We start from the raw sequence: 71,696 nt of genomic DNA on the forward strand, positions 1-71,696 counted from the left end.
TGACACCCGATTTTGGCACGATCAAGAACTTAATTAATATGGCCTCAAATGGAGAAGTGATCTACATAAAAAAAGTATCGTATTGTCGATATGAACATCTTTGAAGTTTGGGCCATCGCCATTCGATCTCATCTCGAAGGCCGAACTTGTGTTCGAAATACTGAGATGTTGTATCCAGAACACTATTTGTCTGATTACACCCCCCAAGGTGACCTCATATGAGAAAACTATCTACAAGCATTGTCTTCGTCTCGTCGAAACGGTCGATTTTGATTTAAAAATCGTCCCAATCCGAGTTTGTATGCAAAAGTTAGAGCCGAAATTGCGCAGCTGCATCAGGATGGCTAGACACTCCGGGAATGATCATCCGGGTTTTGGATTTCTCCGAGGACGGCCGGACACTCCGGGGTTGTTTGTCTGGGTTTTGGATTTTTCTGCCGCAGACTTCGGAAAACAGCCTAAAACTCCCTCAAGATGGCCTCTGATCAAAAAACGTTCAATATGAAAGTTGTTCGTCTCGTAGAAACGGTCAAGATTGCTTTTGGGCTCGTTTCCATCCTAGGTCGTTTACCACCACAAAAAAGACCCGCAAGGTGCAGCCAGTTTAAACCGAACAGTTTTGGAAAGTTCGGACAAAACAAATCCGAATTTGACTAGGGTTTTGGACGTGAATCCAAGCCTTTTCCTTGCACGGGAAGTCCAGCCGCCTCTTATATATCTATAAGAGGTGACGGCCGATTGAACAACACACAATCGAACAAATCATCTACCACTTTTTACCTTTACTTTTCTCCTTAACCCTAGTTCTTCTTCTTCCTCGTTCTTTGTTCATTCTTCTTTATTACAGGGCGGCGAACCTCGAGGCCCTAGGGGCGATCGGGTCGACCTAGGGCAGCCCATAGCCACCGCGCGTCCAGACGGGGTCCCTCCCGGGCGTGTGGGGTTTCGGGTCCTCAAAAGCACCCGTCGGATTGCCTGCGTACCGCGCTTTCGGCCGGGTCTCCTTCGACGTGAGCTGCGGTGCATCACCCCCGGCGTCGAGGGTACACGGTGACGTGTTCGTGTGCAAACATACTTTTTGGCGACTTCGCTGGGGATGAAGCTTTGAACGGTCTCCGGCCCGTTCTTGCTACGAAGAGATCGTCATCTAGGGTTTGATATCTACGAAGGTAATATGAAAACCCAATTCACTTATGTAGATGCAAATAATGCATATGTTGTTGCTAGATCGTTTAATGAGCATAATGTATCGGCTAGCCCTAGTTTTATTAATCATGTATCTAATTATGTGCAACATCCGATTAAGAATAATCTTCATGCTTCAACTTCATATAATTTCAGCAACATGCAACATATGTATCCCAACTCCCATGCATCGGCAACCCCACAAATCTCTATGCCGATGAACAACATGAGTTCGGTTAATCAAGTTGAGACACCCCATGTAGGAACTTCCAATATGATGCAACAAAGTATTTCAACTTTTTATTCATTGGCAAATAACTTGTCGTTTGTTAATCCAAACGTGCCAGTGGATAGGGGAATTGACCATGCTACTACTAGTTATTCGGCCAATTACCCTCAAACATCATATCCTATACCTCATGCTACTAATTTTCTGGCACCATATGCAACTGTTGATGTCCATAATTTGGCTCCGCACCTTCATGGTCATGGCCGAATAAGTGAAACTTCTACAGGAGCGCAAATGCCTTCACCTACTACCGTGGCATATCATGTCCCCCCAACACAATTACAGAATTTCGGTGACATGTTGTTACCGAAAGAGTCTAAAAGTGTCGGTGGGCAATTCTATCCAGATTGGGTCATTAAGAAAATCTTACGTCTTTTTGGGACGAATGCAATGTTGTTCTACATGAATTAATAAAAGAGGGAAGGCCAATTAATTCTACTGCAATCCAAGCTAGATTATGCCAAAAAGAGAAAGCATTGGGTGTGGATAGAATTGTCAAAAAAGGTGGTGATTCGGATAACAAAGTTAATTCGGCTATTGAAAAGACCGAATCAAATATTACGTATGCCGAATCTTTTCTAGAAAAACAGGATGACAAGGTATTTGGGAGCTATTCGAAAGAGGAACAACATATCGTTCAAGTAACACAACCATCATGCTCTCCCAACGTGTTTGAAAAGGTATGTCTAGCAAGTGATTTACCTATCTTTCAATTTGGTCGCAACTTTATTGTTGATGCTTCTATAAGAAAAATTCTCATAAGTAATTTTGAAAGACCAATGAAGAAGGGAAATTTACTTGTTAGCAATAAAACTGTTATAGAGTATACCGGTCAACCTATTGTGCCATTTATAAAGACCGATAGTGACCTATTATTGCAGACAAAGTTTTCCCCATTGCTTTATCAAAATTTCATATCTAATTGGGTAGCTTTGCTTGTTTCATACTTGGCTTGCACTTGGTCTCAATTGAGACATGTGTATTCTAACTATTTTCGTTTCAGAAAGTTAAAGCCAATGTCAAATTCTTTTGAGAAATCCGATGCTAATATAATATCTTATCCAAATACATCGGAGATAGGGTGCAAAACACAATTCATAGCCGAATGGGGATATTCCAAATTTGAACCATTCATTTGCTTAACTCCAAAGTCGTTTGCACACCAAGATCGGCTAGAAAACAAGAAGTATACCTTCAACTCAAGCATGTGTGATCAAATATTTGATTTATTGCTGAAAAATAATTACATTAGAGTTCTTGATCACCATGTGAAGCCATCAATCCAAGGACAAATGTATTGCAAGTTGCATGATTCGTCCAAGCATAATTTTGAGGATTGCAATATGTTTCGTCAAATAGTTAAATCGACCATTGATAAAGGACGATTAAAATTTGTTGAAACACCAAGGGATGACCAGTCTATTTTGATTAGTCCTAATGGAAAAAAGTTTTTGAATTGGCTGCTTCAAGATGATTCCTTTAAAGATGAGAAGGTAAAAAGTACAGGTGATGGGATCAAGCTTTCAAGTAAAGAAGTTGTTCAAGAGCACAATGAAAATATTCTTGAAGGCATGAGTTCTATCGAAGATACAATGAAGACGCCAAGGACTGGGGGGGCAACAAAGCAATCCAAAGATTGATGCAAGCAAAACAAAAGGAGATAAAGGCCGCAATAAGCACAAGCACAAGAAATCCAAGGTCACTTTTGCACAGTTATTAGATAAATATCAAAAGAAAAGTGAAGAGAATGGTGCTTATCGACCGAGTAATGCAAAAGCATCAAGATCACCCCCTAGGCGCAAATCCAAGGATCAGTATTGGCAAGAAAAGAATTTTAATGCAACGTGTTCATATCCTTATTTTTGGTCGCCAATGCCGATGCCATGGATGCCTCCCTATGCTCATGTAGACCGATATTCATCATGGGACAGGTATGATACAATGGCACATTCTCCATCATATTTTAGACCATCTCACCATTATTATGCAGCTTCAAGAAGATCAACGTTCAGTGAGCTGTCATATGTTCAAGACCATTTCAATAAGAAAGAATCGGTCTGGAGCTCAAGAAAGAAAGAAGAGGTGATCAAACAAGTATATCGAGTTAAAAAAGATGGTCGCAAGAGTGCCAATTCAGATTTGATCTTAAAGGATAAAGAGCTAATTAAAGTGTTAACATTGGCTACTAAAGGCAATGAGATGAAGCAATCAATTGTCGAGAATCAAAGTGCCAAATCTGAAGAAAAGAAGTTGAAAGTGCACAAGATAAAACAAGAATTGTCATTAGTTCGAACAAAATCACTGCCAGGGCGCTCACTCGCTTATCGTGTTGGCAAAAAAAGAAATTACGAAAACTTAGTGCACAAGAGCTCGAAAAGAGAAACATGGCATCGATTCCCAAAGGAAATAATCAAAACAAGAGTGATGTGCAAGGTTCCATTGCAAGAAGTGCGACAAAGGTAAAGAAGGAAAAGAGTGAAAATTATGAACGACCAAGCCAAAGGTTTCAACGTCTTTGGTGCACACATTATCCACATTCTCCAACTATGTCATTGATGCCGATGACATGGAATTCATCCTCAGGTATGACTTGTTATCCTCCATGGACTTATTTTGATCCATGGACGCAATATAACTTCTTACAACATGTAAGGGTTTTACCTCATCACCATACACTCGATTAGCTGTATTTTGTTGCTAATCAGAGTGGCTGATATATAACTATCGTCCTAAGCAAAGACATGGCCGATATATAATTATCACCCTAAGCACATATAAATGGATGATGGAGTGTTGACATCGTCCTTAGAACAAAATCTAGGCAAATTATTTTTCGGCATCCAAGTTTTGCCGAAAAACAGGGGGGCACGTGTTGACACCCGATTTTGGCACGGTCAAGAACTTAATTAATATGGCCTCAAATGGAGAAGTGATCTACATAAAAAAAGTATCGTATTGTCGATATAAACATCTTTGAAGTTTGGGCCATCGTCATTCGATCTCATCTCGAAGGCCGAACTTGTGTTCGAAATACTGAGATGTTTTATCCAGAACACTATTTGGCTGATTACACCCCCAAGATGACCTCATATGAGAAAAATATCTGCACGAATTTTCTTCGTCTCGTCGAAACGGTTGATTTTGATTTAAAAATCGTCCCAATCCGAGTTCGTATGCAAAAGTTAGAGCCGAAAATGCACAGCTGCGTCAGGATGGCCAGACACTCCGGAAATGATCATCCGATTTTTGGATTTCTCCGAGGACGGCCGGACACTCCGGGGTTGTTTGTCCGGGTTTTGGATTTTTCTGCCGCAGATTTCGGAAAACAGCCTAAAGCCCCCTCAAGATGGCCTCTGATCAAAAAACGTTCAATAGGAAAGTTGTTCGTCTCGTCGAAACGGTTAAGATTGCTTTTGGGCTCGTTTCCATCCGAGGTTGTTTACCACCACACAAAAGACCCGCAAGGTGCAGCCAGTTTAAACCGAACAGTTTTGGAAAGTTCGGACAAAACCAATCCGAATTTGACTGGGGTTTTGAACGTGAATCCAAGCCTTTTCCTTGCACGGGAAGTCCAGCCGCCTCTTATGTATCTAAGGGGTGACGGCCGATTGAACAACACACAATCGAACAAATCATCTATCACTTTTTACCTTTACTTTTCTCCTTAATCCTAGTTCTTCTTCTTCCTCGTTCTTCGTTCGTTCTTCTTTATTGCAGGGCGGCGAACCTCGAGGCCCTAGGGGCGATCGGGTCGACCTAGGGCAGCCCATAGCCGCCGCGCGTCTAGACGGGGTCCCTCCCGGGTGTGTGGGGTTTCAGGTCCTCAAAAGCACCCGTCGGATTGCCTGCGTAACGCGCTTCCGGCCGGGTATCCTTCGATGTGAGCTGCGGTGCATCACCCCCGGCATCGAGGATACACGGTGACGTGTTCGTGTGCGAACAACTACATTCAACTTTAATTTATTCAGGGGGTGTAGGTGTTCTAGCATTACTCTTATGAACCACAGTTGAAGCTTTAGCTTCATCCTTGATTCTAATAGGAAAATGTGGTTTCTCAATATAAGCGGTAGGAACAATATGATCAACATTATAAGTAATAGTTTTTTCTTCAACTTTAATAGGTTCTACTACCCTTACTTCAATGAGAGGATGATATTTAAACCACTTCTCCTTAGGAAGATCAACATGAGTAGCAAATGATTCACACAAAAAAGCTACTATCTCAGAGTCAAGTCCATATTTAGTGCTAAATTCGCGAAAAGCATCGGTATCCATAAAAGATTTAACACAATCAAACTTAGGGGTTATACCTGACTCCTTACCTTCATCGAGTTCCCAATCTTCAGAGTTGCGTTTAATTCTTTCCAATAAATTTCATTTGAATTCAATAGTCTTCATCATAAAAGAACCAGTACAAGAAGTATTGAGCATGGAGCGATCGTTATGAGAAAGCCGAGCATAAAAGTTTTGAATAATAATTTCTCTCGAGAGCTCATGATTGGAGCATGAATATAACATTGACTTAAGCCTCCCCCAAGCTTGAGCGATACTTTCTCCTTCATGAGGCTAAAAATTATATATATAATTCCGATCATGATGAACCAGATGCATAGGATAAAACTTCTGATGAAATTCCAATTTCAATCGGTTGTAGTCCCATGATCCAATATCATCACATAGCCTATACCATGTCAATGCTTTCCCTTCAAAGATAAATGGAAGACCTTCTTCTTGACAACATCCTCGGGCATAACTGCAAGCTTAAATAATCCACAAACTTCATCCACATAGATTAGGTGCATATCGGGATGTAATGTTCCATCTCGTGTATAAGGATTAGCTAGCAGTTTCTCTATCATACCCGAAGGAATTTCAAAGTAAATATTTCTAGTAGGTTCAGTAGGTTGAGGAGCAACTCTTCGCTCTTCCGGTCGGGTGAAGATACCCCGAACAAGCCCCTCAAAGGATTATTTTCCATAGTAACAAGTGACAGTAAACTTCAACACACTATATAAATGTTTCCTTACCAAATTCCACTTACCAAAGGCGCTTCACTCGCCGGCAATGGCGCCAGAAAAGAGTCTTGATGACCCACAAGTATAGGTGATCTATCGTAGTCCTTTTGATAAGTAAGAGTGTCGAAGGCAACGAGGAGCAGAAGGAAATGACAAACGGTTTTCATTAAGGTATTCTCTGCAAGCACTGAAATCATCGGTAACAGATAGTTTTATGATAAGGTAATTCGTAATGGGTAATAAGTAACAAAAGTAACTAAGGTGCAGAAAGGTGGCCCAATCCTTTTTGTAGCAAAGGACAAGCCTGGACGAACTCTTATATAAAGAAAAGCGCTCCGAGGACACATGGAATTATTGTCAAGCTAGTTTTCATCATGCTCATATGATTCACGTTCGTTACTTTGATAATTTAATATGTGAGTGGACCGGTGCTTGGGTGCCGTTATTCCTTGGGCAAGCCTCCCACTTAAGATTAACCCCCCTCGCAAGCATCCGCAACTACGAAAGAAGAATTAAGGTAAACCTAACCATCGCATGAAACATATGGATCCAAATCAGCCCCTTATGAAGCAACGCATTTAAGCTTCTGTCACTCTAGCAACCCATCATCTACTTATTACTTCCCAATGCCTTCCCCTAGGCCCAAATCATGGTGAAGTGTCATGTAATCGACGTTCACATAACACCACTAGAGGAGAGACAACATACATCTCATCAAAATATCGAACGAATACCAAATTCACATGATTACTTATAACAAGACTTCTCCCATGTCCTCGGGAACAAAGGTAACTACTCACAAATCATATTCATGTTCATAATCAGAGGGGTATTGAATAGCATTAAGGATCTGAACATATGATCTTCCATCGAATAAACCAACTAGCATCAACTGCAAGGAGTAATCAACACTACTAGCAACTCACATGTACCAATCTAAGGTTTTGAGACAAAGATTGGATGCAAGAGATGAACCAGGGTTTGAGAGGAGATGGTGCTGGTGAAGATGTTGATGGAGATTGACCCCCCCTCTCGATGAGATGATCGATGGTGATGATGATGGCGCTAATTTCCCCCTCCCGGAGGGATGTTTCCCCGGCAGAACAGCTCCGCTGGAGCCCTAGATTGGTCCTGCCCAGGTTCCATCTCGAGACGGTAGCGCTTCGTCCCGAAAGCTTCCTTCTGATTTTTTCCAAGGCGAAAGACACCATATAGCAGAATATGGACGTCGAGGGCCTGCCAGGGGGGCCATGAGGCAGGGGGCGCGCCCAGGGGGGTAGGGCACGCCCTCCACCCTCATGGATGACTGGTGGCCCCCCTCTGGTGCTTTCTTCGCCTAATTTTTTTTAATATATTTCAAAACTGATCTCCGTGAAGTTTCATGACTTTTGGAGTTGTGCAGAATAGGTCTCTAATACTTGCTCCTTTTCCAGTCCAGAATTCCAGCTGTCGGCATTCTCCCTCTTCATGTAAACCTTATAAAATAAGAGAAAAAAAGCATAAGTATTGTGATATAATGTGTAGTAACAATCCATAATGCAATAAATATTGATATAAAAGCATGATGCAAAATGGACGTATCAGCTGCTACAAGATAACATCAACACTAGTGTGGAAGAGCAAGTGGCCATGTTTCTCCATGTTGTTGGCCATAACCAGAGGTTCATGGTCATTCACAACACGTTCAGGAGATCTCTAGGTACTTCAAGCTGGTGCTTTTTGCTAATGGGGAGCTTAGAGGAGAGATGATTAGGAGAACATCTGGCCGGACTCCACCCAAGATTCGGGGAAGCCCAAGATGGTATCCATACTTCAAGGTGAGCATTGACAATATACACTTTTCATGGCTTGATATGCTTTTATTGTTCAAGTTGAGCACTGACACATGCTTGTGATGCCATTTTCAGGATTGCATTGGGGAAATAGATGGTACTCATGTCATTGCCAGAGTTCCTAGGTCACAATCTGCAGCATACTGGGGGAGGAAGCACTACAGAAGCCAGAATGTGATTGCTGTTGTTGACTTTGATCTAAAGTTCACATATGTGCTAGCTGGCTGGGAGGGGTCAGCGCATGATGCTAACATTCTCAGTGACAACATGAGTCGACCTAATGGTATCAACATCCCCGACGGCAAGTTCTACCTTGGAGATGCTGGCCATGCGTGTCGGGCGGGTGTTCTTCCACCCTTCAGGAAAACCAGGTATCATCTCAACGAGTTCTCTGGTAGGAATTATCTTAGGACTGCAAATGAGTTGTTTAATCTCAGACACTCCAGCCTTAGAGTAATTGTTGAGAGGACATTTGGAGCTCTGAGGCCATTCACCCATACCCCACTCAGGTTAAGCTTGTTCTTACTTGTTGCATTCTGCATAACTGGATCCTCCAGTGGGGCTTCGATGAACACGTGCCTGAGGAGGAAGAGGTCGAGCCTGACAATGTTGTTACCTCCGGCCATGGTGTGGAGGCATTTGACAATGACGCTTGAAAGAACAAAAGGTTGGAGTGGGCAGAGGCAAGTGCAGGATTTGAAGAAGAGGAAGAAGAAGCAGAAGCAGAAGCAGAAGAAGAGGACGATGAAGAGGAAGATCTGGTAGCAGCAACACATATGAGCTATCCCCTATTTAGCCAATGACTCTTATCTGTCATCTGATAGTAGTTAGGATGAACTGTCATTTGTTTAACTAGCTGCCACTACATGTTCAAATTGTGTGTGGTAAGCTCATCACTAGTTAGAAGTGGTGACAATACCTTATGCAGGTTGCAACCAACCACCATGTCATATGTGCACCTAATGCAATGCGGACAACCGCTCGCCGGGTCAAAAATGATTGTCTCATGCAACTAAGGTACATGCACGCAACCAAACTATGTGCATCTGGGGTCTTTTTATCTGCATCCCCTCAAACCGGCTCACTAGAGTCAGGCTCGCCTGGCCAGCCTCGAATGGCAATGTAACCAAACGCGCCCTATGTGTTTTTTTAGACAGTAGAGATGTTTCGCCGTGAAGTGGATTGTCTCTCTGATAAGAGGGCTTGCACTTATCGTTTTCGGTCACCTTGAGTAGGATTAGGATATCGTCCCCTCTGAAAATAGAAATAGCAGGATAAATGTCTAGATGTTATTCTCTTGTACAGTAACATGTTAATGGCGTATCCAGATGGTCATGGTTTTCTTTTTTCGAGAGTACGCAAATTGCGTACCTTAGCGTTATAGAAGGGAGAAAATTATTTACAAGAGATAAGTCCCAAGTGCCCAGCCACACTCGGCTGGCACCTCCACATCCACTCCACACACTCTATGCTACTACTCTATGATGTTTTGTTCTCCTCTTCCTCGCGTTGCTGCCCACAATAAGAATTCCTTGTGGACTGCCTCGGCTACGTCCGCTTCAGAGACAAAGGTGTTGCTGCGAAAGACTCTGTCGTTCCTCTGCATCCAGATGTTCCAACATACCGACGTGCAAAGATCATCGAACCATTTGCGATCCCTCTTGGCAATGCACTTCCTCGAATCCATCTACCAGTCACCCAGAGTATGCTCCCTGGTAGGCGTGAGCTCGATGTCAATGCCCAATCTCCTGAAGCAGAGAAACCACACTTGCCTGGCATACACACATTGTATGAGAAGGTGTTCCACCGTGTCCTCCTCCTGCTCACACAGAAAACAAGGCGAACTATGCTCTTGCAGTCCGTGTCTGTGCCTATGGTCCGATGTCCAAATCCTATGTTGTAGGGCTAGCCACATGAAGATTTTGCATGTTAACGTAGCCCAACATCGCCAGACTGCCGAAGCGCATTGGAACCGAATGCCTCCATGGCACATCATCTTATAGGCCGATCTTGTGGAATAACTGCCACTTGCCTCCCACTGCGAGACCGGGGTGTCCTCCGTGTCCGGCCTCAACTCCATTTGGACCATAATCTCCCACATTCTTATGAAGTGGAGCAACTCCTCCGTGGTCATCTCACCCATGATATCCTGAGTCCATGCATGGAGATGTAGCGCTTCATTGACCTTCCTCCTATTGACCACTCGCTTCCTTACTTTGCAAACGAGTAGTGGCGCGATCTCGTTGACGTTAGATCCATTGATCCAACGGTCCCTTCAGAACAGCACTTGCGAGCCCTTGCCAATGTTCCACTTTACCAAGCTGTCAAAGGCTAGAGCCACCTGTTTATCCGTGCTGAGGTTCAAACCTTGCCAAGGTCGAACGTTATCGGTCCGCTTCAGCCATTCCCACCTCAATCTAAGCGCCAGCCCCTGCTTGTAGAGATCCATGACTCCAAGGCCTCCTAACTCTTTTGGACGACACACCCGCTTCCAAGCCACCGCGCACTTGCCTCCCTGGATCTCCTCAGTCCCAGCCCAGAAAACCGCGCGGCAACCCTTATCAATCTTCTCCAGAGCCCACTTAGGCGGGTCGGCCACGATCAAATGATGCGTGTCCAAATTCCCGCAACACTGCCGCGATACTCACACCACAAATTTCAAAAGCCTCTTATTACCCTGTAAACCCTGAACCAAACATTCCAGAGGTCATCAAGAACAGTTTACTGGCAAGAAAGTCGAAAAGCAAAACTGACGACATTTTTGATAATATATCTGGCTGGTCGGAATGCAAAGAACAAGTGAACTTCCTGTACATTTTACAGCGGTATTGTACAAGTGGTCGAAATGATGTATGGTAACTGAGCTTTCTGTACATTTTACAGCAGACACCGGTGATTTCTATGTCGAAATGAAACCGAAATTGTAAAATCGCCGTTCGTAAGTTCTGCACGAACTGTTTCATGGATCCTCCGTATATCTTCAGTCAGGCTCCGAGCTCGCGAAGCTCCCGCGCCAGCTCCTCCACCTCCCGCCACGAGCTGCCGCCTTCGCGCACCGCGGCCGCCGCCTCCTCGGCAAGCTCCTTGGCCCGCGCGGCCACGTCGACCCACTCCGGCCCCTTCCCCACGACGGTCGACTCGAGCACGCGCACCAGCTCGTCGGCGCTCGGCGCCGTGGCGACGCCGCCCCAGCAGAAGGGCACGGCGGAGCGCAGCTCGTCCACGAGAAGCCGCGCGTTCACAAACTGGTCGGACGTCATCGGCCACGCCAGGATGGTCACCCCGGCCGCCGCGGACTCCAGCACCGAGTTCCAGCCGCAGTGCGTCACGAACCAGCCCACCGCCCGGTGCCGCAGCGCGGCCACCTGCGGCGCCCACCCGCGGATCACCATGCCCCTGCCGCCCGCCGCCGCGCGCTCCTCGAACCCGTCCGGGAGCGTCACCGCCGGCCCGACCGTCCACACGAACGCCGCGCCTGTCTTCTCCAGGGCGGTGGCCAGGGCCGCCGCGTGAGCCGGCTGCAGCACCGCCATGCTCCCGAAGCTGATGTACACGACGGACTTGTCCTCGAACTTGTCGAGCCAGGCGCACAGGTCGGCCGCGGCCACCGCCGTCTCGCCGCCGCGGTTGCCCGCGGCGTCGGCCTCCGGTGCCAGCGGCCCCACCGCGCGCACGCGCCGGAAGGCCAGGTCCGCGAGACGCGCCTCCAGGTACCGCCCCTCGAGCCGCCGGAACGTGTTCGACACGAACGCCGAGCAATCCAAGTTCCAGAGGAAGTTCCTCCTGACCCCCTCTGTAACCTCGTCGCCCTCCTTGTACGTCCGGTAGAGCAAGCTGAGCTGCCGCCACGGGTACACCGGGGCGCCCGGGAGATCCGGGAAGGCGATCGGGCACTCGTCGTCGCTCTCGTCCTCGCGCCGGGGCAGCCGGCGCAGGAGCGAGTGGAGCACGGCGGTGGCGTACACGGCAGACGACGAGAACGCGACGCGAGGGAGGCCGAGCTCGGCGGCGAGCGGCTGCGTCCACCCGCAGAAGAAGTCGGAGAGTATGGCGACGACGCGGTCCGGGGTGCCCGAGCGGGCGCGCACCCAGGAGCCGAGCGGGCCGCGGAGCCCCGCGAAGGCGACGATGAGCGCGCCGAAGAGCACGGGCGGGCACCCCTTGGCGCTCTCGACGCCGGCGGGGAAGGCCGGGTGGTAGGGGAAGGGGAGGGTGAGCGCGCGGACGGCGCCGCCCGGGTGCGCGGCCAGGAGGGGCGCGAGGAGCGGGGCGGTGCCGGGCGTGGCGACGACGGTGAGGCGGAGCCCGCGGGCCGCGAGGAGGCCGGCCAGGTCGAGCAGTGGGATCGTGTGGCCCTGCGTCGGGTACGGGATGACTAGCACGTGGGGCGCCGGAGCGGTGGAGCTATCGCTGGTGGCGCCGGCGGCCATTGCTATGGTGGCAGTGGTGGCGTCGCGGTGAATTGCGACCGCGGAGCCGCGACGTGGGGTGGGGTGGGGTGCGACGTCTGCGGTGTTTGGTGGCACTTCTCCCTCTCTCTCAAAAAAAAGTCTAGGTCAAAGCTCAGCCGAAATATTGTACTTAATCCTTTTTTTCACGTTTGATCGAGATATCGATAGATTCGTTCTTGACTTTGTACTCCAACGGCTCCATGGAGACATGGTTGGCCCCCTCCGGGTGGGCACTTGCCATGTTGGCTCTCATGTCTTAAAACTTCTCAAAAAATAATCGCTTGCTTTTTTGGTCCCCACAAAACTATATTTCTGCAAATTCCAAAAAAATGCAAAGACAACGACTGATATTGGGCACTTGATTAATAGGTTAGTATAATAAATTAATAATATATGCCAAAGTGATGCAATGATGATATAAATTTAGCATGACTATAGCAAAAAGTATAGTCACATTTTAGACGTATCATCAAGGGAGACTATGAGCCTGGGGTGTGGTAGCAAGGAACGGACATGGTGAAATTGTTGTTGCTAGGGCAGGATGGATCCCTCGGGTCTTAGGGTCTGTTTGGTTGGAGACTAGTGTGGCCAAGCCAAAATGTGGCTAGCCACACAAGTATGGCAAGCCACACAAGTGTGGCTAAGAAATTGGACGCCAAACTTTGGCAAAAGTTGGCAAAAAATTGTCTCTTTGACAAGTGGGCCATAGGGACAATAAAGTGTGGCAAGCCAAAGTGTTACAAAAACCAAACACATGCTTGACAAACTGTGGCTGCCAAATTTTGGCTTGGCAAACTGTGGCTGGGAACCAAACAGCCCCTTAGATTCCTTTGGTGCGGAACTGCGAACTGTGGAGATGGCTATGGGAGTGGTTGCCGAACTGGGAGTGGTGAGAATGCAGATTGAGACGGATGCGTTGCTCGTAGCGCAGGCGCTGAACCGGAGAAAGCCAGACTTCTTCAAGGAGGCGTAGCTGATTGAAGATATCAAGGTCCAAAGGAACTTGTGGTTCTCACTGTGCAAAATCACACATTGTCCACGTGAGGTGAATCATGCGGCTCACTGCTTAGCAAAGTTAGGCTTAAATGCCAACTTAGGAGGTGTTGATGTGTATGATGTTAATGTACCAGCTGAACTTGCTGTGATTGTATCGGGCGATAGTGCCCACGTCTTTGAGTAATAAAGCAGTCGTTGCTTTCAAAAAAAAAGAGACATATGACACTGAAGGTGCTGCAGGCAACCTACTACAAGGGGTGCCGAAGATGTTGTAGGGGGTTCTTGCATGGCGCTGCGATGCTGAAAGCGGTGGACACCACCATCTCTCGCTATTGCGTGCTAGCTGTGGGTCGTGATGAGAGGCTACTGAATGTTGCAAGACAAGTGCGTTTGTTGAGGTGGTGGACATGATGATGCTCTGACGGTGGACGCGAAACGACAAATGTTTTTGCGAGCAATGTTGCGATGAGGCGACGGCTTCCCGCAAGTGGAGAACGGGAGACCGAAGGCTGCTGCTATGTGATGTTACGAGTGGAGCGACGAGACGGCGATGGCCATTGCGAGCCAGACGACGAGTGCAGCGAGAAGGGTGCAACTTTCACGTGAGTGTTGTTGCATCGGGGGAGAGATACACGATGGATTGAGGGTGTACACATATCACATCTAACGGTTGGGCCGACTGATTTTCCATTCCCTACAGCCAGTTGGCGCCTAGTGCTGACGTCATTATCTCACATACCTGGCTTTTGGGCCATTAAAGCTTCTGATTTAGGACCTGAAGGCCACCATCAGACGAGAAAGTGCTAAGCCGAGAGAGCTCCTATTTGGCGCTGTCAATGCCAGTTAGGGTTGCTGGCACTCACACGCGACACGTAACGGGCTGGTCCAGCAACGTGCTAAAAAATCAAATGCAAAGAAAAAGAGTTGACAAATTCTATGTGAGGTGGGATTCAGACTCACACACCTATATATCAACGGTCGTAGCTAGACATTGGCGTAATAACTACTAGACCGAGCTCACTTTGTTGTCCGCTTTGAGGAAGTAGTACTGTTTGGCCCTTCTTTTAATACAACAATTAATATATATTATATACCCCAGTATAAATTATTTTTAGAAAGAAAATGTACAATGTAAATTTTTTTTTGAAAAAACTGGTGAATTTGGGAAAAGTTCAAAAGAATTGAAAAAGGTTCTTACGAAATAAGGAAGTTTGCGAATTCAGAAATCTTCATGAATTTTAAAGCATTCATACAAATTTTAAAAAGTTCGTAAAATTCTGAAAACGTTAATGAAATTTGGGGAGAAATTGCTAGCTAAAAGTTCACACATTTGAAAAACATGTTCACGAGTAAGAATTCACAATTTTGAAAAAAAAATTATTAATTTGAAAATTATTTCATGAATTTAAAAAAGGTTCACGACTATAAAAAAATTCACGGCTAAAGAAAACACGAATTTGGAAAAAAGTTCGTGGAGAAAAAATTTCATGTATTAAGATAAAAAGTTAATGAATTTGAGGAAATAAGTTCACAAATGTACAAAAATGTACAAGTGTTTGAAAAAGTTCACATATTTAAGATTAAAAAGCGAATTTGAGGGAAAAAATCACAAAAAATGGAAATTGTTTGCGAATTTGCAGAAAAGTTCACGGAAATTGAAAAGGTCCACAGACTTGGAAAAATTCTTTGAGTTTTGAAAAAGTTCATGAAAAAGGGCAGTCCGGTGCACGTAGCTCTCGCCTGCATAGGGTTTGGGGAAGGGTCCGACCACTTTGGGTCTATAGTACGCATCATTTCCCTGCATTTCTGCAAGAGGCTGTTTTCAGAACTCGAACTCGTGACCTCATGGTCACAATGCAACAGAAAAATTTCATGAAAAAGAAAAATAAAATACATAAGAAAAACAAAAAGAAAAAAAGAGTGAAAATGAACAAAAAACTTTCTTTTTTTAGAATCATGAAAAAAACTACCTAAAAACCCGTCCTGGAAAACAGAAAGAAAAACCGCCCGAAAAATAGCCTATAAATGGTACTTAAGGCGCCAAATAGAAATTGGGCCTAGCCAAATCAATTGTAAAAAAAAGTGCCAAACCGAACCCCCTTCCCTTCTCTGCAAACGACACGAACTCGGCCTCGTTAGCCCATATCTCCCGTCCACCATTTAACTCCCGAGCCCAAATACGAGCACCAAAGAATTTCGCAGGAACAAAGCTCCGACCGAGGAAACGGAAACCCAGCCCGACGAGCCACACATCCGACTCGATCCGGACCCAACGCGGCGCCTCCCACTCGTACCGACCCACCGCCCTTCGCCCTCATGTCCTCCTCCGCCGGCGACGGCCTCGCGCCCCCGTCGTCGGCGTCCAAGGGCAAGGCAAGGATGGACGACGACGCCGAGGCAGAGGCCGTGGCCTTGGCGCCCGAGGGCGTGCCCTGCGGCATCTGCTTCACGGACTCGTGCCGGGCGATCCGGGGCGAGCTCGACTGCTGCGCCCACCACTTCTGCTTCGTCTGCATCATGGCCTGGGCGCGCGTCGAGTCGCGCTGCCCCTTCTGCAAGGCGCGCTTCCACACGATCCGCCGCCCGCCCGTCCCCGGCCGCCTCCCCTCCGAGCGCATCGTCAACGTCGCCGAGCGCAACCAGGTAGCCAAATCCGAAGCATTTTTAACCCATGATCCTCTTGTGTATCAGTTGCGCGATAAATATCCAGCCATCTTCGTCGCCGTCGATGCCTCGCTCCATGGATAAGTTAGACTGTCAAATATTTCATAACGTGTTTCTGTAATTGTACACTTCCTATGTTTCAGCTTCAGACACCACAATGGCAAAGTTCACAGTACTGAGATTTATGAAAAGATTCAGGCAACTAAGAATCAGGAAAACTTTTTTTAAGCCGCACGGGCAAAACCTTATAAAGGATTCATGTAACTGCTGCAAAGGTGAAGCCACTCGTCGATTCTTTGGCCTCTTTGTGTCATCTAGAGGGAACACTGAAAATAACCTATATATTTGGTGTGCGTCTCAAGCTGATTTTACACGTCGGGTTAGCATTGAATGCGACGGCGCGCAAAGGCAATAGGGTTGACTCTTGAGATGATCTTTCCTACTTCTAAAGGTTCGAGTTGGTGCTGAGTTCACTTCTCTACACATGTGGGATGTTTTGCCAAAAAGGGCAGAATTAAAATACTGGGTCAGCAGAGAGTCGAACTCGGCACCTTGTCTAGAGGGTTCTAGTGTCCTACCATCTAATCTGTATACTAGGGGTCTGCCAAAAGGATCGAACGACATTTATTAAATTAGCCCTCAACCATTTCCTCACGAGTCCTCCATCCGCCATCTTTTTTTGCAGTCGCCGTCCTCTAGCCACCTCTCCCTCCAATCATCGTCCTCCGTCATTTCAAAATTTGAACTATGATCCCGCTTCAAATTTTCTAATGCCTCTCCCATGGTCGCTTCAATTGCTCTAGCATGGCTCTGCTGCCGAGCCTTCCCCTGCCTTTTTCACATTTTTGTCTATGCTGAAAATTGAAAAGTAGGTGGTGTGTTTTTCTTTTTCTATTGAGAGGATTGTTGTATAGTGGAATAGGTAAGAGGACTAAGGCCCAGTTCTTTTCACCCGTGATTCTGCAGAATCAAGATTCTAGAAAATTTTGCGAGAATCTGCTTCCCCCAGAATCTGGCGTCGAGTTTTTATGAGATTCCAGTTTGAGATTCTGGAAAGAGTTGTGTGCCAAAATGTCTGTAGTACCCCTTGACAGAAACTGTTTGATGAATTGTTAACACTTTGTTGTTTCGAACAATATCTTGTCAAATGTGAGCCAAAGCCAAGTTCCGGCAATAGTACCAATATGCAGTAGTATTGACAATATCAACAAAAAAAAATTCTAGCACAATCCATCCATCAAACAAAATAAAACAATCAATCCATCCATCCATGTGACAAATTGAACAATCAATCCATCCATTCATGTGACAAATTGAACAATCAATCTATCCATCCATCTAACAAATTGACACATCGATTCCTCTATCTATGCAACAGTTTTTTTTGCATCTATCCAGTCTATAGCTAAAAAAAAGAAGAACAGAGAGTTGGGAGAGAGAGGATGGATCACCGTGGAGGAGTGGAGGAGATGTTGATGTTCGGCTGCAGCTTTGGGACGGAGGCGCCGTCGGTAGCCGGTGCGGAGGGGCCCGACGGCGGCTTCCGGGTGTCCCGGTGGCGGCAGAGGGCAAAGGGGGAAAGGGCCCGTAGAGGAAGCTGGACTACGGCGGGAGTGCGGACCGGCGTCGCCGGCGGCTGCGTGGTCCGGGACGGCGAACTGGGGCGGGCGGCGGCGCTGGAATCTTAGAGGGCGGCCCTGCTCGAGGTCACGCGATGCGAACAGATCGGCATCGGTCGTGGGTGGCTCGGTGGCAGTTTTGCCGTAATAACCTGCTACAATAGGGGCACTCTATTAACTCCAAGCGTTTTCTTTGATGGGACTTGCCAGAATCCTGAGATTGTGGGAGAAACCAGGTATTTTGGGATTTTGGGATTGCACTAGGATTCTGAAGAATCCGGTTAGATTTTGAAAGTTCAATCGAGTTCTTTTCGCTTGGGATTTTCAGGACCAAGATTCTCCATAATCTGCTCAAAAGAACTGGGCCTAAAACTGGAGTGAAACCCAACATATTTATAACGTTATACAGCCTGAATCAGGATGAAGCATAAGAAGTTTGAGTGGTATAAACTATCGAATTGTTTTTTAGGTTTGTGAGCACATATTTATTTACTTTGGATCTGGTGCAACACACATACACTTTGCTAGTTGTTATTTTTAGTCGGTTTTATTCTCTCTCCTCTCTCATTGGCACTGGCAGTTCCTATGTGTCAAGATGTAGAGTCAGTTGATGTCACGCCTTTGTAAATGCACTTACAAATGTTAGTTCTTGCACCGCAGTGCGAGCAATTTATTGGTAACTCTATTACTCCCTCATTTTAGGTTTACAAGGCCCGCATTTATTTTGACCATCAATTGGACCAATAATATATGAGTTGTGTATCATTATACTATCAGAAACTTCTTTCACATGCGAATTCAATGATAAAAAAATTATGGCATATAATTAACATTTGTTAGTCAGTCAAATAAATGGTTATAGTTGGCCTCAAAATGCGTGTGGGCCTTGTAACCCGAAAGGAGGTGGTAGTATTTAGTAAGTTGCAATGATTATATTCTGTTGTTAGGACCCTTTGAATTCTTAGCATAACTGATGTGCTGTGTTGGTTGAACAGGTATACCATCCTCGAGGCAATGTGAGTAGCGTGGTGAGCACTGATCCTTACGTGAACAGCGGCTGCAGCGTGTGTAACTGCTCCAGTGATGAGGACCTGCTGCTCCTCTGCGAGCTGTGTGATGCGGCTTCACACACGTACTGCGTGGGGCTAGGGACCACTGTGCCAGAGGGAGACTGGTTCTGCAAGGACTGTGAAACATCCAAGGAGGAGCACTCGAGGTGTCAGATCGAGGATGGTGGGTCTAGTGATCAGGGTGAAATTGAAATCACCATTGAAGTTCCAACTGCTGAGGCAGTTACAGAACCTTTCGCTTCTGATATTGTGGAGGAGGGTTCCTCTCTGAGTTCAGTGCGCCGCACAAATACGAGGAGCAGTGGGACTACCATTGAAGTTCCAACTGCTGAGCCGGTTACAGAACCTTCCGTTTCGGATATTGTGGATGAGGGTTACTCTTTGAGTTCACTGCGCCGCACAAATATGAGGAGCAGTGGGACTACCATTGAAGTTCCAACTGTTCAGCCAGTTACAGAACCTTCCGTTTCGGATATTGTGGATGGGAGGTACTCTTTGAGTTCACTGCGCCGCACAAATACGAGGAGCAGTGGGCCTATCCCAGTTCCGTCTATTTATGATAATGTGGATGAAGATTACGGGACAATTCCAGTGCACGGGACAAATGCACAAAGCAGTGGGTCTTTCCCAGTTCCTTCTGTTTATGACATTGTGGATGAGGATTACGAAATAAATCCAGTGCGTAGGACTAATACGCGGAGCACTAGACCTGATAGAAATGCCAATGGTTTGCCATCACAGGGTACTTCTTCTGATGGATCTTCTTCTCATGAATCTCCTCAAGGGCGAGGCACTGGTCGTGCAGTGTTGCATGCCCATGCTCGCTTTGGAACTGAGAGAGCTAGAACATTTCGTAATTCTCGCAATCTTAGTAACCGTATAATGCTGCTGCGTGAGAACTGGCCTGCTCTCCGTGCAGGTTCTGCAGGATTTGCCACACATTTACACAACAATAGTGGTAGTTCTTCTGTTAAAGAGCATCAGCAGTCTGTGGCACCTCCGCCTAAGGAGACCCGTCATGTCAATAAGGCATGGAAAATGTTGGAAATTGCAAAGTCTGCTGGTGGAAGGAAGAAATGTGACGGGCCTTCCTCCCTAGACTGCACTCCTCGATTCTCTATGGGAAACAGGTCAACTTCATTCAGCCCGATTGATACAATCTTAGGACAGAAGAAGCAGAGACTTTCTCCTACCGTGACACAGAGAGACACTATGAACTTTGAACGTGGTGCAAAAAATGATAATATACTGCCCCGGAAGGATGTTGTAGGGCACTGCGACTTGCCTGGGAATCGCCATGTATTAGTTCGTGAAAGGATGGGTTCATTCCAGAGCAGAATGACAAATCAGGAAAGTCCAAATGGTAAAGTTGCCCCGTCAAGCCATAGTCAACATGTTGATCAGAGACCAGAATCTTCGTGTGGCGGTAAAGTTGCCTCATCAAGCCACATACAACATGTCGATCAAACATTGGAATCTGTGCGTGGCCCGCTTGGATCAGGGAAACCTAAAACGGATGCGCTGCATCCATCTGCAAACAGTCTATCATCCGGTCGTCCCACGGTGATCTCTCCGCTACAAATCGTGTTGAGCGCTGGGAGCCAATCTGGTGCAAAGGTAAACCCTGAGGAACCTTCAGGCGTTCGTGCTGCAGCATCCAATGAAATTGGTACCGTGGCAGCAACAGTTGAAGTTAGAAAAAGTTCTGGACCAGACCGTGGTGAGTCCAAGAGAAAACATCGTTCTGGAACGCGTGATGATCAAGGATCCAAAAAACTGAGGGTAAACCCTGAGGAACCTTCAGCCGTTTGTGCCACAACATCCAATGAAATTGGTACCGTGGCAGCAACAGTTGAAGTTAGAAAAAGTTCTGGGCCAGACCGTGATGGATCCAAGAGAAAACATCGTTCTGGAACACGTGATGATCAAGGATCCAAGAAACCCAGGAAGAGCGGTAAACTTGCAAAAAGTGAAATATCATGCTTGGCCATGCTTGAGTTGAAGCTACTCAAGACAGACAAAACCTACGGTATGTATTTTTCCTTTCAGCCCTTTCAGCAACAGAACCTTGTTTTATTTACATGTCTGATCTGTTAAAACTTGCTTGTGATCCAGGTTCCGACAGATTCAAGGAGGTTGCTCGAGCAGCAACACACACCGTGTTGGCTTCCTACGGACTGGAGCATACTCCATCAGTAGCCCTGGCGCTCCCCAAACCGGTTTGCAAGCACAGCTGCAGAACCGGAGCTTCCAAACCGTCAGCGATAGCCAACACCTGCAAGGAATGCTTGCATGGTTTCGTGAAGCAAGCCATCAGTTCGGTGTTGGCCAGCAAGCAGATGGATCAAACTGCTGCCTCTCGCTAGGGTTTAGACAGTGTCTCAAATTGTCTTTTGCAGTTGCGAGAGGAAGAATTCTTTTGTTTTAGCTAGTGCATAGACAGATGTTGTATGTACATTTCTGTGGCGTTTTTTGGGGTTTCCTAGCTGTGTAGTGGTTGCTAGGCCTAGTCCATGACAAGGAACATAGTACTTGAATGTGTTTCAACCAAGAATAATAACAAAAGAAACATAGTACTTGAAACAATGGTTGCTGGTTTATATGAGGCAATGGTTGGTGCGCCTGGAGCCCGGAACTGGTCTCACATGCCCGGATTTGTGAACGCTGGCTGTTAATGGCTTGCTGGACAAAAAGTCTCCCAAGGAGGGAAACCCAGCTGGGGGTTGTACCGTAATTGTTCGTCGCAAATTTTGCGTATTTAAGGCCGCGTTCGGATTCCCTCCACTCCGTGGCTCCGCGCCGGAGCGGAGCGGCAATCCAGCTGATTAAAGCTATAATTTGCAGAGTTACTTAAAGCCCGCTCCGTGCGCTTCGCTCCGCGGATGACTACCGAACGCGGCCTAAGTGTCACTAGCTGCTATTGGTTGCTTGACCTCCTAAAGTCTTTCCCTGAGGAGAGGCATTACTGAAACTTTCCAAGATTATGATTGTTAGGTCCAATGCTTTACCCAAATGATTTATACAAGCTGGAATGCAACTTGCATTGTTTCTATTTGCACGAATGAAGGGAATGTGAGGTAAGCAGCTCTAGGTTGGTTTGGCAGAACATATTTAATGGATTTAAAAAAAGCTAAGTTGGCATTTGTCTATTCGTTAATCACAAAAGAAAATTTTCAACTATTTCTCTACGAGAACACACAAAATCCATTTAGGCTTGACCCGGATCAGACGCATTTGAATTTCTGCCTCTTGGTTCCACAATTCAGTTCCCAATATGAGTGTAATTTTTGTGTTAAGCTAGAGGCCCTTTACCCGCGGTCTTTTTATAACCATCCAAGCAAAGTTTTGTTTTCCACCTTGTAAAAGCGCATCGACAAAGTTCAGAAAAGGACGGCCAGCACTGTAACAACAGGCACGCAAGACACAACCGACGGCATCATCATCAGTTAAAAACAAAACGTCAACACCAAGACTTCGAAAGGACATTGAGAGTAATTTTCCTCGCAGACGAGGTCGGAAGAAGGATCTAAGCGGCCGAAACGGCGCCGGCGGTCGCCACCACTGACCACCGGACAAGGCAGGCGTTACGCTCAAAGCAGAGAGATGAGATGAGATGAGACGAGACGAGGCACGCTGCCGTCCGGAAGGTGGCAGTTGGAAGAACCGGACGACACTGGGCGAGGATTTCTCTCGCTAATCAGATCCGTCCATGCTAAACCCCCTTTGACCGGTAGCCGTAGCGACCAGCGGAGCCGAGCATTTTTGCCTTGCCATTGGTCTTCATTTCTCCCTCCCTGGCTGCCTGACCGGATCGACGAATGTGATACATCAAGATGGGAATGGGCCGGGTCGGCCCGCCGGGTCACTGACCCGGCCCAAAAAGTCAAGGCCAATGGGTCAAGTGGGTTGGCCTCAAATGATATACGGGTCAGTGGAGCCGGCACCGTGCGACCCATTGGGTCAGATGGGTCGACCCATTCTGATACGGGCAATAGATACTACAGTATAAGTTACTTGTATCTACCGACAGAGCTACCGTGGCCCGTCCTGCCTAAATCATTTTTTTACATATGCGAAGTCCAATACGTGAGTAGCCAGCTGAATGCATTGAGAGATTATTCCTCCGGTTAGCTTGCCTGAATGCATTAGAGATTTATCGTTCGCTGAATGCCCAGCCTACTGCATCCCACTTCACGGAAAGACAAGACAGGACGTACGCACCTCACATCCAACACAATATATCTATTCAAAATAACTTAGTATTGACTAATGCTTGGTAGTGTTGAAGCAGGATGGTTCAGAAATTTAGACTGACCCGCCATGCTATTTCTTTGTAAACAGAGATGTAAGTGTGAATTCGCTGGATTTTGGGCCGGCCTCATGTGCCCAACGGGTCAATGAGGCCACCAATTTCTGATGAAATGGGCCGACCCATGGCCTCACATATTGGCCTTGGGGCCACAGGGCCGGGTCCAAGGCCAGGTCCGGGTCGGCCCATTCCCATATTGAGTGATACAGTGACAGTCTTGTGATGATATTTTCTTTTTCAAACTATCTACGGGAGTGACGAATGCGATGCAGTGACAGCCTTGTGATTTCCCTTTTGTCCAAATTACCTACCGGAGTGACAAATGTGATACAGTGACAGTCCTGTGATTTCCGTCGTTATTTCCAAATTATGTCCCTCTCCAGACGTCTCTAACATTGACTTGTCACACATACACAGGTTACTATTATTCTTGAATTGGCAACACATTTAAAGAAAACCGTGATAAAGACATTTCTATAGTATGCCACGCTTAAATTTGGCCGAGTCCCGGTTTTTCTTTTTCTTTTATTGGCGGGAACGTTGAGCCCCATTAAGGAATATTTTGTGAAATTGAAGCCGTACATATCATACATTTTTCTTAGAAAAGGAGATTGGAGCCACATATATCACACATTTTTAGATTGACAAGCCATGCAAAATGTCCAAAACACAAATATGTTTGCCTTCAAGATAATATATACAAATATGTTACCGGTAAAGCAAGCATGTTTAACGCATATGCATTGCTTTAGAGAAGCTTATTTGCTTTTTTATAAAAGCCTCATTGGAGTCACGGATAGTTTTGTTCTTCACCCATCGAGTAACCATTAAATCAATATTATGTGGGATATACTTCTCATTGTTATATTGTTAGGTTATTCCGACATAATATTGATTTAAGATTCTCCATAAAAACAAAAATACCCTCATGGTATGTTGTAGCCTAAGGGATATATATTTAAGTATTTAACCATGCGCCCGTATAGTCTCCATCCTCCTCACCCCCACTGAAAGGGGGCAAACATTTGAAATAAAGAGAGCCTTCTCTCTCTCCGCCAAACTTAATGGTCTCTTGATGTGTACCCATTTCGTCCTTAAAAGAGTGTACTTTCAACTTTGTTGGAGGGTCAAATTATCTCAAAGTTTGACCGAGTTTGTGCAAAAATATGTCAATATTTGTGAAACCAAATAGGTATACGACGAAAATATATTTTATCATAAATCTAATGCTAATAATTTGATGGCATAAATATTGGTCTATTATTGCATAAATACAATCAAACATAAAAAAGTTTGACTTTCTAACAAATTTAGAAGTACATTTTTTTAAGAACGAAGGGAGTAGGTAACATTGTGACGGACGGACAATGTTCCCTTGTGTCTCTGCCTTAAATTGCATGCACACCCTGTGACCGGCGGGATCCATTCGCACATGACCGGCGGCTCCCATCAAACCACCAACTGCTCTGCCTCCATCTTCATCAGAAACAAAAAGAAGAGAAAATATATTCAGGAAAAGATCAAAGAGGAAGCGAGCGAGAGAGAGATAGAGACGGATATTACTAATAAATTACTATAATTAATTTCGTCCCCAAACAAAAAGATGCACAGTACGTAGACATTAATTACTCTCAGTCTTGTCCTGTGATGAAGCGCTTGGACTGCGTCCACCTCCAAAACACGCAGCCGCCTTTTCCACGCGCCCACCGGGTCTGAATTCCTCCTCCCTCCGCCTCCCCTCTCCCTCTCCCGAACCCGCGCGGCGAAAGCAACAGCCGGAGCACGGGCAGGAAGGAAGGAGGAGACCTCTCTCTCGCGCGCGCGCGTCGTCGTCTCCGCCGATCCTCGCCCTGCTCCTCCCCTTGCTCTGCTCCCTCGGGGTCGCCGTCCCAGGCCGGAAGCTTCGCGCACAAAGGCGCTGAGGTATGATGCACGCCTCCCGCCCGGCTTTTTGGACAGATCGCTTTTATTTCGGGCGACCCGATCACCCAATTCCGACGCGGGGTTGCCTTCATGGCGCGCCGCGCCGCGGAATTCTGGCGCGGGACTGCTTGTTCCCTAGGCGCGTGACGCGTCCGTACGTCGCGCCGCGAGGATTTCGGGTTCGAGATTGCTTGTTGACGCGTGCTGCTGTGCTGCTCCGTGGCAGGAGGAGCGGGAGGAGCCTAGAGAGTGCGCGCCGACGCGGTCGCCGCTCTGCGCCTGCGCCGGGGTTCGTCTCGCACCGGCATGGTCTTGGCCCCCGCGCGAAGGCACGGGAATGGCGGATAGGGCGAAGGTCGTGGCCATCGTGGTCGCCGCCGGCGTGGGCGCGGCGGTGCTCGCGGCGGCGTGCGTGTTCCTGGCCATCTGGATGTACCGGCGGCGGGCCAGCGTCGTGGCGCGGACGCGGACGCGGTCGCTCGAGTCCTCCACGGCCACGCTGCGGGCCAACGGCTCCACCCCGAGCCTCGACTCCAGCGTCTCCATCTCCGTTGTCTCCGAGGGCGTCGCCGACTGGGGCCACAACCCGCTGCCGCCGGGGAAGCGCGTCGCCTTTTGGGGCTGGCGGGGCGCCACCAACGGCAGGGACCAGCCCCTGTCCGTCTCCGGGATCCCCAAGTACCACTACAAGTATGTATGGCAACTACTCCTCCATTGCAATCCTCGTGCCGTTTTCGTTTCATTGCTGTGATTCCAGTTCCTATCAGCCCATATGAAACTCATACCATGATGCATACCGTGAATGCTGGTGTTGGTGTGAGTAGCCAAAAAATAAAAAACAGAGTAACATTTTCTGATTGCTCCATGTGAGTGACTGCTGTTGGTTGGTTGCTCAGGGATCTGCAGAAGGCTACCAACAACTTCACCACGATTCTGGGGCAAGGGTCGTTTGGTCCTGTGTACAAGGCTGTAATGGCTACCGGTGAAGTCGTGGCCGTAAAGGTTCTCGCGAGCGATTCTACGCAGGGGGAAAGAGAGTTCCAGACAGAGGTAAGGTGACTTTTCTGGTCAGTCCCGGCGATCACTTGATTTGGAGATCCATAGATCATGTATCATAGCCAGCTGGGTTTTGCTCCAACTGTCTGCAACCCAAAACTGAGGCAAGCTAACAAAATTTTGGCTTCCAGTTGATTTGGCACGAAGAATTGGCATATCTTAATTTTGGTTGTGCAAAGTTATTGGCCGTCTCTTTTTGGTAGTAGATAGTCAGCATGTAATTATGTTCTTGAGTGATGACACATGGTGCGGGTAAAGGCAGTGCAACTTGCAATATCTTTAGTCCATGTTGAGTAGTAGTTGGTAGTGAAGCATTTGACTCTGATAAACTGAGCTATAATCATGATCACGCCTTCATTTGCAGGTAATTTTGCTTAGCCGGCTGCATCATAGAAATCTTGTCAATTTGGTTGGATATTGCGTGGAAAAAGGCCAACACATTCTGATGTACGAGTACATGAGCAACGGGAATTTGGCGACCCTTTTGTATGGTAAGGGAGACAATTCCTCTACTTTTCGGTGATGAAACATGAAAAGGAACAAAACCATCTGTGTAGTAATTCTGCACTTGGCATGTAGCATGGCATGCATTGGAAGGGGAATAAACTAAAATGTTGCAGTGAATCAAGAAATCTCTCTCTCTCTCTCTAATTATTTTCATACCACGTCCTGTTAGGTGATAATAAACGGAGTTTGAGCTGGCAAGAGAGGCTACAAATAGCTCACGATGTCTCTCATGGGATTGAGTACCTGCATGAAGGGGTACAGTTGATGGCTATTAAACACGTACCTCCATTGTTAATGACCTGATCTTGCAATTGATCAAAGCTACGACTATGTGTGCAGGCTGTCCCGCCTGTTATTCACCGAGACCTAAAGTCTGCTAATATACTCTTGGACGAATCAATGAGGGCCAAGGTTAGGCAATTTATGATGGAGTATTTATGCTGATCATTGCAAATGCCTTTTGTTCTTTATGTGTACTTTTAGGTGTTATTATGCTGCCACCTTAGCTAAACCAATACTACTGTGTCATGATGAGTCTGCAGTTCAGTGATCAACTGAACCTGCTAATGCTGATGGTTTAGCTAACCAGTATTGTCTCTATCACGAGTTCATTAGTAATAAACTAACCTGCTCCTGTTGGATGCAAGTTGTTTAGCTGAACCAATACTGTCTCACCACGATGTGTCTGCAGTTCAGTGATCAACTGAACCTGCTAAAGATATTTCTGATGGAAGACGCATGCAACTAAAATAATGGTATCAGTTCCATGGCAGAAAATTGTTTGCTTGAAAATAACTATGCTAATGTGCTCTGTTTGTTTTACTTGGTGCATGCAGGTTGCAGACTTTGGTCTATCAAAGGAGGAAGTATTTGATGGAAGTAAGTCAGGTCTCAAGGGCACCTATGGGTATATGGACCCTGATTACATGTCCACCAACAAGTTCACAAAGAAGAGCGATGTTTACAGTTTCGGCATAATACTTTTTGAACTCATAACAGCCATAAATCCACAACAAGGCTTAATGGAGTACATTGACCTAGTAAGTGATTTCAGGCATTCTTACAGTATTTTCTGACAAGATTTCAGTCAGTGAGCATTACGCACCTCTCCTTTTTAGGCAGCGATTGGAGGGGAAGGAAAGGTGGACTGGGATGAGATACTCGACAAGAACCTCCTTGGTGGGAGCATTCCGGAAGAGGCAAGGGTCCTTGCCGATGTCGCCTACCGGTGCATCAACAGGAGCCCAAGGAAGCGGCCATGGATATCAGAGGTCACCCAGGCCATTTCAAGGCTAAGGCAGCGGCAGATGACTTTGCCGAGGAGCGAGACCAGGACCGTGCTAAGGAGGATAGAGTACCAGCACGTGGAGCTCAGCGATCTCGCCGGCATGAAAGAACTCACGCCGGTAGGAGCCTGAAGTCCCTCCTTGCTATTTGATGAAATCATCAGTTAGTTTTGGCCTTTGAAGGTGTCTAACTTGGGTTGGAATAGATGTAAATAATCCAGAAGGTAGAGTTTGGCAGGATGACCGTCTCTCAATTGATAGACTGGCAAATTGGTAATATGAACACTCTAGTAACAAATGCTAGAAAGTGTAAATCGATGAAGGGGACATTAAACTGCATGCTGACCTTATGTTCATAATGTTGCTGCATGAACTAGACAATAAATATCACAGCAGCATAACCTAGCAGAGACAGAAGAGTTTAACTGCATCAATAATAGAGTGCAAGGTACACACCACTGAAACATCTGTGACAACAGGTACAGTATATATAAATGACATGAGAACAATGACAACTGACAGCACAATAAAAACCTTTCAAGTTGAAATATAACATTACTCTGAAATCTGGACAATGTTTAATTACCACACCAGAAACTTTTTCTTGCATGTCTATTTTATTTGAACGGCACCTTTGAATGCATATCATGCATGGAGGAATTGGGTGGCCAAGAACTGGGCAGACATCACATCCCAACCTCCTCCAGGCAACTAGCTAGAAAAGAAAAAAGAAAAAAAAAAGAAGGAAAACTATGTACAGGAAAGGCCATCATCTGAACATGGACCTCTGAAGCAGGCATATTCAACGCTCGAACCCTATTGTAAAGGATGGCTTTATTCGACGACCGACCGCATACCTTGACACCTACAGGAAGCCACAGCAAACAGCAGCAGCCAAACTGACTTCTCTACTCCTGCACTAACTCAAAACTGACAAGAAGTACCCATCCTCAGCCTCCCCCTCTGCCCGGTGGCGCCAAGCTTGTGCGCGCGGAATGCGCCAGGGAGCAGCTCCTGGAACTTCTCAAGGAACAGGCCCCATGTATCCACACCCATGTCGGCCAGCTTCACAAAGCTTGCGCTTGTTGGGAGCTGCTCATTCGCGGTTCTCCAGTTACCAACTTGGCTGTTTTCAGAGGTTTTCACAGAATCCGCACCCTTCGGAATAGCAGGCACCTGACGCTGGCTTTTGTCCATGAGACTGACACTGCTCAGTGAGGTTGATAGCTTGGAAATATTAGGAAGCCACTTATTGACAGGCTTGGGGCAAGCTAACTTTTCTGCATTGCTTTCTTCCTCCTCCTGAATGTCATCTTCCTCTTCTTCAATGGCCTCTTCCAATTTAGACAGCGGGTTTCTGGAGCTTCCCCCCTTAAATTCAAAATGGTAGGCTGGTGGTGTTTTTGGCATTTCATGATCTTCACAGTCAAGTTCAAATTGGGTCACATCTTCATCTGCAGAATCATGTTCTGTGGAACATTCTTCTCGTTCAGTTGCTAGCCTCCTTGCCTCCATGCAGACAACCTCTAGCTGACTTGGCTGATCATCCATCCCGTTAAATTCCCTGCTCATCATCTCACCAATCTCCGCAAGGCAAAGACCAAATAATGTGCCTTCTTTCAGAAATATGGTTGAGAGGACTAGCACTCGGAGGCATGCTTCCCGGATCATAGGCAGCTCCATGCGAAGCATCTCAGCATCTTTCACTGGATCAAGTTTCCCTATGTACTCAAGCTCATCCTCAGAGAATGGGATTGACGCCTGCGGCCAGTGAATCCATTCAAAATAAGGATCCTCTAAACACTCTGGCAGGCAGAGACCATGGTCAATAGGAATCAGCTCAGTCTGATTGCCGAATTGATCGGCTCCTGTCACCTTTCTTACCAGAAGATTTCCAGCATGTCTATCAGTGTTGAAGATTCGGATGTCAAGAATACCAATCCTGTGAATAGCAGCTACAGGGAAGCTTGAAGTGCCAAGGTCACTAGCATCAAAATCATGAGGAGCGAACTGCTGAAATGAGGCAATCTTGCTGACAGTTCGCGGATCACCCACAGAAGCCTTCTTGTTGGTAGAGCCGACGCCTTCATTCACATTAAATACAGGATGTGAAATCTTAACAAGAACTGTCGGGGGGACATTAGCAAAGTTATCATAGTCCAGAAGGTATGCAGCAACCTCTCTAAAACCGGTCTCACCAACTCGAACTGATCTTTTGAGGCCTGGCTGCCCAAGGGCTCTCCCAGTAAAACCTTTTGGATTGTTGGGTGCAAACGGCTCCTCATCATTTGGCTTCACAATGGCAGCATTCTCACCTTTACTGTTCTTGAAATAGTAGGCACCACCAAGCCCACTATTGACAAGTTTTGGATCCACACCGTTTCTTATGGCCCTAGCAACATCCTTAACAAGCTGCTTTGCCTGAATGCAGCGGGTTGGACACACTAAAACTTCAATTGGACCACCCCTATCCCTTTGCTGCTGGAGATCCTTGCTTGTAGGAGACAGGCATGGGCTGGAGGAACTCCGATGCATGAAGGTCTTGGTCAGGAGCAGTGGTGAATCATTTCGGATGCTGCTGAGATCATTCTTGAGGACATGATCACCGAGCGTCAGAGAACTCTCCTCAGTAGGAACATTGAGGGCCACCTGCAGCTTTCTTTTGACTGTGTGTACACTGTCACCACGATCCAGTTGAACAGGCAGTACAAAACCAGTGTCAGTCTGGACAAAAACACGTTTCCATCCAACAGCCCTCCCCTCGCTTCTAGTTTTGCTAGGATAATCACCGATCAGAGAGCTGCTCAAGGCTGAAACTGCCATCTGGGTCTGGACAGGGTTCTTCAAGTTGCGAGACATGGCAGACAACAAAGGAATTGCTCTCTTGCGCCTTTCAAATTCTGCAGATGACGCGGTGCTAGAGTGCGAGAAAGGTGTCACGGTAGCAATCATCAGGCAACGGACGCCATCTTCCACGTTAGATAGAAAGCAACAGAAAGCTTGAGTGGGAAGCTGTTACGAAACCCGATGAGCCCAACCTTTGGATAATAAGATCCTGCAAAAACAGAAAGAGCAATCAGAGGTTATTATCTTTTTCTCAAGTTGGAAACAACTGCAACAAGTATCAAATTCAAAACGAGAAATATTAGTTCTTCATTCAACTTCCAAACTACCGATTCTTGCTCTGTAATGTATATAAAATGGAAGATAGGTAATTCTCATGGTAAACTCAACTACCCAGTTAATGAATATAAACCAAAACACATCGCATGATTTGAGTTAGCATTTCCATATTTTACAGAAAGTTGGTATACATAAGGAGTGGGCTACCACTTCCCATCTTTGACTACTAGCTTTTTTTTAAGCCTCGTACAGAAGATATGATATGTTCGTTGAACATAGATGCATTTTTATTTCAGTTTCATTCAGAGATTCGTGCTGTCCCCCGTTCACTCCCCCATCAATAGCATTTGTCCTTTTCTTACCCAAAATCTCTGTAGACTGATCACTGATGAGACAGGGAAATCTCTTAAACTTTCCATGTGGCAAACAAACCCAAAGCCCCACGATTCAGTCCGGAATCCGGGCCAGCAGCTTAATCACCTCTTGATTCGACAATCGTGCGATTTGCTTCCCCATGTATCTAACGGCTATTACATTTCATCTCGACGGAGTCAGTAAAAATTCAGATGCAGTTGTCAAAGCCTCAAAGGCCTTTTTTTTAATGACAGAAATCTTGGAGCTTTCAAGCTGAATCCGCACTAGGGAAGCTGCGCGAGTACAAGCTTCGCTCAGGCACGGTAGATCAGCTGCTGCGGGAGCGAGCTACACAATCGTCAGGCAATCTAGCGGTTGATGACATGAGCTACGCGTAAGGAAAGGCATTAATGCGCCCGGCCCAGCTGAAAGCCTGGAGAATCCTAAAAAAGGAATAATTATTGCTCCAGAAGCTACCAGAACGAAGCCACGCTCCATTCCTTGGCGACGAAGCACCGTTTTTTTTTTCCTACCAAAAACGCCGGCCCTTCTGCTCTCTCCACTGAGAAAGAGGGACATCGGAGCAGCGAAGGCCATGGATTCTACCGGCGGAACGAGCACCAACACGAAGGGGGGAATGAGGCTTTGTCCGTACCTGAACCAATGCGGACACCCAGAAATGGCGGCCCGCCGCCGGCGGGGCCGCAGATCTGGCAGGTGCGCCGCAGCCGCCTCTTTCGTCCGGCGTCCGGCGAGGGACCGGCACCTCCCACTCCCCGGCACGGCACTCCTCCGCCTCCGCCTCCCAGGTCTCGAGTTCTTGCCCCCCTTCTTCCCTCGCTCTCTCGTGCCTGAGTGAGCGAGCGAGAGTGCGCGAGAGCTTGCGAGGGGCTGTGGGGGGTTGCGAGAGGGAGAGGGACAGGGGAGATGTGTAATGGAGGGGGTTAATTTAAAGCCCTGAGCAAACCATGGTTAGGTTAGGTGATGGCGAGAGAGGTGCGAGGGGCGCGTGAGCTGCGATTGGCCGGGGCAACGTGTGTGCGTGCGAGGGTCTTCTTGCTCCGGCCACCCTCGACTTTGATCTAATTGGATGGCACGGCCTTGTGCGGTTTTTTGCGGGCCTATGCGCAAATTCTCGGCGAACCATGCAGGGGAGCCGCATGTAATTCGTCGACAAGAAAGAGATTATAATGTCGAAGATGACACGAGTGGTACATTGTAAAAAAATGGTATGATCCAATAAGAAGTCGAAGATGGTACGTTCTAGATGGGCAAGAATGACCTAAAGATCATCAACTGGAGCGACAACCAGAACATTACCATGACCACAACACGAGTGCGGCCGTCGGTCGTTGGTGAAACTTACATGCACGAGCATAGCACATGCGTTGGAGGAACGTGACTGTGGAAACGCTGCACACCCAAACAATCTTGCACTACTGAATCAGACACCGAACCGTCGACCGGAAATAGGAGAGAGAGGGGGGGGGTCCATAGGAGGGATCAATTCAACCTCAGAAAATATGGATGTGGATACCGATGACCAGAGGGGGACAACATAGGTCCAGGATGACAAAAAATAACCAGCTCCGACCACCCCAAGGAGAACGAGGCGATAAGGAAAACATCTGGTCGAGGATGGTCAAGGGTGGGGGGGGGGTCCATGGGAGGGATCAGTTCAACCTCAGAAATATGAAGGTGGATACCTATGACCGGAGGGGGACAACATCGGTCCAGGATGACAACAATAACCACCCGACCATCCCAAGGAGAACGCGGCGATAAGGAAAACATCTAGATCTGGTCGAGGATGGTCGGGGGGGGGGGTCCATGGGAGGGATCAGTTCAACCTCAGAAATATGGAGGTGGATACCGATGACCGGAGGGGACAACATAGGTCCAGGATGACAAAAAATAACCAGCCCTGACCACCCCAAGAGAATGAGGCGATAAGGAAAACATCCAGATCTGGTCGAGGATGGTCGATGGGGGGGGTCCATGGGAGGGATCAGTTCAACCTCAGAAATATGGAGGTGGATACTGATGACCAGAGGGGGACAACATAGGTCCAGAATGACAAAAAATAACCAGCCCCGACCACCCCAAGGAGAATGAGGCGATAAGGAAAACATCCAGATCTGGTCGAGGATGGTCGAGGGTGGGGGTGGGGGGGTCCATGGGAGGGATCAGTTCAACCTCAGAAATATGGAGGTGGATACCGAGGACCGGAGGGGGACAACATAGGTCCAAGATGACAAACATAACCACCCCCGACCATCCCAAGGAGAACGAGGCGATAAGGAAAACATCTAGATCTGGTCGAGGATGGGTGGGGGGGGGGTCCATGGGAGGGATCGGTTCAACCTCAGAAATATGGAGGTGGATACCGACGACCGGAGGGGGACAACATAGGTCCAAGATGACAAACTATAACCAGTCCCGACCATCCCAAGGAGAACGAGGCGATAAGGAAAACATCCATATCTGATCAAGGATGGTCGAGGAGGGGGGGTCCATGGGAGGGATCAGTTCAACCTTAGAAATATGGAGGTGGATACCGATGACCGGAGGGGGACAACATATATAGGTCCAGGATGACAAAAAATAACCAGTCTCGACCACCCCAAGGAAAACGAGGCGATAAGGAAAACATCCAGATCTACTCGAGGATGGTCGAGGGAGGAGGGAGGCGGAATACCAGATTCATGTTGTGTTGAGAGGCCATAGACCACCAACACTCCAGCCAAAGGATTTCAGAGGCACAGACAGCCGGAAAAGTGGCACCTCTGATGCCGGAAGCACCCTGACACACTGTTGGAAGCCATGCCCGCCATTGTCACCACCAGCAGAGGCCGCAACACATTCACCATGGTGTCGATGGCCAACTAGACCTAACGCACCCAATAACCAAAAATCGAAGCCATGCGATGATGCCTCGTCACCGCCGTCCTTGGTGGCTACGAGAGCTTTCCCGGTGGCGACCTCAGACGGCGCCGAGGAGGAGAGTCGGTAGTGAAAGGAGGGCTAGTGGCGACTAAAGTTAGGGGCATTGCTCGAGTCGCCCGCAGGGAGCGACCCAACTACTTATGCGCGATTGCAATGTTTTTTTCTTCTTTTTTCGGCAGTCGTATTGTAATTCCCCTTTTTTTTCTTCGATAAAGCTCATTTTGCGGTTAATACCTAATCGGTAAACACACCCGAAAGAGGACAAAGAAGGCAATGTCATTGCCAAAGGCGAGTCCTTGGATTACCGCTAAACCTTATGTAAGGTTTTATCTATGAATAACATCAATAAGTTTAGCTTGTGTGTTTGTCAAAAGTGTTCTTCTTCTCCCTAGTTCAAATGCACCCGCCATGAACATTAAAAAAACAGTAAATAAAACAAAAGAATTCTGAATATTTTTTGCAACAAACATTGTTGAATGTTCTATACACGTGATTTTTTTAATACAAATCATTCCTAATGCTTTAGACGAAGAAAAATAAATCAATGCTCCAAACTATTCTAAAAAATAGTCTTTTTGGAGCATCAAGTTTTTTTTGCCCAGAGCACTAGGAATGTTTTTCATTATGAAATTTGCTCATATGTAGATAATTCAACAATGTTTAGTTCTGATTTTTCTTAAAACTATTTATAATAACGCATTTGAGTTCGGGAGCAGAAACTCCATGCCACTGTTTTGTGTAGTTTGCATATTTATTCCCCGTGGTAAAAATTAAGCATGTGCACTAATAATAGTTCTATCCACTTATATAGGCATGTAATGCTTATGCCATTTTTTGAGTAAATGCAATAGTCATGGCTTTGGAACTCAAATGTGGCATGTGTGGAACAATTTAAATAAGAAAACACTGTTTACATACGACTGAATTTCATTTTCCCTATATAGAAGTTAATATACTACTATTTCATATAGGAGGGAGAAAAAAATCGCTCTGGCTCCACCCAACATTTTCTCATTTCTCACCCTGTCATGGAATTATATTCTTATGCCCCCTCCCCTACCCCCAACCCAAAAAACCTGCATTGTCATGTACATATTTGCATTAACGAGCCGAAGCCGTTGTAAAATGGCTTCCAGCTCTTTCTTCTTTGTACTCTTATTCTTTTTCCCCAGACGATAAGTTACGCCTACCGATTTTCGTCCGTAGTTTTGCATCACCAATCTTATCTCGATCTTCTCCGGGGATAGGCGTCAGTTTTGTTCTTGACATGTATAGTGCGTGGAAAGGCAGCTCGAGCATATCACCGCCCACCAGCCATGGGCGGAGCCAAGAAGCACCGAGCAGACTTTGGGCTTGTCCGCCACTCAAACCGAACGTGTTTTGTACCTCTACCGTAGAAACAGACACGAACCGTTTGGATTTACGGGGGAAGCGTCCCGGCCACAACAAAATTTCTTGTCACGATCCCGCCGCTAGCTGTAGAAACGCAGGCCCGGCTCGAACCGCTTTCGTTGCGTTGCCCCTTACGTGCCGTGCGCGCGGGCCTGCCTGCATGCATGCGGCCATGCACCCCACGCAGCCGCGCGCGCGCCCGCGCTGGGCGGGAGTTCGTGAGGGGCTTGGCCCCCGGTTCAAGTTAGCTGGCTAAACCAACGGCGGTGGCGGTCGCTCGGCTCGAACCGCTTTTGTTGCGTTGCGTCTTGCGTGCCGTGCGTGCGTGCGTGCATGCATCCCATGCACCGGCCTTGGCCCCCGGTTCAAGTAAATTAAACCGGCCGTGGCACGCAGGAACCGGTCGTGCTGGCTGGCCGGGGCACCGTTGGCGTCGCGAAGGATGGATGGATGCCGTCTAGCCCATGCCGGTTCATCCGCGGGGGATAAGAGATAAGCGTCATGTCCATGGTTTTCTCTTCATCTTCTTCTTTCCGTGTACGGCAGCGATTGTAAACGTGCGACGCTTTTAGCTGGCTCGCACGGCATGCATGGATCCTACGGTGGCAACAATTTTAGTTTTAGCTTTTGTTTGTAACGTTCCTATCTTTTTAAAGGGAAAATGAACTTTGCACAAAGTTCATTTTTCATCTTAGATCTTTCGTACCGCACAAACCGACGTAGCCCGAATGCTTCGTTAACACGGTTTTCCTGATCTCATGCTGAGGTGAACATCATCCCGGCTGAAAACCAGTGGCGGAGCTTGCAGCAAATTACTTGTGCGGGTTGGGCAGGCCAAACTGCAAGAAAGTGGGATTTCCTCAGCCCATGGGCCGGCTGTAATAAGAGCAGGTGCTGCAAAGTTGGGCGGGCCATGGCCCATATAGTACTAAAAGATTTTAACTTCATGATGATACATGTTTGTCATAGTAGGTCACATATTCTATCATGTATGTACTCCCTCCGTTTCAAAATATAGCGCGTCCACGCTTTTCGAGGTTCAACTTTGACCATAAATTTAACCCACGAGACCGACTGCGGCGGGATCAAAAATTATATAATTAAAAACTTTTTTTGAATACGAATTCATTGGTATAATTTTTTCACCCGCCGCAGTCGGTCTTGTTGATCAAATTAATGGTCAAAGTTGAAGCACGAAAACCGAGGACGCGCTATATTTTGGAACGGAGGGAGTACATCCATGAAGATTTTATGATAGAATCAAGATAGTCATACATGTGTTGTCGTAGAAGTGTTCCATGACAACATTCAAATTATCATCACGGAAGTGTCCACTTCCGTGATGATAAATGACGCGTCATGAAAGTGTTTTCGTCAAGAGTGACCGACATGTGACATCCATCGTAACGGGTCGCCGTTAAGCTATCAGGTCCGGTTTTGGATCTGATAACCCATTAACAGTCACGACTAACAAGGATTTTTCACGTGTAAATTTCTCATTAGCCAGAGGAAAGCCCACTAACGGCCTGCTTAAACATGGCCCATTTATGGCTGGCCGCCAGATTTGGTTCGTTAATTGTTCGCTCAGTCTTTGGCCCCATTACGGCCCAGTGAGTTTTTAGCCTGTTAGAAGCCTGATGTAGACATGGGCCAATTATGGCCCAGTGAGTTTTTGACATGTTAATGGCCTGTGCTGCCCATGGGCCATATATGGTGTGATGCGACATTCGGCCCATTAACGGCCCGTGATCACGGTGGCAACAACTCAGCTCAACCTAACTTTAGGCATGTTAAAGCGTGTCGTATAATTCAGCCCGTTAATGCCTCTACTAAGCTTTCAGCCTCTTAAAGGCCCATGATATCAGTGGGCCAACCAAGACCTGATATATGTTTCGGCCTGGTAACGACCTGTTATATAAATGGGCCAATAATGACCCAACATATATTCCAGCCTGCTAAAGGCCCATGGACGACCCTTGAAAATTAAGGCCTAACATGCATTTCGGCCTGCTAACGGCCCATGGTGTCTTTCGAGCCATAACGGGCGAGCAGAATATTCAGCCTTTTAATGGCCCGAAGCTACATGGGCCTCTGCTAATCGTTGGGCCCAATGAAGGCCCATGTGAGTTATGTGCCTGGCGCACCGTGTCCATGAAGGGCCCATATGGCAGGTCCACACCAAGTAAGGTGCGGGCCGACCCAATTATGGGCTGCTGAAAGGCCCGTTAGAGGCAAATTTTTCGGCCCAGTCGTCTCCATGACATTTTCGCCGTTTTTTTCCAGATAGCGAATGATGGCATATACGGTAACTAGGAATTAAAAACAAACCTGCACTATACAATAAATAAATTATGACATAGTAACTTAGGATAAACCTACACTATACAATAAAGGAATTAGGGTATATTACATCCACTAGGCATCAAACTTTGCCAGCAGTGATCATAAACCACAACCAAGAAGCAGATTGCAAAAACTGGGTACCAAAGGTCCTGCCATTGCAGTGCAACAAAAAAAATACTGAACCAAGACCAGTTCCAAGATAGTTGAAGAAATGTTAGCCTTGCGCTGGAGCTGCTACGCAAGCAACTGAGCAAGGGAGCGAGACCGACCTAGCATGTCGGTCATATCTTCCAGCTATAGTTATTTAGCAATGAGGTTCGAATTGGAGTTCTCCGCGATCTTCCATAGAGATTGGACTTCAAGTCGAAGTTGAGTTGCAGAATGCCTTTTTGCTTGAAGTTGAGACTGAAGAAGTCGAACTGTTCATGCACTGAATTCTATGAGCTTGTGTGATTGCTAGTCTCTAGTAACTTGAACACTACATCAAGGCATGACTTTGGGGTTTTCTCACTATCTTCACGATATTTTTCCTGCAATATATGTTGGGTATGTCCCACAACCTTCAGCAGACTTGTGCATGCCATCAGGCATATCACCCTGAAACAAGCAAACAAATAACAATTTTTTGCACGTATATAAACAAAGGTGGTAATTGCGCTATTAATTCCATCCAATTTCATATTAGAAAATAAAGAGACAGTTCAAAATGTCAATAGCATAATTTGGTATTGTTCATAATGCGAAGAGCTTCACCACACTACTAGATTACATATCAACAAAACAAGCATAGATGCAGGGCAAAAGACAATCATTGTATTTCTTTTGGTTAATATGCATGGCATGTTGTTCATATCATCAGCCAGATTAGTAAGATAAAAACAGGAAATGACAAGGTACAAATGTGGGCTGCTTCACCACACACTGGATTACAGATCAACAAAACAAGCATACATGCAGGGCTAAATAAAATCATTGGATATGTATTGAATAATGTGCATGATATGAATAAGGAATTCGGTTTTACGAATAAAACTTGGAACTTAATTATAGTTGTTGCGAACATGCATTTTGATAGAAACAACAAACTAAACAATAGTTGCGATAGGGAGTATGAGAAAATTAAACAACAGTTAAGGATAAAGGCTTTAGAAGGACTGACTTACATTAACAGTTAATAATGGATCTACAATGCCCTTCTCCATGTCAAGGGAAGGACAACTCAAGAATTTCAGTAAAAAAATCTTCTTTATAAGCATTGCATGTACTCTATATTTTATAGAGAGTAATTATAGATATGCTAATACTGGAAGGGATAGAGAATAATGAAGATAAGACGCAGATTGATGCTACATAATCAACTACATATCTATGTAAGTACAAGCGTTACAGGATAAAATTACTCACAAGAGCAATGAGCTATACTTCTGCATTGGCATTGTCTGTGCAGTACTGCAGGATGCTGCTAACGTGACACGTACTACAATCAGAGACCCTTCAACGAAACTATGTGCAATGCATTAATCGCAAACGGTGGTGTGAGAAAACCATCAAAAATGATACAAACTGTTTGCGATGCCGGAGACATCAAACATGATTTAGATTATAGTTGCGTGTGCGATATGCGGCATACAACTCACTCGACTGAACTGTTTGCGATGAGCATGGCAACAAAAATGGACAACCAGGTGAAGGTGTGTGTGATATATGGCATACAATTCACTCATATGAATTGTTTGGGATTAGGCAACACAATAGAAATGGCTAGCCAGATCAAAGGTGTGTGCAATATATGGTATATAGTTCACTCGGATGAACTATTTGCATTGAGCGAAAACAACAGAAACGGACAACCAGATCAAGATGTGTGTGATAGACGGCATACAGTTCACATGGATGAACTGTTTGCGATTAGCCACAACAAATAGAAACGATCAGACAGATTAAGGTGTGTGCGTAGACGGGCACACATTCTAATTAAAAGAAGCGTGGGCGATGGTACTCATGAGCACGCACGGTTGATGAAACAAGTCGTGTGCTCACATTGCCGATTGCGGTGCATCCTATTGTGCAAATGCCACGTACGCATCCGAGAATGCGTGCCCACGTTACGCCATCCGGGAATCGTGCTGCACTTCGAAACTAGAACCGTCAATAAATTTTGAGCTTGCTTCCCTTCACATTCCAAATTACCATGTTATATTTACTTGCAAACCTGTTCACACCAATCAAAACCTAAATGGTTTCCCACTTAGCAGCGTATTACTTAGGTTATAAATACTACCTACTTCAAGATGACTGCACATTCCTCTCCCTCCTCAATTCCTCATCAATAAACAAACAAGTCTCTCTTCATCGTTCCTTGCGTCTGCCATGGCCCGCATGAGTTCTGGTCGAGAAATTACAACGGAGAAGCGAGCATGGAAGTGGAAGCACTAGACATGTCCCGCATCGCCAGGAAAGCAACCAAGATGTCCCGCTGCGCCGCGGAAGTAGCACGTAGGTCCCGTCGCGCCGCCGAAGCAGCACAAAGGTCTCACCGCATTGTCGAAGCAGCAGAATAGTACGACCGCGCCACAGAAGCATCACAGATGTCCCGCCGTGCCGCAGATGCAGCAGAGAGGTCCCCCTGCGCTGTGGCGGTTTGGGAAGATCTCGCACGGGCAGGCAAAGATTCTCACAGGCGCATGCACGCTATGGTCAGTAACCTGATGGATCAGATCTCCGACTGGGTGAAGCTGCAGGAGGAGATGAATGCCTCGTTTGATAATGCTACGACGTCATCCGGGGACTAAGGGCTGACAAGGCGAAGCTCCGCACCGAGTATGACCCGCTAAGGGCGAAGATCCCCGGAAGGGTGAAGCACAAGAGGAGACCACTACCTTGTTGAAGAAGACGGGCGTTGATACGTCTCCAACGTATCTATAATTTTTGATTGTTCAATGCTATTATATATCTGTTTTGGATGTTTAATAAGCATTTATATGCTATATTATATTATTTTTGGGACTAACCTATTAACCGAGAGCCCAGTGCCAATTTCTGTTTTTTTGCCTATTTTAGAGTTTCATAGAAAAGGAATACGAAACGGAGTCCAAACGGAATAAAACTTTCGCGATGATCTTTCTTGGACCAGAAGCAAACTAGAAGACTTGGAGATGAAGTCGGAGACGCAATGAGGCATCCACGAGGGTGGAGGGCGCGCCCCCTACCTCGTCGGCCCCTCGTTGGTCTCCTGACCTAGTTTCTTTGCCTATATATACTCTTATACCCTCAAAACATCCAAGAGAGCCACGAAACCACTTTTCCACCGCCACAACCTTCTGTACCCATGGGATCCCATCTAGGGACCTTTTCCAGCGTCCTGCCAGAGGGGGATTCAATCATGGAGGGCTTCTACATCAACACCATTACCTCTCCGATGAAGCGTGAGTAGTTTACCACAGACCTACGAGTCCATAGCTAGTAGCCAGATGTCTTCTTCTCTCTCTTTGATTCTCAATACCATGTTCTCCTCGATGTTCTTAGAGATCATTCGATTTAATATTCTTTTGTGGTGCGTTTGCCGAGATCCGATGAATTGTGAATTTATGACCAGATTATCTATGAATATTATTTGGTTCTTCTCTGAATTATTATATGCATGATTTGATATCTTTGCAAGTCTCTTCGAATTATCAATTTAGTTTGGCCTACTAGATTGATCTTTCTTGCAATGGGAGAAGTGCTTAGCTTTGGGTTCAATCTTGCGGTGTCCTTTCCTAGTGACAGTAGGGGCAGCAAGGCACATATTGTATTGTTTCCATCAAGGATAAAAAGATGGGGTTTTAATCATATTGCTTGAGTTAATTCCTCTACATCATGTCATCTTACTTAATGTGTTACTCTGTTCTTTATGAACTCAATACTCTAGATGCAGGCAGGAGTCGGTCGATGTGTGGAGTAATAGTAGTAGATGCAGAATCGTTTCAGTCTACTTGACACGGACGTGATGCCTATGTTCATGATCATTGCGTTAGATATCATCATAACTTTGTGCTTTTCTATCAATTGCTCGGCAGTAATTTGTTCACGCACCATAATATTTGCTATCTTGAGAGAAGCCACTAGTGAAACCTATGGCCCTCGGGTCTCTTTTCCATTATATTGAATCTCTTTTACATCATATTAGTTTTTGATCTACTATTTTGCAACCTTTACTTTTCGATCTATAAACCAAAAATATTTACTTTACCATTTATCTATCTCTATCAGATCTCACTTTTGCAAGTAACCGTGAAGGGATTGACAACCCCTTTATCGCATTGGGTGCAAGTTGTTGATTGTTTGTGCAGGTATTCGGTGACTTGTGCGTTGTCCTAGTGGATTGATACCTTGGTTCTCAAACTGAGGGAAATACTTACGCTACTTTGCTGCATCACCCTTTCCTCTTCAAGGGAAAAACCAACGCAAGCTCAAGAGGTAGCAAGAAGGATTTCTGGCGCCATTGCCGGGGAGATCTACGTCAAGTCAAGCCATACCAAGTGCCCATCATAAACTCTTGTCTCTTGCATTACATTATTCGCTATTCGCCTCTCGTTTTCCTCTCCCCCACTTCTAAAACGATTTTCGAAAAGAAATTGCCTTTTCTTCGCCCCTCTTCCGTTCGTCTTTTTCGTTTGCTTCTTGTGTGCTTGTGTGTTGGATTGCTTGCTTTGTCATGATGGCTCAAGATAATACTAAATTGTGTGACTTTTACAAACCAACAACAATAATTTTATTAGCACTATGATTGCTCCCACTACTAATGCTGAATCTTGTGAAATTAATGCCGCTTTGCTGAATCTTGTTATGAAAGATCAATTTTCTGGCCTTCCTAGTGAAGATTCTGCATCCCATCTAAACAATTTTGTTGATTTATGTGATACGAAAAAGAGGAAAGATGTGGATAATGATATTGTGAAATTGAAGCTATTTCCATTTTCGCTTAGAGATCGTGCTAAAACTTGCTTTTCATGTTTGCCTAAAAACAGCATTGATTCGTGGAATAAGTGTAAAGATGCTTTCATCTCTAAGTATTTTCCTCCCGCTAAGATCATCTCCCTTAGGAACGATATTATGAATTTTAAGCAACTTGATCATGAGCATTATGCACAATCTTGGGAGAGGATGAAATTGATGATACGTAATTGCCCTACACATGGTTTGAATTTGTGGATGATTATACAAAAAAATTATGCCGGATTGAATTTTGCTTCTAGAAATCATTTAGATTCGGCCGCGGGAGACAATTTTATGGAAATCACTTTAGGAGAGGCTACCAAGCTCCTAGATAATATTATGGTTAATTATTCTCAATGGCACACCGAAAGATCCACTAGTAAAAAAGTTCATGCGATTGAAGAGATTAATGTTTTGAGTGGAAAGATGGATGAACTTATGAAATTATTTGCTAATAAAAGTGTTTCTTCTGATCCTAATGATATGCCTTTGTCCACTTTGATTGAGAATAATAATGAATCTATGGATGTGAATTTTGTTGGTAGGAACAATTTTGGTAACAATGCGTATAGAGGTAATTTTAATCCTAAGATGTTTCCTAGTAATTCCTCTAATAATTATGGTAATTCCTACAACAATTCCTATGGAAATTTTAATAAGATGCCCTCTGATTTTGAAAATAGTGTTAGAGAATTTATGAGTTTGCAAAAGAATTTCAATGCTTTGATTGAAGAAAAATTTCTCAAGATTGATGATTTGGCTAGGAACATGGATAGAATTTCTCTTGATGTTGATTCTTTGAAACTTAGATCTATCCCACCTAAGCATTATATCAATGAGTCTCTCAAAGCCATGAGAATTTCCATTGATGAGTGCAAAGAAAGAACCGCTAAGATGCGTGCTAAAAAGATTGGTTTGTAAAAGCGTGTTCTTCTAGTTTTCATGATAATAATGATGAAGATCTAAAAGTGATTGATGTGACTCCTATTAAATCTTTGTTTTCCAATATGAATCTTTATAAAGATGGGACTAGAGATGAGTGAAGTTTAGTTAAAAGGAGTCCCAATGATTTGGAGTTTTTAGATCTAGATGCAAAAATTGATAAAAGTGGGATTGGAGAGGTCAACACTTTAAGTTGCAATAAACCCACCCTTTTGGATTTCAAGGAATTTAGTTATGATAATTGTTCTTTAATAGATTGTATTTCCTTGTTGCAATACGTGTTAAATTCTCCTCATGCTTATAATCGAAACAAAGCTTTTACTAAACATATCGTTGATGCTATGATGCAATCTTTTGAAGAAAAGCTTGAATTAGAAGTTTCTATCCCTAGAAAACTTTATGATGAGTGGGAACCTACTATTAAGATTAATATTAAAAGATTATGAATGCTATGCTTTGTGTGATTTGGGTGCTAGTGTTTCCACGATTCCAAAAACTTTGTGTGATGTGTTAGGTTTCCGTGAATTTGATGATTGTTCTCTAAATTTGTATCTTGCGGATTCCACTATTAAGAAACCTATGGGAAATATTAATGATGTTCTTATTGTTGCAAATAGGAATTATGTGCCTGTAGATTTCATTATTCTTGATATAGATTGCAATCCTACATGTCCTATTATTCTTGGTAGACCTTTCCTTCGAACGATTGGTGCAATTATTGATATGAAAGAAGGAAACATTAGATTCCAATTTCCATTAAGGAAAGGCATGGAACACTTTCCTAGGAAGAAAATTAAATTGCCATATGAATCTATCATGAGAGCCACTTATGGATTGCATACCAAAGATGGCAATACTTAGATCTATTCGTGTTTTTATGCCTAGCTAAGGGCGTTAAACAATATCACTTGTTGGGAGGCAACCCAATTTTATTTTTGTTCTTTGTTCTTTGCTTCTGTTTAGTAATAAATAATTCATCTAGCCTCTGGTTAGATGTGGTTTTATGTTTTAATTAGTATTTGTGCCAAGTTAAACCTTTAGGATAGCTTATGGTGATAGTTGTGTTGATCCTGCTGAAAATCAGAAACTTTTGCACCCACTAAATTAGTTTTGATAATTCACAGAAACGTGATTTCGATCTGATTCATTTTTGCACTGGATTGGTACACAAATTTCTCAGGTTTTCCTAATTTGGATGGATTTTTGGAGTTACAGAAGTATTCGAGAGTTACATATTACTACAGACTGTTCTGTTTTTGACAGATTCTGTTTTTCGCGTGTTGTTTGCTTATTTTGATGAATCTATGGGTAGTATCGGGGGGTATGAACCATGGAAAAGTTGGAATACAGTAGATATTACACCAATATAAATAAATAATGAGTTTGCAACAGTACCTTAAAGTAGTGATTTATTTTCTTATACTAACGGAGCTCATGAGATTTTCTGTTGAGTTTTGTGTTGTGAAGTTTTCAGGGTTTGGGTAAGGATTTGATGGACTATGGAATAAGGAGTGGCAAGAGCCTAATCTTAGGGATGCCCAAGGCACCTCAAGGTAATATTCAAGGACAACCAAAAGCCTAAGCTAGGGGATGCCCCGGAAGGCATCGCCTCTTTCGTCTTCGTCTATCGATAACTTTACTTGAGGCTATATTTTTATTCACCACATGATATGTGTTTTGCTTGGAGCATTTCGGTGTCAAAACCGGCAGATCTCGGGTAAGGGGTTCCAAACTGTGCATCTAAGGATCGAAGGTAACAAGGAGGCAGGGGACACGATGTTTACCCAGGTTTGGACCCTCTTAATGGAGGTAATACCCTACTTCCTACTTGATTGACTTTGATGAGTATAGGGGTTACAAGAGTTGATCTACCTCGAGATCGTAATGGCTAAACCCTAGATGTCTAGCCTGTTTGATTTTGATTGCCCCTAAGGACTAAACCCTCCATTTTATATAGGCACCGGAGGGGACTAGGGTTGTACAAAGTCGGTTTACAGAGAAAGGAAACTACACATCCGGACGCCAAGCTTGCTGTCCATGCAAAGGAGAGTCCCATACGGGCATAGGAGAAGGCCTTCGGTTCTGTATCTTCACGACCCATTAGTCCGACCCATATCACATAGGCCGGCTCTCTGAGGACCCCACAATCCAGGACCCCCTCAGTAGCCCCCGAACTTGCCTTCAGTGACAGTGTTGTATCCCGCTTCATGTCTTCGGCTTTGCAAGGTAAGTTCCCCCTTGTGCTCCATATTGTTCGGCCTTTGCATTAAATATTGTACTCTTCAGCTTCTGTACCGCCATCGCCTCGAATTCCATGTGTCAGACGAATATGAAGGGTCTAAGTACTTTTACAAATAATCCCTTGGCCATGCATGGAAGGCGCTTATTTAAAGAGATTGAATCTCAGATTCCATTATCCACCAGACAAAAATCCTTGGAGCTTGCCACAGGAAACCAACCAAAGATGGCCGACGCTCCTTGTTCTTCCTCGCGGCCCCAAGGCCTGCAAGAAGGCGACTAGGAGAGCTGCTCGGTGCCCCACACCCGATTGACCAAGCTTTAGACACAGGAATATCTCCCTCCATCGGATCTAGTCCCCGTTCGGGCGGGATTAACTACCTTCAATGGCGAAGCCCTAGCGGAGAAATTCCCCAATCCCAATAAAGGGGAGCGGGTGTGCTCCGTTTCCTTCCTACCGAGGGGCGTGGGATTTCCAATCCACCCTTTCCTCAGAGGTCTTCTAGAGTATTATGGTCTCAAACTGCACAACCTCATGCCGGGCTCCATTCTACACATGACGGGCTTTGTTGCTCTTTGCGAGTTTTTCTTAGGCTGCAAGGCCCATTTTGATTTATGGAGGAAATATTTCTTCCTCGTCCCTCGCTCCTAGAAGGGATCAATTTTTGAAGTGGGCGGTGCCGAATTATGGCATATAGGCGGAACAGGATACCTGTCCGGCACTCCGAAGAAGCCATCCGAAGAGTGGCCCTCGGAGTGGTTCTACATTGAAGATGTTGTGCTTTCGGACCCAACCCGGCAGGGTCTTCCTGAATTTTCCTCTGCTCCTTTAAAGAAGCGCGCCACCTGGCATCCCCGAAGCTATGAAGAAAAACATAGTGCGGAGGTTAAGAGGCTAGTGAACAAGATCAGAATACTTGCCCACTCCGGACTAACTATAGTCGAGGTAATGGTGATCTCAATAACGCGATGCGTTCAGTCACTTCAATCCAGGGGGCTTCCCATGTGGCATTACAACATGGAGGACGACGCCTCACATTGTGGGCGCAAGGGTCTGGCTAATTTCGCCGCGCTGGCCGCCACGTTGGCTGACCTTTTCAAAGGGGAAAAAGAAGATTTCGCTCGCCTGAAGTGTCGAGAAGGTTTCTCCATGTATACCCCATTGACTGGGTGAGTCTTTGATTATAGGCCTTAATTGACCTTTTTTCCTTATCTATGCTTTTTTAGTCGAACTTAATTCGACTACTCTTAACGGGAATGGAGAAAAGTCGTCGCGGGGATCTACAGCCCCGCCCCGCAGCCGGAGGACCATAATCGAGACCTTGATCCTGGATACTAAGAAGATCCGAACATATTTGTAGATTTTCAGGATGGAGTCTTTTATCAGACGAGCTACGATGGCACGGAAGTGGCCATTATAGTCGACTACCCCGGCCTTCTCCCTTCCTCTCATGTAAGTACCAATGAGACATCTCCTCAAAAAGAGTTTTCCTACTGCGACTCACCCACCGCACTACATCGTGCTCCTAAGGGGCGACGCTCGCACCAGTGTGCCGCAGCAAAGGTGTCCTCTAAGAAGACGACACTTGCACAAGGCGCATCTTTGAAAAGAAAGGCGAACAATGATACAGTCGAGCCCTCTTCTGCGTCAAAGAGGTATAATCTTTTAGCACGCACTGAGCGGATAGATCGGGCGGTGACATTACCTGTTGTGCCATATTGCAAGAGGAGTGTACGCCAGACTGCACTGAAGACTGATACGTCTCCGTCGTATCTATAATTTTTGATTGTTCCATGCCAATATTCTACAACTTTCATATACTTTTGGCAACTTTTTATATTATTTTTGGGACTAACATATTGATCCATTGCCCAGTGCCAGTTCCTGTTTGTTGCATGTTTTATGTTTCTCAAAAACCTCATATCAAACGGAGTCCAAACGGGATAAAAGCAGAGGAAGATCATTTTTGGAATATTTAAGATTTTTGGGAAGAAAACCCAACGCGAGACGGTGCCCGAGGGGTCCACGAGGCAGGGGGCGCGCCCCTGACCGTCGTGGGCACCCCGCAAGGCAGTTGACGCTCTTCTTTTGCCACAAGAAAGCTAATTTTCAGGAAAAAAAATCTTGGCAAAGGTTTCAGTCCAATCGGAGTTACGGATCTCCAGATATATAAGAAATGGTGAAAGGGTAGAATCCGAGAACGCAGAAATAGAGAGAGACAGAGAGACAGATCCAATCTCGGAGGGGTTCTCGCCCTCCCATGCCATGGAGGCCATGGACCAGAGGGGAAACCCTTCTCCCATCTAGGGAGAAGGTCAAGGAAGAAGAAGAAGAAGAAGGGTGGCTCTCTCCCCCTCGCTTCCGGTGGCGCTGGAGTGCCGCCGGGGCCATCATCATCACCGCGATCTAGACCAACGACTTCACCGCCTTCATCACCAACTCTTCCCTCCTATATGCAGCGTGTAACCCCTCTTTTACCCGCTGTAATCTCTACTTAAACATGGTGCTCAACACTATATATTATTTCCCAATGATGTATGGCTATCCTATGATGTTTGAGTAGATCCGTTTTGTCCTATGGGTTAATTGATGGTCGTGATTGGTTTGAGTTGCATGTTTTATTATTGGTGCTGTCCTATGGTGCTCTCCATGTCGCGCAAACATGAGGGATTCCCACTGTAGGATGTTGCAATATGTTCATAATTGGCTTATAGTGGGTTGCTTGAGTGACAGAAGCATAAACCCGAGTAAGGGGGTTGTGGCGTATGAGATAAAGGGGACTTGATGCTTTAATGCTATGGTTGGGTTTTACCTTAATGATCTTTAGTAATTGCGGATGCTTGCTAGAGTTCCAATCATAACTGTATATGATCCAAGAAGAGAAAGTAGGTTAGCTTATGCCTCTCCCTCAAATAAAATTGCAATAGTGATTACCGGTCTAGTTATCGATTGCCTAGGGACAAATAACTTTCTCGTGACAAAAAGCTCTCTACTAAAACTAAATTAGTTGTGTCTTCATCTAAACAGCCCCTACTTTTTATTTACGTGCTCTTTATTATCTTGCAAACCTATCCAACAATACCTACAAAGTACTTCTTTTTTAATACTTGTTCTAGGTAAAGCGAACGCCAAGCATGCGTAGAGTTGTATCGGTGGTCGATAGAACTTGAGGGAATATTTGTTCTACCTTTAGCTCCTCGTTGGGTTCGACACTCTTACTTATCGAAAGAGGCTACAATTGATCCTCTATACTTGTGGGTTATCAAGACCTTTTTCTAGCGCCGTTGCCGGGGAGTCATAGCGTGGGGTGAATTTTCTCGTGTGTGCTTGTTTGCTTTATCACTAAGAAATTTTTATTTGCTGTTCTAAGTTGTTCTCTATCTTTAGTTATGTATATGGAACACGAAATACCAAAAAAATTAGGTGTACTTGCTACTCATGGAGACGGGGAACCTCCTAAAACCCTTGAGGCTGGTTATGTGAAAAATATTATGTACTACTTTGATAATCCTGAGAAAGCCCCATTCAATTATGTTATGGGAGACACGTTGGATCAACGTGAATACTTTAGGGATTATCGCTTGACTCAAAAAGGGAAACTATTATGGGATCAAATTCATATGTTGCATTGGTATGCTCGGGAACTATGCTTGAGATATGATTATACTTGTTGCTCTAGGATGAAGGCTCCACACCTTTCCTTTTCATGCAAATTTAATGATAATGAAACCTTAGCTTCTTATGCTAATGATATATATGATTACTATGATGTGGAACAAATAGAAGAATTTGTTGCTTTTATGGGTGCTTATGAAATTGAATCTTTGTTTAAAACGTGTGAAAATCTTGATGATGCTGTTTACAGACCTGAAAATTTTGCTATACTTAAATATTGCTATGAGAATTATGAATTCAATTCCGATATTGATGCATTTATTGAGGAAGTCTCCGCTATCCAAGAAGACACTAATATTTTGCAGGAGTCTATGGAAGAAGAAATTGATGAAACTGTGAGCTCATTGGATGAAAAAGATGATGAGGAGAGCGAAGAACAAAAGGAGGAAGAGCGGATTAGCTACCCGTGCCCACCTTCTAATGAGAGTAACTCTTCAACTCATACATTGTTTAATTTCCCTTCATGCTTACCGAAGGATGATTGCTATGATGATTGTTATGATCCCGTTGATTATCTTGGAATACCCCATTTTGGTGATGCTTGCTATGATTGTGGCCAAGATGCCAATATGAATTATGCTTATGGAGATAAACTTGCTATAGTTCCTTATGTTAAACATGAAATTGTTGCTATTGCATCCACGCATGATAGTCCTATTATATTTTTGAATTCTCCCTACTACACTATATCGGAGAAGTTCGCCCTTATTAAGGATTTTATTGATGGGTTGCCTTTTACCACTACACATGATGATTTTGATAGATATAATATGCATGTGCTTGCTGCTCCTACTTGCAACTATTATGAGAGAGGGACTATATCTCCACCTCTCTATGTTTCCAATACGATAGAATTGCAAGAAACTGCTTATACTATGCATTGGTCTTTACTTGGTGTGCATGAATTGTTCTTTTATGGCATGCCGATGCATAGAAAGAGAGTTAGACTTCATTGTTGCATGATGCATGTTACTTTGTGCTCACTACTAAATCACAAATCATTGTTAATTAAAATTGGCTTTGATATACCTTGGGATCCGGGTGGATCCATTACTTGAGCACTATATGCCTAGCTTAATGGCTTTAAAGAAAGCGCTGCCAGGGAGACAACCCGGAAGTTTTAGAGAGTCATTTATTTCTATTTAGTGCTTTTATATAGTCTAAAAACAAAAAAAGAAAGAGGGGAACCCAAAACTTTTCAAAAAGGAAAGTGAAAGTGAGAGAGACAAGCATTGTTGAAGTGGGGGAGCTCCTTGAACTTTGTTCATGCTCATGGAAACTTTGTGAATCTTAATTATAGAAACTTTTCATCAAAAATAATTATCCCCTTGTGCAATTCCATTGTATTATAAAAATAATGTGCCAAGGTTTACCTTTAGGATGTTTACAATGCTTGTTGGTTTGTACGGTGCAGGACAGAAACTTTGGCTGTAGTGCGCGATTTTACATTTTTTACTGGAACGTCAAACGGTTCTGATTCTTTTTGCACTGTCTTGCCGTACAAATTTTTTACTTTTCCTAATTTTGGTAGAATGTTTGGGGTACCAGAAGTGTGGTGAATGTTCAGATTGCTACAGACTGTTCTGTTTTTGACAGATTCTGTTTTTGATGCATAGTTTACTTGTTTTGATGAAACTATCAATTTCTATCAGTGGATTAAGCCATGGAAAAGTTATATTACAGTAGACACAATGCAAAAACAAAATATGAATTGGTTTGCAACAGTACTTAGAGTAGTGATTTGCTTTATTATACTAACGGATCTTACCGAGTTTCTGTTGAAGTTTTGTGTGGATGAAGTGTTTGATCGAGGAGGTCTCGGTATGAGGAAAAGGAAGAGAGGCAAGAGCTCAAGCTTGGGTATTCCCAAGGCACCCCAAGTAAATATTCAAGGAGACTCAAGCGTCTAAGCTTTGGGATGCCCCTGAAGGCATCCCCTCTTTCTTCTACAAGTATCGGTATGTTTTCGGATTCGTTTCGTTCATGCAATATGTGCAAGTCTTGGAGCGTCTTTTGCATTTAGTTTTCACTTTTCTTTTATGCACCATGCTGGTATTAGATAGTCCTTGGTTGATTAGAATGCTCATTGCACTTCACTTAAATCTTTTGAGTATGGCTTTATAGAATGCTTCACGTGGTTCACTTATATCATTTGAAGTTTGGATTGCCTGTTTCTCTTCACATAGAAAACCGCCATTTGTAGAATGCTCTTTTGCTTCACTTATATTTATTAGAGCGTGGACATATATTTTATAGAAAGAATTAAACTCTCTTGCTTCACTTATACCTATTTAGAGAGATGACAGGAATTGGTCATTCACATGGTTAGTCATAAAATCCTACATAAACTTGTAGATCATTGAATATGATATGTTTGATTCCTTGCAATAGTTTTGCGATATAAAGGTGGTGATATTAGAGTCATGCTAGTGAGTAGTTGTGGATTAGTAGAAATACTTGTGTTGAGGTTTGTGATTCCTGAAGCATGCACGTATGGTGAACCGTTATGTGATGAAGTCGGAGCATGATTTATTTATTGATTGTCTTTCTTATGAGTGGCGGTCGGGGACGAGCGATGGTCTTTTCCTACCAATCTATCCCCCTAGGAGCATGCGCGTAGTACTTTGTTTTGATGACTAATAGATTTTTGCAATAAGTATGTGAGTTCTTTATGACTAATGTTGAGTCCATGGATTATACGCACTCTCACCCTTCCATCATTGCTAGCCTCTTCGGTACCGTGCATTGCCCTTTCTCACCTCGAGAGTCGGTGCAAACTTCGCCGGTGCATCCAAACCCCGTGATATGATATGCTCTGTCACACATAAGCCTCCTTATATCTTCCTCAAAACAGCCACCTACCTATTATGGCATTTCCATAGCCATTCCGAGATATATTGCCATGCAACTTCCATCACCACCGTATACATGACTTGAGCATTCATTGTCATATTTCTTTGCATGATCGTAAGATATCTAGCATGATGCTTTCATGGCTTGTCCATTTTTTGATATCTTTGCTATGCTAGATCATTGCACATCCCGGTACACAGCCGGAGGCATTCATATAGAGTCATATCTTTGTTCTAGTATCGAGTTGTAATATTGAGTTGTAAGTAAATAAAAGTGAGATGATCATCATTATTAGAGCATTGCCCCAGTGAGGAAAGTATGATGGAGACTATGACTCCCCCACAAGTCGGGATGAGACTCCAAACTTAATGAAAAAAAGGCCAAAGAAGCCCACCAAAAAAAAGAGAAAATAAAAAAACCAGAGAAAAAGAGAGAAGGGGCAATCCTACTATCTTTTTTACCACACTTGTGCTTCAAAGTGGCACCATGTTCTTCATATAGAGAGTCTCTTGAGTGATCACTTTCATATACTAGTGGGAATTTTCATTATAGAACTTGGCTTGTATATTCTGATGATGGGCTTCCTCAAATGCCCGAGGTCTTCATGAGCAAGCAAGTTGGATGCACACCCACTTAGTTTCCAGTTTGAGCTTTCATACACTTATAGCTCTTAGTGCATCCGTTGCATGGCAATCCCTAATCCTCGCATTGACATCAATTGATGGGCATTTCCATAGCCCGTTGATTAGCCGCGTCGATGTGAGACTTTCTCCTTTTTGTCTTCCCCACATAACCCCCACCATCATATTCTATTCCACCCATAGTGCTATGTCCATGGCTCACGCTCATGTATTGCGTGAAAGTTGAAAAGGTTTGAGAACGTCAAAAGTATGAAACAATTGCTTGACTTGTCATCGGGGTTGTGCATGATTTGAATATTTTGTGTGGTGAAGATGGAGCATAGCCAGACTATATGATTTTGTAGGGATAAATTTCTTTGGCCATGTTGTTTTGAAAAGACATGATTGCTTTATTTGTACGCTGGAAGTATTATTGTTTTTATGTCAAATGATAGACTATTGCTTTGAATCACTCGTGTCTTGATATTCATGCCATGATTAGATTTATGCTCAAGATTATGCTAGGTAGCATTCCACATCAAAAATTATCTTTTTTATCATTTACCTACTCGAGGACGAGCAGGAATTAAGCTTGGGGATGCTGATACGTCTCCGTCGTATCTATATTTTTTGATTGTTCCATGCCAATATTCTACAACTTTCATATACTTTTGGCAACTTATTATATTATTTTTGGGACTAACATATTGATCCATTGCCCAGTGCCAGTTCCTGTTTGTTGCATGTTTTATGTTTCACAGAAACCCCATATCAAACGGAGTCCAAACGGGATAAAAACGGACGGAGATCATTTTTGGAATATTTATGATTTTTTGGAAGAAAAACCAACACGAGACGGTGCCCGAGGGGGCCACGAGGAAGGGGGCCCGACCCAGGGGGGCAAGCGCGCCCCTGACCCTCGTGGGCACCCCGTAAGGCGGTTGACGCTCTTCTTTTGCTGAAAGAAAGCTAATTTTCAGAAAAAAATCTTGGCGAAGGTTTCAGTCCAATCGGAGTTATGGATCTCCGGATATATAAGAAACGGTGAAAGGGCAGAATCCAAGAACGCAGAAATAGAGAGTGACAGAGAGACAGATCCAATATCAGAGGGGCTCTCGCCCCTCCCATGCCATGGAGGCCATGGACCAGAGGGGAAACCCTTCTCCCATCTAGGAAGAAGGTCAAGGAAGAAGAAGAAGAAGGGGGGCCCTCTCCCCCTCTCTTCCAGTGGCGCCGGAGTGCCGCCGGGGCCATCATCATCACCGCGATCTACACCAACAAGTTCACCACCTTCATCACCAACTCTTCCCTCCTCTATGCAGTGGTGTAACCTCTCTTTTACCCGCTGTAATCTCTACTTAAACATGGTGCTCAACACTATATATTATTTCCCAATGATGTATGGCTATCCTATGATGTTTGAGTAGATCCGTTTTGTCCTATGGGTTAATTGTTGATCGTGATTGGTTTGAGTTGCATGTTTTATTATTGGTGCTATCCTATGGTGCTCTCCGTGTCGCTCAAGCATGAGGGATTCCTGCTGTAGGGTGTTGCAATATGTTCATGATTCGATTATAGTGGGTTGCTTGAGTGATAGAAGCATAAACCCGAGTAAGGGGGTTGTGGCGTATGGGATAAAGGGGACTTGATGCTTTAGTGCTATGGTTGGGTTTTACCTTAATGATCTTTAGTAGTTGCGGATGCTTGCTAGAGTTCCAATCATAAGTGCATATGATCCAAGAAGAGAAAGTATGTTAGCTTATGCCTCTCCCTCAAATAAAATTGCAATAGTGATTACCGGTCTAGTTTTCGATTGCCTAGGGACAAATAACTTTCTCGTGACAAAAAGCTCTCTACTAAAACTAAATTAGTTGTGTCTTCATCTAAACAGCCCCTACTTTTTATTTACGTGCTCTTTATTATCTTGCAAACCTATCCAACAATACCTACAAAGTACTTCTAGTTTCATACTTGTTCTAGGTAAAGCGAATGTCAAGCGTGCGTAGAGTTGTATCGGTGGTCGATAGAACTTGAGGAAATATTTGTTCTACCTTTAGCTCCTCGTTGGGTTCGACACTCTTACTTATCGAAAGAGGCTACAATTGATCCCCTATACTTGTGGGTTATCAAAGACCTGGCCGGCCGTACACAGACTAATCCAGCCTCGGACCCTGCCCCAAGGACTGGAGGGGATGCGGGAGCAATGCCGGATTGTCATCTCACAGAGGATTCGGATAATGTATCCGTTAAAAACTCCGAAGTGGAGAGTGCAATGGGTCACCAATAATGGAGAGTGGCTATGCGCGACCCACATTTTACCGAAGAGGCCTTCAATGCTCTCAGCTCAGCGGATGCCTATATCCGAGCTGCTCGTGATGGAGTTGCTGGAGCCACTCACCAGCTTTCAAAGGATATGCGGGTAAGAATTATTTGTGCAGATTCAGTAATCATATGCCAGTAGCCCCCGAGTCTTGTATTAGTTGCCCCAACTGATCTAAGAGTCGTCACATTGTTAGGTACTCACGGAGAGGAATAACACTCTATCGAAGGAGCTAGAAGAATGCCGAACTAGGTTGACTGCTGCCATCGCTGAACTAGAAAATTCAAAGAAATCCAAGAAGGCACCTGATGGTAAGTACGACAGCAGCTTGGAAATAAGGCTCTGTGCCCATAACGAGGTTGCTTCATTATGCTTTTGTCTCGTTGGTAGGATCGACAAATCAACTGGAGGAGAGGCTAAGGGCTGCTCAAGCGGATAAACAACATGCCGAAGGGCAAGAAGCCGCTGGTCAATGTGTACGGACGCATACCATTAATGAGAAGAACAAACTACATGATGCAAATATCAAGCAAGCCGAAGAAATAAAGGATTTAAGAGCCCAATTATCGGATGCTTTGAAAGGCGGCATATTCAGTATGCTCCTTAACTTATCTGCCACAAGGTCTCCTGTTTGAAATTTTGACAAGTTTGCTTCTGTAGGTGTGCTAACCGGATGTCCCGAAGGAGAAGTGTCTGGATTCCAAGGCGACCTGCTACAAGAGCTGTCCAAAGTGCACGAGCAAGCTCGGAAAGCACTGAGGAACATGGCTAAGGCTTTATGGCCTTCCGATCCCTCTCTAGGAAGTATGGATGAGCTTGCGAATTTATTCAAGGGAGCTCGTTGCTGTTTGGAGCTATGGAAGATATCAGCATGCCGGGAAGGCGCCCGAGAAGCCTGGGCCATGGTGAAAACACGATATACCAAGCTTGATCCGAATCTTATGGCCCGGGTCGGGCCTCGGGGACCAGATGGGCAAGAAATTCCTGTTAGCTTAGTGTACGACCAAGTGAAAATAGCCACTAAGTTTTCTCAACAGGATTATAAACTAGACAACCTACTAGAGGGTCTAGAGGAAGACGAAGTTTTTGAGTCCAAGTAGTAGTGTACCTTATCAAAAAATCTCCAGCCGAATTGTAAAACAGTTGTCATGGCAGACTTTCCGCTTTGACCTCCAGAACCCGAGGTTTGGAGTGTTTCCGGATATTTATACCATTGCTGAACACCAAGGCATGTTCGGAAACTAGGCAGTCTGGTCATAGTTTCTTAAACAAACAAGTTGTATTCGGGGAGTTATGTTATATTACATTTGATCATAAGAAACATCTTCCAAAGAGAATAGTTCCGTCAAGGGTTCCTTGTCCTGGGCCAGCATGCATTTTTGCGCATGCATAAGCTGTGATGTGAGAAATCATAATACATATTATGATTTGGGGGCATATATTGCAACAAGGGCAATTTGTCTCTTGTCCACCGACCGATTATTCCCTTAAGAACGCTAGCTTTCGGCTTCACCCGTCTGGGGTACACGTCCGGATAACCCGGCTGTAACAATCACAGAGGTGCTCCCTTTATGCCCTAGCAAACAAGCGGGAATGTAGGGCATAAGCACAGGAGCCAGGCAACCCAGCTTGGCAAAAACTTAAGTCATAAAGGTGCATATAATGGCGAAGACAAGACATATATGAGTAACACATATATACGGTGAGCTTGACACTCCAAAATAATAATCATAATAAGCTTTTGTGAAAAGAAGCCCCCAGGTATCATGGGGTATGTACATTTAATGATGTATATCCCTTGAGTGTGTGTTTTATCCGAACATTGGTAGAAGTCCTACAAAAAATGAGAAAGAGAAAAAAAGGGTAAGAGGGAGAGAAGAAAAGACGAAAAAAAGTTATAAGTGTGGACTTAGGCATAGAATCTCAGGAGCCGAGCGACATTCCATGGGTTTGGTTCCAAACGATTATTTGAAGCGTTGCGAAGGCGATAGGCTCCTCCAGTGAGAACTTCATCTATGATGAAGGGACCCTCCCAGTTGGGCTTGAGCTTGTCCTTTTTCCTCTTCGGTGGCGCAGGACGAGTTCACCGACATTATAAGTCTTTGCCCGTACTTCCATGCTTTGATATCGCCGAGCTTGCTGTTGGTTAAATGCGGAATGGGCCTTCACTACATCACACTCCTCTTCCAAGCCGTCCAGATTGTCCTGCCGGTCGAGCTCGGCCTCTCTCTCTTCATACATGCGCACTCGAGGTGAGTCATGAATAATGTCACAGGGCAATACTGCCTCGGCGCCGTACACCGTGAAAAAAGGTGCGTATCCGGTCATACGGTTGGGCGTGGTACGCAGCCCCCAGAGTACATAATCGAGTTCTTCAACCCAGTGCTTGTCTGATTCACGCAAGGATTGCACTAGTCTGGGTTTAATGCCGCTCAATATCAAGCCATTAGCCTGTTCGAGCTGACCGTTTGTCTGAGGGTGATATACGGAGGCGTAATCGAGCTTGATGCCCAAATTAGCGCACCAGGTTTTTACCTCATCGACCATAAAGTTAGAACCGTTGTTAGTAATGATACTATGTGGGACACCATAACGGTGTACAACACCAGATATGAAGTCTATAATCGGTCTGGCTTCGGCCATTTTCACTGGTTTGGCTTCTATCCACTTGGTGAACTTGTCGACCATAACCAGTAAATATTTCTTCTTATGGCTTCACCCTTTAAGGGGTCCAACCATGTCAAGCCCCCAGACCGCAAAAGGCCACGTAATGGGGATTGTTCGTAAGGCAATGGGCGGCATATGGCTTTGATTTGCAAAAGCTGGCACCCAACACATCGCTGTACGAGGTCTTGTGCGTCTGCTTGGGCCGTGGGCCAAAAGAAACTCGTACGGAAGGCCTTACTTACGAGGGCCCGAGCTGTGGCATGATGGCCACCAAGACCGGCGTGTATTTCTGCCAAGAGCTGCCGTCCTTGTTCTTCGGAGATACACCTTTGTAGTACTCCAGTGGTACTTTTCTTGTATAGTTCCCCCTCATGGACTTTGTAAGCCTTCGAGTGTCGAACAATGCGACGGGCCTCCGTCTGGTCATCAAGGAGCTCGTTCCTAGTAAGGTAGGCGAGGAAGGGTTTGGTCCATGGGGCGATTACAACCATGATTTCATGGGCCGATGGTGTTATCTCGGTGCCCGAACCTCCGATGATATCGGAGATGTGTTCGGAATCTGGGGGTATGATTGGCTCTGGAACTATGTTGCCGCTATCGTCCTACCACACTACGGATGGCTTGAAGAGCCTCTCCACGAAGGTGTTAGGTGGGACGGGGTCGCGTTTGGCACCCATGCGGGCAAGTATGTCTACAGCTTGATTACTCTCTCGAGCCACATGATGAAACTCGAGCCCTTCAAACCGAGCTGAAATTTTGAGTACGACATTACGATAAGCCGCCATCTTCGAATCTTTTGCGCCAAAGTCTCCATTTATCCGGGATATTGCGAGATCTGAATCCCCACGCACTTCGAGGTGTTGTATGCCCATGGAGATGGCCATCTGGAGACCATGCAGTAGGGCCTCATATCCGGTTGCATTGTTAGAATCTGTATACAGTATTTGGAGCACATAACGGATTGTGTCTCCTGTGGGGGATGTCAAGACGACACCAGCCCCTAATCCGGCTAACATCTTAGAGCCGTCGAAGTGCATCACCTAGTTGGAATATGTGCCATATTCTTTAGGGATTTTGGCCTCCGTCCATTCGGCGACGAAGTCAGCGAACACCTGAGATTTAATGGCTCAGCGTGGCTTGTAAATTATTTCAAATGGTAAGACCTCAATGGCCCATTTGGCAATCCAGTCGGTGGCGTCCCGATTGTTTATAATATCGTTAAGTGGTACTTCGGAAGCCACCGTGATGGAGCACTCTTGAAAGTAGTGCCGCAGCTTTGTGGATGCCATAAAGATCGCATATGCTATCGTTTGATAATGCATGTATCGGGATTTGCATGGTGTAAGGACCGTTGATACATAATATACTGGTTTTTGAAGCGAGAATTTATGTCCCTCCTTGTCTTGTTCGACGACGAGCACCGCACTCACCACCTAGTGAGTTGCAGATATGTAGAGAAGCATCGGTTCACTGATGTTTGGTGTGGCCAGGATTAGGTTACTCGCTAATAGAGCCTTTATTTCTTCCAATACTGATGTGGCAGTGTCCGTCCACACGAAGTGGTCAGTGTGGCGTAGCAAGCGATATAATGGCAGCGCCTTTTCCCCTAGTCTGGAGATAAAACGGCTTAAAGCTGCCACACACCTAGCTAATTTTTGGACCTGCTTGAGGTCTGCTGGTGTTGCCAACTATGACAGGGCTTGGATTTTAGCGGGATTTGCCTCGATTCCTCTATTGGAGACAATGAACCCCAGCAGCTTTCCGGCTAGAATGCTAAAAATGCATTTTTCCGGATTGAGCCATGTGTCATATGCTCGGAGGTTGTCGAATGTAAGGCATAAGTCATCCACCAATGAATCGACACATTTGGTTTTGATGAATACGTCATCTACGTATGCCTCCACAGTTTTGCCGATCTGTTTTTCCAGGCATGTTTGAATCATACGTTGGTAGGTTGCGCCGGTGTTCTTGAGCCCGAAAGGCATAGTGTTGAAGCAGAAGGGCCCATACAGAGTGATGCATGCTGTTGCGGCTTGGTCGGATTCTTTCATCTTAATTTGATGATATATGAAGTATGCGTCGAGGAAGCACAAGGAATCGTGCCCTGCGGTTGCGTTAATAATCTGGTCGATTCTAGGTAGTGGGAAGGGGTCCTTAGGGCAAGCTTTATTAAGGTCTTTGAAGTCGACACACATGCGTCAGGATTTATCCTTCTTAGGTACCATGACCAGGTTTGCTAGCCAGTCCGGATGTTTGATTTCTCTGATAAACCCGGCTTCGAGTAGCTTGGCTAGCTCCTCCCCCATAGCCTGTCGTTTGGGTTTGGAGAATCGGCGCAGAGTTTGTTTGACTGGTTTGTATCCTTTCAGTATGTTGAGACTATGCTCGTCCAGTTTTCGTGCGATACCTGGCATATCCGAAGGGTGACAGGCAAAAATGTCCCAATTCTCACGCAGGAATGCGCGTAATGCAGCGTCCACCGTCGGATCTAGCTGTGCCCCAATGGAAGTTGTTTTATTGGGATCCGTCGGGTGGACCTGAAATTTGACTATTTCATCTGCCGTCTTGAAAGAAGTAGATTTGGATCTCTTATCGAGGATTACATCGTCCCTATCTACTGTGGAACATAGAGTGGTTAATTCCTCGGCCGCGAGGGCCTCGGATAATGCCTCAAGGGCCAGAGAGGCGGTTTTGTTTTTGGCGCGGAGTGCTATGTCTGGATCACTGGCGATAGTGATAATTCCATTGGGCCCAGGCATTTTGAGCTTCATATACCCATAATGGGGTACGGCTTGGAAGCGCGTGAATGCATCTCGCCCTAGCAAAGCATGATACCCACTATTGAATTGTGCCACATGGAAGAGTAACTCTTCGAACCTATAGTTCTCCGGCGTGCCGAATACCACATTGAGTTTGATTTTTCCCGAGCGTCTGGCTTCTTGACTGGGGATAATACTACGAAAGGTTGTGTTACTTTTCTCAATGCGACTCCTGTCCATTTGCGTTTTGTTGAGCGTGTCCTTATAAATGAGGTTCAGTCCACTACCTCCGTCCATGAGCACTTTAGTGAGCCGAAAGCCGTCTACGATTGGGTTTAGGACCAGTGCGGCTGGTACCCAGACTGAGCATGCTCTTGGTTCGTCATCAGCGTTGAAAGTGATCGCCGTGTCGTTCCAAGGATTTACTGTTGCCACGTGGCAGACTTTGGCAAGGTCACGAAGCACTCTCTTGCGCCGATTATTCGAAGAAAAGGTCTCGAAGACCGTGAACACTTCAGGATCATTGTACTTTGAAGAATAGTTCTCTGGAGTGTTGTTAGTGAGGAGAACCTTGCCGCTCTTGCCACCTGTCGGAGTATCCAACATGCTTGAAGGCTATGCGTTGGTTCTGTCGATGAGAACGATACCTATGGGATCAACGGGATCCCTACTGTGGTTGGAGGTGTGGGGTTGTGAGAAGAGCATGTGTAAGAGCCAGCACAAAGGTCGTTTACCCAGGTTCGGGCCGTGGAGATCGCGTAATACCCTAGTCCTGCTTTGGTGTATATATCAGTGTTCTTGAGCTAGCTATCGAGCGTGACTTGTTCAAAGAGCCGTATCCCTCTCCAGTATGCCTCGGGCCTCCTTTTATAGTCGAAGGAGGCGCTATAGTGGCACACAGGAGGTGGAAAGGGTACAGTGTACAAGCTTATCGCTTGTTATTACGGGACAAGGCGCATTAACTGTGCCCCTGAGGTGTCCCCTCGCTTTACTGCCGCTTCGCCTTGCTTCGACACGCGTCCAGGCCAGTGAGGCGGGCGGTGCCATGTAGGCTGACAGGCTGCTGAGGTGGCGTGGTGGCTGCGTCTTCACGAAGATCTGCATGCCACCATGCAGGTGCTCGCCCAGCTGGCTGGGCTGGCAGCTGCATGGGAACAGCGGTGGGGTCTTGGTGCGCGTGGGCCTGGCCGCAGCCCCACTGATGTCCTCGGCAAGGGTCTTGCCGGGGGCCCCAACAAGGGTCTTGCCGTGGCACCACAGTCGTCCCCGGCAAGGATGTTGCCGGAGGTCTCGTCCTCTGGTCCTCATCTGGTCTTGTGTGTTAATGATCTTCACAAAGATATGCATGCCACCATGGGGAGGTGCCTCCCGAGCCTTGGTTCCAATGTTGTTGTGTTGGAAACCTCGGGCTCAAGGGTAGCGCGCTTCGCTGGTGCTGGGCAAGTCGCCCCGGCAAGGCCCTTGCCGGAGCCGTGGAGGCCGCCCCGGCAAGAGGGAGTCCACCTCGCCCTCTTGCTCTCCGTGTTTTTGTCTTGGCGTTGCTTAATCGCCTCGTGGCTTCACTTCCCTCGTTCGCCCTGCTAAGTGTGGCCGCAGGCACGACTCTGGCTGCCCGTGCACAGGTAAAGGGGTGCAAAGTAGAGCCCCTACTTCAGTACACTGACAGGAGCCCCCAGGCCTGGGCCACACACGAGCGTGATGCGTTGTTGGGCTAGGCCCAGAATTGTGCACGGGCAGGCGGGGCCGACTTTTATCGCAGTAACTCCTTCGTCCGCTGCACTTCCCCATGATTTGTGTTGAATGCGTGACGTGGGGATCATGCGCAGGATGACCGAAGCATGCTTGCATCATCCTGTGGTGAATAGTAAGGAGGCAGCTTGCGTGTCCCTTTAAGACCACAGGGCCGCTGCTCATTTACTTTCTTCGCCTCAGAACCGCCGTCCATGTTTCCCACTACACCTACCCCTTGCGCCACGTACGCCGCATGCACGGCGCGGGGCGGGTGACAGGTGTGTGGAATATGGGAAGACACACGCGGGTCGATACCCATGCACCTTCGATTGGGCGAGGAGGGCGGTCGACGGCCTCGCCTGCTGCCATCTTAATGAGCTGGATTGGTTGAGAGAGGCGGCCGGGCCCCGATACCGTCCCTTTATAAGGAGGGGAGGTGGAGGGACGACACTCCTCAATCCTTCACCATTTTCTTCCTCCCATCTTGGTTTCTTCCTTCCTTCTGCTATGGCGAGAGGGCGTGCTGATAATTCGACGGTGGCGGCGAGGGTCTCCGCTCGATAACGCGTGCCCCCTCCTCAAGAGTCCGTGGCGGCGGAGCCAGCCACGAGGGGAAGGGGGAGGGGGCGAGGCCGAGGTCGCCGTGGCGCTCGGGGTAGAGGAGGACGGGGCGACACATCGGCCTCGCCTCCGCCGGCGGCCCCTCCCCCAATGGAGGGCCACGTTGGGGACCAGCCCCACGAATTCTTCATCAGGCTGCGCCAGCTGGCGCGTTGTCGTCTTCGTCTCCCCACTCCATTTGCTCAGGAGATGGAGCTCGATCTACCACAGGCTCTGAGACTGCACATGAGGGGCTGTGGGAATAGCGTCACATGGGCTGACGTTGATTTCCCAGCCCCTCATGTCATGTATATCCGTCGCAAATGGAAGACGTTCGCTCGCATCCACATCCTGATGGCGGGGCTCGTTCTCTATTTAAAACTGATGGAGAACGGCCTGCTCTCCGTCAAGGTCTTTGGAGACTTCGGGACTCGCCTAAAGTGCTGCGTGGAGAGATCCTCTGATGACAAAGACTCTTCCTCGAGCGAGAGTGATGAGGAGGACAGCGGCATCGACGACAAGGGTAGCAGGCGGGAGGATGACGGGTCCGACTAGGCGTCGGACCCTCCGTCCTTGGGCGGTGCCGACAGCAGCAGCATCTGCACCGGGCCCCTTCTCCCGGTGGGGCCAGCTCCTTGAACTTCTCGGGGTCGCCTCCTTGGGCGGCTGGCGTGGGAAGGCCGGAGAAGGCGAAGAAGGCGGGCGGCGGGCTGTCAAGTCGGAGTACGATGGCACTGACTCCTTCCTAGCGTATTGACGGACCGCTGCCTCATCTTCCAGCTCTTCTCCCGGCACCATCATCTCTAGCCCTCCCCTAGGCGGCCGCCGACATGTTCTCTTGGCGCCTTTTGCTGCTCGTACCTCGCCTAGGCGCTCCTTCCGCCCTCTTGCCTTCTTGTTCCGTTTCCTGAGGAGAGGGACAAGAAAGGGATTATGGGTACCTTATCTCTTTTTAGTTTGTAAGCCTACGGGCCTTGGTTAAATTTAAAACTTGTAATCCCCTTGATCATGTTTACATTCCGTACGAACTGTACATGTATGGGGCGTATTAATGAAAAAGGGTGCTTGCCGGGTCCTTTTTGTGTGAGCGAAGCCCATACCAAGGAACGAAACATTGTTATTTTTAACATAAACATCGTCGCCCGACAACAGGCCTTGCCGCTCCCTTACTTCATTCGACCACACTCACGCTCTCAGCGGAGGCAGGGGCGAAGTAGGGTTAGGCCCTATGCTTGCTTCCTTGCCACCGTGGCTACAACCAAATTCCGAACCAAGAAATAGCTCTCGGGAAGCAGGAAAAAGGGAGCACGACATCCTTGGAATAAAATGAGGTTTCATACGCCCCAATTCTATACGGAAATGCATAACAGAGGATAAGAGACTTATCTGAATCTGCAGCCCCTGGCAACCTTGGCTTGCCAGGGCCGGAGTGCCGGCTCGTTCTCTTTCTTCCATATAGCTCAGAAGAAACATTCATGTACCCTGCGGACCAAAGAGGACAGAAAGGAACAGAGAGACGAAAACTTGACCTCTATGCTAGGGGTTAGTTGCCGCTAAGCACTATCAACCCTAACCGAGGGAGAGACTCAACCTAGCATGCATGCTATGACTTAGGGCGCCAGCGCTTCATTTATTTATGCTCAGGGTCTGCGCCTGGCTTTGTACAGAGGGTTATATGCCTTGCCGGCAAGGCTTGTACAAAAGGTGGCTTGCCGGGGGGCCCGACAACCGCGCCTTATGGGTAAAACTAGCGAAGATGCTCGATGTTCCAGGAGTTGCTCACTGGAATGGCATCTTCAGTCTCCAGGCATTCTGCGTCGGGCCTGGTGACTCGTATTACCCGATAAGGGCCTTCCCACTTCGGCGTTAACTTGTTGGAATTCTTGGCCGACAGAACACGCCGAAGAACAAGGTCGCCTTCCTCAAAGCCTCGAGCATGAACTTTGCTACCTCTTGAGCACTGCGTTGGTTTTCCTTGAAGAGGAAAGGGTGATGCAGCAAAGTAGCGTAAGTATTTCCCTCAGTTTTTGAGAACCAAGGTATCAATCCAGTAGGAGGCTCCTCAAAAGTCCCACGCACCTACACAAACAAACAAGAACCTCGCAACCAACGCAATAAAGGGGTTGTCAATCCCTTACGATAACTTGCAAAAGTGAGATCTGATAGAGATAATAAGATAAGATAAATATTTTTGGTATTTTTATGATATAGATTGGAAAATAAAAGATGCAAATAAAAGTAGATGGAAAACTTATATGATAAAAGATAGACCCGAGGGCCATAGGTTTCACTAGTGGCTTCTCTCAAGATAGCATAAGTATTACGGTGGGTGAACAAATTACTGTCGAGCAATTGATAGAAAAGTGCATAGTTATGAGATTATCTAGGCATGATCATGTATATAGGCATCACGTCCGTGACAAGTAGATCGAAATGATTCTGCATCTACTACTATTACTTCACACATCGACCGACTCCTGCCTACATCTAGAGTATTAAGTTCATGAAGAACAGAGTAACGCATTAAGAAAGATGACATGATGTAGAGGGATAAACTCATGCAATATGATATAAACCCCATCTTTTTATCCTCGATGGCCACAATACAATATGTGCCTTGCTGCCCCTACTGTCACTGGGAAAGGACACCGCAAGATTGAACCCAAAGCTAAGCACTTCTCCCATTGCAAGAAAGATCAATCTAGTAGGCCAAACCAAACTAATAATTCGAAGAGACTTGCAAAGATAACTTATTCACACATAAAAGAATTCAGAGGAGATTCAAATATTTCTCATAGATAAACTTGATCATAAACCCACAATTCATTGGATCTCGACAAACACACCGCAAAAGGAGTTACATCGAATAGATCTCCAAGAAGATCGAGGAGAACATTGTATTGAGATTCAAAGAGAGAGAAGAAGCCATCTAACTAATAACTATGGACCCGAAGGTCTGTGGTAAACTACTCACAACTCATCGAAGAGGCCTTGGAGATGATGTAGAGGCCCTCCATGGTCGTTTCCCCCTCCGACGGAGCGCCGGCGAAGGCTCCAAGATGGGATCTCGCGGATACAGAAGGTTGCGGCGGTGGAAATAGTTTTTTGTGGTGCTCGTGGATGTTTTTGGGGTACGTGGATATATATAGTAGGAAGAAGTAGGTCGGTTGACGCTCGAGGGGCCCACGAGGGTGGGGGCGCGCCCACCCCCTTTGGGCGCGCCGGGCACCCTCGTGGCTGCCTCGTTCACTGCTTGACGTCCACTCCAAGTCTCCTGGATTGCATTTGTTCCAAACAAATCGCTCCCAAAGGTTTCATTCCGTTTGGACTCCGTTTGATATTCCTTTACTTCGAAACACTGAAATAGGCAAAAAAACAGCAATTCGGGCTGGGCCTCCGGTTAGTAGGTTAGTCCCAAAAATGATATAAAAGTGTAGAGTAAAGCCCATAAACATCCAAAATGGGTAATATAATAGCATGGAACAATCAAAAATTATAGATACGTTGGAGACGTATCAAGCATCCCCAAGCTTAATTCCTGCTCGTTCTCGAGTAGGTAAATGATAAAAACAGAATTTTTGATGTGGAATGCTACCTAGCATAATTCTCAATGTAATTTTCTTTATTGTGGCATGATTGTTCAGATCCAAATGATTCAAGATAAAAGCTTATAAAACATAAAAATAGTAATACTTGAAGCGTACTAACAAGTAATCATGTCCTATCAAAATAGCATAGCCAAAGAAAGCTCATCCCTACAAAATCATATAGTTAGGCCATGCTTCATTTTCATTACACAAAATACTCCCATCATGCACAACCCCGGTTTCAGCCAAGCAATTGGTTCATACTTTTTAACGCGCTTCAGCTTTTTCAACTCTTACGCAATACATGAGCGCATGCCATGGACATAGCACTATATGTGGTATATGGTGGTGGTTGTGAGGACAAAAGGGAGAAGATAGTCTCACATCAACTAGGCGTATCAATGGGCTATGGAGATGCCCATTAATAGATATCAATGTGAGTGAGTAGGGATTGCCATGCAACGGATGCACTAGAGCTATGAATGTATGAAAGCTCAACAAAAGAAACTAAGTGGGTGTGCATCCAACTTGCTTGCTCACGAAGACCTAGGGCATTTTGAGGAAGCCCATCATTGGAATATACAAGCCAAGTTCTATAATGAAAAATTCCCACTAGTATATGAAAGTGATGACATAGGAGACTCTCTATCATGAAGATCATGGTGCTATTTTGAAGCACAAGTGTGGAAAGAGATAGTAGCATTGTCCCTTCTCTCTTTTCTCTCATATTTTTATTTGGTGGGATTCTTTGGCCTCTCTTTTTTATATGGGCTTATTTGGCCTTTTTTATAAAGTTCGAAGTCTCATCCGGCCTTGTGGGGGAATCATAGTCTTCATCATCCTTTCCTCACTTGGGACAATGCTCTAATAATGAATATCATCACACTTTTATTGATTTACAACTCAAAAATTACAATTCAACACTTAGAACAAAATATGACTCTATGTGAATGCCTTCGGCGGTGTACCGGGATATGCAATGAATCAAGAGTGACATGTATGAAAAATTATGAAGGTGGCCTTGCCAGAAATACGATGTCAACTACATGATCATGCAAAGAGCAATATGACAATGCTGGAGCGTGTTATAATAAATGGAACGATGGAGAGTTGCATGGCAATATATCTCGGAATGGCTATGGAAATGCCATAATAGGTAGGTATGGTGGCTGTTTTGAGGAAGGTAAATAATGGGTGCATGATACCGGCGAAGGTTGCGCGGCATAATAAAGGCTAGCAAAGTGGAAGCGTGAGTGTGCGTATATCCATGGACTCACATTAGTCATAAAGAACTCATATACTTATTGCAAAAGTCTACTTGCCCTCGAAGCAAAGTACTACTATGCATGCTCCTAGGGGAAGGGTTGGTAGGAGTTAACCATCGCGCGATCCCGACCTCCACTCATAAGGAAGATAATTAAAAGAGCACCCCATGCAAACAATTTGTCACACAACTTTTACCATACGTGCATGCTATGGGACTTGCCAACTTCAACACAAGTATTTCTAAATTTCATAATTACCCAACTAGCATGACTCTAACATTACCACCTTTATATCTCAAAACAATTATCAAGCATCAAATTGATCATAGTGTTTAATGCACTTTCTATGATAGTTTTTATTATACCCAACTTGGATGCTCATCATTCTAGGACCAAATTTATAACCATAGAAAATACCATGATGTTCTAAAAGACCCTCAAAATAATATAAGTGAATCATGAGAGATCAACAATTTCTTCAAAATAAAGCCACCGTCGTGCTCTAGAAAGTATGAGTGAAGCACATAGAGCAAAACTATCTAGCTCAAAAGATATAAGTGAAGAACATAGAGTATTCTGATAAATTTTAAATCATGTGGGTTTCTACCAAAAGGTGTGTACAGCAAGGATGATTGTGGCAAACTAGAAAGCACTCATATCATACAAGATGCTCTAAGCAAAACACATATCATGTGGCGAATAAAAATATAGCTCCAAGTAAAGTTATCGATAGACGAAGACGAAAGAGGGGATGCCTTCCGGGGCATCCCCAAGCTTAGGCTTTTGGTTATCCTTGAATATCTTGGGGTTACATGGGCATCCCAAGCTTATGCTCTTGCCACACCTTATTCCATAGTCCATCAAATCTTTACCCAAAACTTCAAAACTTCACAACACAAAACTCAACAGGAAATCTCATAAGCTCCGTTAGTGCAAGAAAGAAAAACCACCACATAAGGTACTGTAATGAACTCATTATTTATTTATATTGGTGTTAAACCTACTGTATTCCAACTTCTCTATGGCTCATACCCCCCGATACTAGCCATAGATGCATCAAAATAAGCAAACAACACACGAAAAACAGAATCTGTCAAAAACAGAACAGTCTGTAGCAATCTGTAACTTTCGAATACTTCTGGAACGCTAAAAATCCTACAAAACTAGGAAGTCCTGGGAAATTTGTCTATTGATCTACAGAAAAAAGAATCAACGCAAAACAACGTTTCTGTGAATTACTAAAATTATTTTAGTGCGCGCAAAAGTTTCTGTTTTTCAGCAGAATCAGATTAACTATCACCATAGGTTATCCTATAGGTTCTACTTGGCAGAAACACTAATTAAAACATGAAAACACATCTAAACAGAAGCTAGATGAAAAATTTATTACTAAACATAAGCAAAAAGTAATAAACAAAAATAAAATTGGGTTGCCTCCCAACTAGCGCTATTGTTTAACGCCCCTAGCTAGGCATAAAAGCGAGAATAGATCTAAGTATTGCCATCTTTGGCATTCAATTCATAAGTAGCTCACATGATAGATTCATAAGGTAATTTAACTTTATTTCTTGGAAAGTGTTCCATGCCTTTCCTTAATGGGAATTGGAATCTAATATTCCCTTCCTTTATATCAATAATTGCACCAATCGTTCTAAGGAAAGGTCTACCAAGAATAATAGGACATGAAAGATTGCAATCTATATCAAGAACGATAAAATCTACGGGTACATAATTCCTATTTGCAATAATAAGAACATCATTGATCCTTCCCATAGGTTTCTTAATGGTCTAATCCGCAAGGTGCAAGTTTAAAGAGTAGTCATCAAAATCCTGGAAACCTAGCACATCACATAAAGTTTTCGGAATCGTGGAAACACTAGCACCCAAATCACATAGAGCATAGCACTCATGATCTTTAATTTTAATATTTATAGTAGGTTCCCACTCATCATAAAGTTTTCTAGGTATAGAAATTTCCAAATTAAGTTTTTCTTCATACGATTGCATCAAGGCATCAACAATATGTTTGGTAAAAGCTTTATTTTGACTATAAGCATGAGGAGAATTCAACATGGATTGCAACAAGGAAATACAATCTATTAAAGAACAATTATAATAATTAAATTCCTTGAAATCCATAATAGTGGGTTCAATGCTATTTAAAGTCTTGACCTCTCCAATCCCACTTTTACCAAATTTAGCATCAAGATCTAAAAACTCCGAATTATTGGGACGCCTTTTAACTAAAGTTGACTCATCTCCAGTCCCATAATTATTAAGATTCATATTGCAAAACAAGGATTTAATAGGGGATACATCAATAACTTTTAGATCTTCATCATTATTTTCATGGAAACTAGAAGAACACGCTTTTACAAAGCAATCTTTCTTAGCACGTAACCTAGCGGTTCTTTCTTTGCACTCACCAATGGAAATTCTCATGGCTTTGAGAGACTCATTGATATCATGCTTAGTTGGAATAGATCTAAGTTTCAAATAATCAACATCAAGCGAAAGCCTATCAATGTTCCTAGCCAAATCATCAACTTTAAGCAATTTTTCTTCAAGCAAAGTATTAAAATTCTTTTGAGAGATCACAAATTCTTTAACGCTATTCTCAAAATCAGAGGGCATTTTATTAAAATCTCCATAAGAGTTGTTGTAGGAATTACCATAATTGTTAGAGGAATTACTAGGGAACGGTCTAGGATTAAAGTTTCCTCTATAAGCATTGTTACCAAAATTATTCCTACCAACAAAATTCACATCCATAGATTCATTATTATTCTCAATCAAAGTAGACAAAGGCATATCATTAGGATCAATAGGAGCACTCTTAGTAGCAAGCAATTTCATAAGTTCATCCATCTTTCCACTCAAAACATTAATTTCTTCTATAGCATGCACTTTTTTACTAGTAGATCTTTCGGTGTGCCATTGAGAATAATTAGCCATAATGTTATCAAGGAGTTTAGTAGCTTCTCCTAAGGTGATTTCCATAAAAGTGCCTTTCGTGACCGAATCTAAAAGATTTCTAGAAGCAAAATTCAATCCGACATAAATTTTTTGTATGATCATCCATAAGTTCAAACCATGAGTAG

General features: G+C 45.3%; 4 protein-coding genes across 5 annotated transcripts; 2 read left to right on the plus strand and 2 right to left on the minus strand.

The window, feature by feature from the left end:
* Positions 1 to 11,060: 11,060 nt before the first annotated feature.
* Positions 11,061 to 12,851, minus strand: LOC123159963 (flavonol 3-O-glucosyltransferase UGT89B1). The gene has a single exon (XM_044577773.1). The coding sequence runs from the start codon at positions 12,749 to 12,751 to the stop codon at positions 11,306 to 11,308; it is 1,446 nt and encodes a 481-aa protein (XP_044433708.1). The 5' UTR covers positions 12,752 to 12,851; the 3' UTR covers positions 11,061 to 11,305.
* Positions 12,852 to 15,973: 3,122 nt separating this feature from the next.
* LOC123158591 (uncharacterized) lies at positions 15,974 to 21,704 on the plus strand. The gene is made up of 3 exons (XM_044576505.1): positions 15,974 to 16,411; positions 19,047 to 21,150; positions 21,237 to 21,704. Exons 1-3 carry the CDS (start codon positions 16,085 to 16,087, stop codon positions 21,485 to 21,487), a joined length of 2,682 nt encoding a protein of 893 aa, XP_044432440.1. The 5' UTR covers positions 15,974 to 16,084; the 3' UTR covers positions 21,488 to 21,704.
* Positions 21,705 to 25,083: 3,379 nt separating this feature from the next.
* LOC123161355 (calcium/calmodulin-regulated receptor-like kinase 2) lies at positions 25,084 to 28,552 on the plus strand. Of its 2 annotated transcripts, XM_044579198.1 has the most exons (8): positions 25,084 to 25,353; positions 25,580 to 26,043; positions 26,250 to 26,403; positions 26,774 to 26,900; positions 27,086 to 27,171; positions 27,256 to 27,327; positions 27,753 to 27,956; positions 28,035 to 28,552. In XM_044579198.1, the coding sequence occupies exons 2-8, from the start codon at positions 25,691 to 25,693 to the stop codon at positions 28,332 to 28,334; spliced, it is 1,296 nt and encodes a 431-aa protein (XP_044435133.1). In that variant the 5' UTR covers positions 25,084 to 25,353; positions 25,580 to 25,690; the 3' UTR covers positions 28,335 to 28,552. The 2 variants fall into 2 exon arrangements, with proteins under 2 accessions (XP_044435133.1, XP_044435134.1); XM_044579199.1 differs by lacking the exon at positions 25,084 to 25,353 and having other exon boundaries at positions 25,401 to 26,043.
* Positions 28,553 to 28,723: 171 nt separating this feature from the next.
* LOC123161354 (phosphatidylinositol 4-kinase gamma 5) lies at positions 28,724 to 32,811 on the minus strand. Its single transcript, XM_044579197.1, has 2 exons — positions 32,335 to 32,811; positions 28,724 to 31,257 (listed from the first exon to the last, which is right to left on the minus strand). Exon 2 carries the CDS (start codon positions 31,152 to 31,154, stop codon positions 29,127 to 29,129), a length of 2,028 nt encoding a protein of 675 aa, XP_044435132.1. The 5' UTR covers positions 31,155 to 31,257; positions 32,335 to 32,811; the 3' UTR covers positions 28,724 to 29,126.
* Positions 32,812 to 71,696: the final 38,885 nt, after the last annotated feature.

Source organism: Triticum aestivum, chromosome 7B (genome assembly GCF_018294505.1).
Source record: "Triticum aestivum cultivar Chinese Spring chromosome 7B, IWGSC CS RefSeq v2.1, whole genome shotgun sequence".
Taxonomy (NCBI): Eukaryota; Viridiplantae; Streptophyta; class Magnoliopsida; order Poales; family Poaceae; genus Triticum; species Triticum aestivum.

Coding starts and splice junctions, on each gene's coding strand:
- LOC123159963 (XM_044577773.1), bottom strand. CDS start 12,751: ATGGCCGCCGGCGCCACCAGCGATAGCTCCACCGCTCCGGCGCCCCAC.
- LOC123158591 (XM_044576505.1), top strand. CDS start 16,085: ATGTCCTCCTCCGCCGGCGACGGCCTCGCGCCCCCGTCGTCGGCGTCC. Junction 16,412..19,046: donor ACGTCGCCGAGCGCAACCAG/GTAGCCAAATCC, acceptor TTGGTTGAACAG/GTATACCATCCTCGAGGCAA. Junction 21,151..21,236: donor CAAGACAGACAAAACCTACG/GTATGTATTTTT, acceptor CTTGTGATCCAG/GTTCCGACAGATTCAAGGAG.
- LOC123161355 (XM_044579198.1), top strand. CDS start 25,691: ATGGCGGATAGGGCGAAGGTCGTGGCCATCGTGGTCGCCGCCGGCGTG. Junction 26,901..27,085: donor TTTGGCGACCCTTTTGTATG/GTAAGGGAGACA, acceptor ACGTCCTGTTAG/GTGATAATAAACGGAGTTTG. Junction 27,328..27,752: donor ACGAATCAATGAGGGCCAAG/GTTAGGCAATTT, acceptor TGGTGCATGCAG/GTTGCAGACTTTGGTCTATC.
- LOC123161354 (XM_044579197.1), bottom strand. CDS start 31,154: ATGATTGCTACCGTGACACCTTTCTCGCACTCTAGCACCGCGTCATCT.